We start from the raw sequence: 71,265 nt of genomic DNA, 5'->3' as shown, positions 1-71,265 counted from the left end.
TATAGAAAATACTAAAAAATTTAGGATGTCCAACTTAAAAACTCTAAGAACTAATAAATGAGCTTAACAAGGTTTTAGAACACAAGGTCAAAATAAAAAATCAATTGTTTTTCTTTATTATTGCAATGAACAATCCAAAAATGAAATTAAGAAATAAATTTCATTTACACTTTCATTTACAGTGATTTACAATCATTTCAATTACAAGATAAATAACACACTTAGAAATAAATTTAATAAAATAAGTGCAAAACTTATACTCTTAAAACTAAAACATTGAAAGAAATGAAAGGAGATTTAAATAAACAGAGAACATCTCATGTTTATGGCTCAGAAGACTTAATACTGGTAAGATGGCAATACCTCTTCAATTGATCTACAGGTACAATACCATCCCTGCCAGAACACCAGCTGTTTTCCTTTCCTTTCCTTTCCTTTCCTTTCCTTTCCTTTCCTTTCCTTTCCTTTCCTTTCCTTTCCTTTCCCTTCCCTTTCTCTTCCCTTTCCCTTCCCTTTCTCTTCCCTTTCCCTTCCCTTTCCCTTCCCTTTCCCTTCCCTTTCCTTCCCTTCCCTTCCCTTTCCTTTCCTTTTCTTTTCCTTTTTTTTGGAATTGACAAGGTGATTCTAAAATTCACATGTAATTACAAGGAGTCCCAATTAGCCAAAACAATTTTGAGAAAGAAGAAAAAATACAAGGATTCACGCTTCCCACCTTCAAAACTTAAGTACAAAGTGATGGTAATGAAGACAGTATGGTACTGGTGTAAGGATAGACACATAGATCAGTCAAATAGAAATGAGAGTCAAGAATTAAACCTACCCATCTATGGTCAACTGATTTTTTGACAAGGGTGTAAAGGCCATTCAATGGGGGAAACTAGGCTTTTCAAGAAGTGGTGCTAAGACAGCTAGACAGCCACATACAAAAGATGAAGTTGGACCCAGACTCAAACTTTATATAAAAACTCAAACATCATTTTTACATCTCAAAATGGATCAAAGGTCTAAATGTAAGAGCTAAAACCATAAAACTGTTAGAATAAAATGTACAGATAAATCTTCAATTCTGTCACTTCAGCACTTGACAAAGGATTCTAGTAGAAACATGATCAACAGAAGAAAAAAAACACATAAATTGGATTTCATAAAAATTAAAATTTTTTTGCTTTAAAATCACTGTCAAGAGGGTAAAAAGACAACTTACAGAATGGGAGAATATATTTGAAAGTCATACATCCGATAAGAGATTTGTATCTAGAGTACATAAAGAACTCTTATAACTCAATAATGCAATGACAAATAACCCAAGTAGAAAATGGGCAAAGGATCTGAAGAGATATTTCTCCAAGGAACATATACAAATTACCAATGAACATATGAAAAGATGCTCAATAGAATTAGCCATTAGGGAAATGCAAATCAAAGCCACAATGAGATGCCCCTTCACATACACTAGGATGGCTAGAATAAAAGGTCAGATAATAAATACTGATAAGAATGTGGACAAATAGGAACCCGCACGCACTATTGGTGTAAAATGGTGCAGCCACTTTGGAAAACCCTGACAGTTCTTCAAATAATTAAACATAGTATCATATGGCCCAGCAGTTCCACTCCTAGGTATATACCTAAGAGGAATGATAACATATCATGCACATGAATCTTTATAGTTACATCATCTTAATAGCCAGAAGTAGAAACAACTCAAGTGTCCATCAACTGATAAATAAAATGTGGCCTACTCTACAAAGGAATATTCTGCAATAATAAGAAATTAAGCACTGACACATGGGTGAACTTTGAAAACATGCTCAGTGAAAAAAGCCAGTCACAAGTGATCACACATTACATGATTCCATATGACATAGAAGGTCCAGAATAGGGAAATCTACTGAAGTTGAAGGTAAGTGAGCGATTACTTAGGTCTGAAAGGAGAGTGGGGAGAGAGGTGAGGGTTTCTTTTAGGGGTGATGAAAATGTTTTAAAACTCATAAGTGATGACTGTGGGGTTGGTTGTATGTACCTGTGAACACGCTAAAAAACTTTGAACTGTATGCTTTAAATTGATGTCTTGCAAGGTATATGTGAGGTATATCACAATAAAGCTGTTAAAAACAATTGTTAGTGAAATAAATTAGGAAAAGAGAAATAGAGAGAGAAACAAGGAGAGAGGGAACAAAGGAGTTTATTCAATGTCAGTAAATAAATCTTTGACTTTAACTGGGGAGAGATACAAGAAGATATGAGAAATTCATGTGGAACAGCATATAGACTGACATCAAATGAAATGTCATCAATTGCCAAAAGAATCAGATCAGCCCCAAAGGTTGTGAAGGGGTGGGGGATAGATCAGAAGGGATGGGAAGAGTGTGGGGTGGTGGTAAATGAGCTAGTATCATACGTCCCAGGAATCAGGGTGACCTCCCTAACCCGGGAGGAAACAGACAGTAGAATTCCCTCACCATGTTAAAACAATGAACTTGACCACTGTGTACTGACATGGAAAGATGTCCATGATTGTTAGTTTATAAAAGCAGGATCTACACCAAGCAGTAGTTAATTTTAGAGAGAGGGGTTGAGGAGGAAGTTTATGCTTTTTCTGGATCATTTGATTTTTTTTTTTTTTTGCAAGCATATGTTTTTTTTTTTTTTTTTTTTTTTTTGTAATCAGAAAAAAAAAAAAAAAAAACCATAAAGGTATTTCACAAAGAACAAATAAGACAGACCTGATTAACATTTGTGATTTGCAAATATTCTTTGATGAGAGATGATGTGTAAACAAGAAGGATTATTACCATAGGCCTAGCCAGCTTGGAATGGCCACTTCTGCCATTGTCTCCTCCAGGACAATGCCACAGCTTCTTCCACAGGGCACTCACAGCCGCAGGGAGGGCCCCCAGCCTCCCTGAAGCCTCACTTCCCATGATTTCCCAATGGGCTGCCTCTTCTTCCATCCATCCTCCTCATGCAACATCCCACCATAATTATCCTTCTTCCCACCACTTCCTTGAAACCAAACCTGTCACAGACACCAATCACCTCCAAGTTTCCACTGAACTTCTGTGCCCCTCTCTACTTCTCAGTGTTTGGCAGTCTGGCTCCTACCCGTTCCTGGAATGCTTTCTTTGCCTGGCATCTGGGCATCCTGACTCCCCTGCGGGCTCCCCTTCCCTCTCCCTGGCTGCCCCTTCTCAGCAGTCCTCCTGCTTCACATAGTTTGGGATGGCGTGTGCTGGACTCTGACCCACCCTGAACTTTCTCTTCCTTAATCTCTGCTCCTCCATGGGTAGGTAACTCATCTGGGCCCTGCTGCCCTCTGTCTTAAAGGTTGTTTTCCTTCCCTTGTTTAATACTGAAGGGAAGAAAGAGGCAGAAATGGAGTTTCAGAGAGAAGATTCTGCAAAGATGAGCAAGCTTGTAGGGCTGGACTGTCCTCTCCCCCTGACTAGATAAGACCAGGCAAGGGGAAAGGAAAGAGGGAAGATGAAGCTAGTCAGGCCGGGGAGAGATAGAGCGGCAGAGGAACAGGTGCAAGCCCTCTGGTGTCTCTTATCAGGACACTAATCCCATCATGAGGGCCCCACCCTCCTGACCTCCTCCAACCCTTATTACGACTGTCAAGGCCCTGTCTCCAAATAGTCATAGTGGGGTTTCAACATGAGTTTTGGGGAGGACCCAAACATTCAGTCTATAACAGATGGGCTCAGTGCTGAGTGTTCCTCACCAGAAAGCTTGCTGTCTCTCTCTCTCTCTCCTTGCCGCCCCCACCCCCCCAAATGTGAGAAGGCGACGACAGACAAGGAAAAGTCTGCACATTAGGAAGAGAGCTCTCACCGAAAGCCGACCACACTGGCACCATCATCTTGGGCGTCCAGCCTCCAGAACTGTGTAATCAATGCCTGCTGTTGGAGCTGCCCAGTCTGTGGTATTTTGTTGTGGCGCCCGAGTGAGACTGCATGTCTGTCAGGGGACTCTGCTCTTCTCCACTGCTCCGCCTGCTCCTTCTTTCTGTCCTTCCCTCTCATCCTCACTCACAGCTGTCCCTCAGCACTGTCCAGAAGAATGGCTCAGGATGGCTAATCAGTGCTCCAGCTGCACCCTAGCCGAAAGGTGCTTTCTTCCGGGCCTCTGGTTAAATCCTGAGAGGGGAGTGTGCTCACTGTGGCTCATCTGGTCTTTGTCTGTGGCCCTGCTTGCTGGGGGTGTGTGCTTCTGGATGGCCCACCCTGTTCTGGCCCAAGCAGACCCTCTGCAAGGGGGACTGGGTGCTAGACCTTCGGCTAGGGGCTCAGCATGGCAGTGACAGCACCGTGAAAGCCCAAGCCTGTGGGAAGCAGGTGGGGTATGTGTCGCATGGGGGCCAAGGGAGCAATGAACACTCGTGATTGTTTGCTCTGCAAGTATTATTCGTGTGCATGTATTTGCCTAACCTCCACCGTAGTCCGTAGGCGGGCAGATGTACCACCTTGGAATAGAAGGAATGGGGCTCCCTGAGCTCAAGCTCTTTCCCAGGCGCCAGGCAGGAAGGGGGAGGGGCGGGAGTGTGGCTCTGCGGGAGCTCCGCCCCAGGGCGTGGCTGGCCCACTCAGGCCCCGCCCATGTCCTTGTGTCGGAGCGAGCCCTTTGAGCGCCCAGGAAATCCAGCTAAACCCTTGGACCAGGCAGTCTGGGAGGCAAGGTCCTGCCTTGTTTCCAGGCACTTCCTTGCTGTTGGAAGGGGGCGGCGCCACCGAGATTCGTTTGATGGGCACTGACCCTCTGCCTGTCCTGTCGGATTAAGCTCTTTGAATTAAACATGGTCCCTTCAGACTTTGATTTGGATGCGAACACCTGGCACGGGTTATACACTGAGCCCTTATCAGCAGCAACACCTTGGTGTGACTTCTTTATCAGATCTTCTTTTCCCTAGACTGAGAATTGTCCTAGAGAACAGACCTTTGGGAGGATTCGAAGGGAGGGGGAGGTCTGTTACAAAGGCACCATCACCCCGGACAGTCTTTAGCATAGGAAAATCATCCGAGATAACCATCGCTGTGTTTAGGCTGCACTGGAGCCAGCTGCGGAGGTCCAGTGACGACTTCACCTCCTCCTGGCTGTGTGAGCAAGGCCTTCCTGCCCGGACTTTCTCAGCTGTAAGAGACCTGGTGAGCAGCAACGCCTCGAATGCACTAAATGCTCAATTACAAGTATAGCAACACAACAACCAGTATCTACGCATCAATTTGCAGATCACAAAGCCGTTTTGCATGATTTCCTTTGAGTCACAAACAGCTCTGGAGATTTTTTTAAATTAAAACAAAAAAAAATTTTTTTAAATGTTTATTTATTTTTGGAGAGACAGAGACAGAGCACAAGCATGGGAAGGGCAGAAAGGGAGGAAGACACAGAATCTGAAGCAGGCTCCAGGCTCTGAGCTGTCAGCACAGAGCCTAACGTGGGGGGTTGAACTCATGAACCCGCGAGATCATGATCTGATTGGAGGTTGGACGCTTACCTGACTGAGCCACCCAGGCGTCCCACCCTGGGAATATTGACACCCATTTTACAGATGAAGGAATGCAGGCTGAGAGAGATTAAGAGCCTGGTTCTACATGGCACAGCTTTAAGTGCTGGAGACAGCAGTCAAGCCCAGACTTTTTGATTCCACTTCTGCAGAGTCCTGAAAGACCTCCAGGTTTGGATGTAGCTGGACTTTGGGTCGAGTACCGGCCCTTCACAAAATGTTGTGGCCTCTGAGCCTCGGTTTCCTCACCTGCTAAATGAGAAGGCAGAGTTGCAGGCAGATGTCTGCGGTGGGGGGTCATTACCATCATTACCCAGCCACCCAGGTCCAACAGGCCTGATGGACTTTTCTGCTATTGCCGTTGATGTCTGGGCTTAGCCTGTCTGTCTACAAAATGATAGCAGAGACTTTGAAGGCTGGGAGTGGGTCAACAAAAGATAAAACACAGTCCCAGCCTATTATCTCAGCTTCACATATCGACATTGGCAGACTTTTCCGTGCTCGTGGAGGGAAAGCATTGGAACTCCTGCCAAGAGCAAAAACTGATTTGCCCACATGCAGTCCAGCCCTCTGATCTGTCCCTGGAGACAAAATAAGGAAACTACCTCTTTGATCCAAAACTATTTTTATCTGCCTCTGAGCAATGCTTATGGTGCATTATGTGTTTTTCAGGGAAGGGTGCTATCAGCAGTGGAGATAACCATTACCCTGGACCAGCCCTGCAAATGGGCCCCTTTTGTCTTCTCTGGCAGTGCCAGAGGGGCCAGGCTTGGGTCACGTGCTGGTGGCAGCTGACAAATGTGTCTCCTTGCCTCGGCTGGTTGGTGCTGACCAGATGGTGAAGGAGACAAAGTTGTCTTCAGTGCATCTTGTCCCCAGAGGTGTGTGCTGTAAAATGAGGAAGGCCTGAGTGGGTGTCCATGACTACTCTGTGGGCTCTCCTCTCCTGCCCTCCCATCGCTGGGCTGGCCCCCAGCTTTTCGTGTCTGTTGGCCCACCCCTCTTCCATTAGGATGCAGTTGGATGCTGGCTTCTGCTGGCCAGCGCCCACCCACAGCTTTGGGCAGAGAGTACCCTGCATTAACCCTGCCTGCTACCTTTTCTGGGAGGGGGGATTCAGACAGAAAGGGGTACACATTTTGCTGGGCCTTCAGGGATCAGGAGGAGTAGAATGAGCCACAGGGAGAAAGGAGGGAAGAAGGGAATTTATGGCTGGGGGAAGCCTGCTAGTAAAAACCTGCAGATGGAAATCAGTGCAGCAGGAAAATATTAGAGATGTTACATGAGATCTTTTCATCTTTCCCCAGAAAAGGTTACTTTTCCTGTGCCCTGCCTCCAGTGCGTAGAGGTGGATACAGCCTGGAACCAAGTGTATGGTTGGTTTTGTATCAGCCACAGGGTGCTCAGACATTTGGTCAACCAGTATTCTGTGTGTGTCTGTGAGGGAGCTGATGATATCATGTGAATGCATAGACTACGTATAGCAGATTGTTCTCCCCAATGTGGGTGGGTCTCTTCCTATCAGTTGAAGACCTGAATAGCACAAAAACCTTCTGCCTGACTGGTTTGAGCTGGGACATCAGATATTGCCTGCCTTCGGACTCAAACTGAAACATTGGCTCTTTCTGGGTTTTGAGCATGTTGGCATTTGGACCAGAGCTACACCATCAGTTCTTCTGGGTCTCCAGCTTGCTGACTTCAGATCTTGGGACTTGTCAGCCTCCATAATCACCAATGGAACAATTCCTTATAATAAATCTCTTTACACACACACACACACACACACACACACACACACACACCCTATTGGCTCTTTTTCTGGAGAACATGGACAAATGTACCAAGTGTCATAGTTTGACTTTGATTCCACACTTGATCTTAGCCAAAAGGCCGAGAAGTGATTGACTTTGATTCCAAAATATGCCCCAAAACACATAGTAGAGACATAGTCTCAAAAGTCTTGGTTTTTAATGGTAAGAGCCTGGCTTTTTGAAAGAGAAGGACTTAGTACACACAGTTTAATAGCATAAAGACAGGCTTGGGAAGCTTGCATGGAGATGTAGCAACAGATTTCCCATCTTGAGGGGTTGTGTTTTGGTGGGAGGAAGATGACCAGAGGGCTGTGGATGCAGCCTAGAGAGTGGGGGTCCCTGAAAGGAGCCAGTGCCCTGTCCTCTCCAATATCTGAACTGGGAGGGGAGTGTTTATAGAATGCATTGGATTGTTGAGTGTGGGGGTCGAGGGCTGAGTGAACTTGTGCTTAACCATTCCCAGGAGAAGAGGGCAGGATCCTAAAGTGAATGAATATTTACCCAATTGTTCAGATCAAATTTGCATACTCCACACTTCTTTCCTGGGGCCAAGAGAGTTGTGTCTGCCAATGTTGACTTTTGCAGTTCTTAAATAAAAATCAATTAGCTCATAAAATTCCTCTCCGTTCCTCTCCCTGCCTCCACCTTCCATCCTGAGTTATGTCAGGGGGCTGTACCACACGTGGCCTGCCACCCTTGAAAAATACGTGATAATCTATTCGTTAGGTTGCTTTTGATCACAAGCAATGGGAAATGCAGTTCAAACCAGCTGAAGCCATAGAGAGATTCTGACTAACTCAAATGAAAAGCCCAGATGGGAACAAGCTTCAGGTGAGGCTTGCTTCAGCGGCTTGGTAGTGACATGGGCCCCATTTCTCCACAATGCTTTCTGCAGTGTCAGGTTAACTAATGAGTGCTTCCTACCAGGTCCCAAGATGGCTGGCTGCATCTTCTTGAGCCACCTGATTCTTCTCTCATGTCCAGACAGACATGTGCCCATCTGCAGCCCGGTGACTGGGGGCAGGAATGTCCTCAGTGCAGGATGCCAGCTCTGTGCTTGGAGTCTGAGATCCCTGGGTGGTGTTCTGGGACCTAGGCTGTTGGAAAGGGCAAAAGGGTATAGATGCTGAGAAGGGAACAACACAGCTCCTTTACAAATGGAACCTTACATTTTCATGTTTATTACATTGCCCTTTTGCCACCATCCTCCCACAGTTTTCCTGCTAACTGGTAAAGAATCTTTAATCTGAGCAGAAATTGCTGAATTCTTACCAGCCAAGCGGGGATTAGTAGCGCTGTCTCCTTACCTTGGGTAGGGCAGGCCCCGAGCCATGTGTCCCGGACCACCACCCTGGCCTTGCTCTGCTCACCTGTGAAATGATTCGGTCCCTGCTCGGTGAGGTCCTTGTGAGGATAAAGCGGTGTGTCTCCCAGTGTGCATCCTGCCCCAGGTTGAGGGTGAATGGGTAGCTGATGCACTATTGGTTCATGTAAATGCCCCCTGAGGCTGCTCCCGGCAGAGTGCTCTGGAGGTCTTGGGCATAGACAGAAGGTGGAGGGGAGGAGTCGCCTGAGGAACAGAGCCCCACAGTCATCTGTTAACCCTCCCTGCTGCTCCTGACGAAGACTTGCTGACCCATCACTTATTCACCATCCAACTGAACAGGAGTTACTGCTCCTAAGTGGTCACTCCAGGCCTGATGTGGCCATGAGGCCTGATGTTGGTAGTGTCCTGGTAGCTGGAGGAGGGTACTGTGCAGTGCCCAGTCCAGTGCTGGCCTCAGAGTCACCTGTGCATGAATCCTCTGTGCAAATGCGCACTGGAAGCTGCAGGGCCCTCAGGCACTCAGAGCCACCGTGGTGTGGAAGGGACAAGCTTAGTCCCCACCACCCCCAAAGATGGGTCTGAGGTTGGCTCTGCTATATGGTCTTGACCAAGATGTTTCAGTTTACCTGGCCTCCATTTTCAGACTCCAGAATGCAGAGGACAAGTGGATGGTGACTGTCCCATCCACTGTGAAAGTGGGGATTACCTGCATATTGGAGGGGGCTTGTATAGTCAGTGGCAAACCCCTCCTGGGCCTTGGGCCTCCTCCTCAGCCTCCCTGCTGGGGGCCCAGCTCAGTCTCGGGCCTGTTTCCTCTGCCCCTTGGTGCTCCTCTGTGCCCGTGGCTGCAGACCTGTGTATGTCTGCAGCTCTGGCTTCTCCTTGGCTGCAGGAACGCACCCCACCCCCGCCCCGGCCCAGAGATGGCTCCTGAACTCTGCCACAGTGGCACATCCAACCTCCACCCCTAACCTGCAGGGCTGCTGTCTTCCCCAGCTCAGGTGACCTGAGCAGTCCTACACCTGCTCCAGCCAAAAGCCCTGGGGTTGTCCTAGCCTCTTTCCTTTCTCTTTCACATCACTTTGAATGAAGTGGGGGGAGGGGGTGAAAGAAAGTAAGAAAATCCACTTGGCTCCATTGTGGAACATGTTCTGACTGTGACCTCTTCTCACTGCTTCAGTTTCCTCTTCTGGGGCCCAAAGTTCACCTGGATTATGGTGCTGGGTCCCACTTACCCTCCACATCCACATTCCCTACCCCCCCTGCCCTAGACTATCTGCCCCTGACAACAGACAGAGTGATCCTTAAAAACATTTTTTTAATGTTTATTTATTTTTGAGAAAGAGGGGTGGGGGCAGGGGCAGAGAGAGGGGAAGACACAGAATCCGAAGCAGGTTCCAGGTTGACATGGGGCTCAAATCCACAAACTGCAAGATCATGACCTGAGCCAAAGTTGGATGCTTAACCGACTGAGCCGCCCAGGTGTTCCCAGAGTGATCCTTCTAAAACACAAGACTTCAGATGCCACCCCTCTGCTCTGGCTTCTCCTCTCCCTGAGGCCCTGTGTGCTCTGGCCTCCCCTTACCTGGTTAACCTCATCACCTACCACTTTCCTCTGCTCCACTCTGTCCTGTCTGCATTGGCCTTCTTGTTGTTCTCTGAAAAAATATGCCAGTCCTGATCTTTCCCCAGGGCCTTTGCACTACCCTATTCCTCTGCCCAGAATGCTTTCCTTCCATGCTCCACTCTCTATCCTTCCCCAGGTCCTTGCTTGGACATCACTTTCTGCCTGAGGTCCACCTGGAGCCTCACATTTAAAGTTGCAGCACACTTTCTGCTGCACCCTCACTGCCTGCCCTGCTCTCTGTTTTTTTTTTTTCCACAGAACAAGTAGTGTTCTAACACTGTGCCATCTGCTGGACTATTGTGTTTCTTTCTGTCTCCTCCCATTAAAGGGCAGCCCCATGAAGGCAGGGATTCTTGTCTGTTCCCTCTGGCCCCAGAACAGTGCCTGGCACATAGTAAATGCTCAATAAATATTTGGCAAAGGAATGGGCACCCCCTTGATTTTATTAAGGGGCTGAGCATGAAGGTGCAGGGAGAGGATATTTCTTTGGGGAGAACTGCTGGAGTGATGGAAGGGAAGGGGTGCTTCCCATCTCCTCAGCAGATGAGAGGGGCTTTAAGAAGACCTCTGAGCAGCTGATACAAGTCCCTGGGAGGGGCACAGTGACTCTTGGCTGAATCAGGCCCAAACTGACACCAAGTAAGAGGGAGGCTGGCTTGGGGTGGAGGGCAGGCACGGCCATACTGCACACTGTGTTTCCTGAAGATTAGCGGTGCCTGTGCCCAAAACAGTAGACAGCAGGAGTGGGACAAGAGCCTGGGATGAGGGGCAGTTAGGAGGTAAGCCAGAGCAGGATGTCTCTGGTAAGGAGGAACTGGGGTCAGCTATGCCTGGAGGCAGCTCTGCAAGGACATCAGAGGTTCCCATGGGAACACCCTTCTAGTGAGATGGGACTCTGACCATCACAGTTTCTGTGCAGAAGGGACATCTGCAAGGGGATCCTGCCCCCCACCCACTGAGCTCCCAGATGGAGAAGAGGTACTTCTTAGCTAAATATGGGTCACCAATTATGATGTAAGATGGGGCATGTTAATGGTGGAAGCAATGCTATTTTGGACTAAAAGTGACAGGAAAACATTTCTATTTTATGAGCAGGGCCAGGAAACTCATAGGACCTGTGTGGGATCCCATTCAGGGAAGCCGAGCTTGGGGCAGAAGAAACAGGTCTGAGGGTGGATTTAAAGATTCAGTGAGAGCAAAGAGTAAAGATGTTGATTCTGTGACACATGGAGTCAGGGTTCTTCCTGGTCCTGTTTACAGCTGGGGACAAATCTGTGCATCTCCCTGAAGTGAGACCTAGAACACCTATCGGGGACACCCTAAGAGGCAATGAGGCTGGCTATGTCTGCAGTCCGCCTCTGGCAGTGTAGGAAATTGAGGACCTCAGTGCTGAGGGTCATTGTGTGCTGAGCCCCTCCCTCCTAAAGGGGAGGGGAGGAGGGTGCCTCCCTCTTCCCCAAGCAAGTGAGAGATGACTTTGAGGGGGCACAAAATGGAGTCTGATGTTGGTTGGTACATCAGTCAGGACATCAGTAACAAACACCCCCAAAACTCATAGGCATAACGTCATGGTACTTCTCCATTCACATTAATTGCCCACATGGGCTGGTGGAGCTTTCTGCTCACATGGTCACTCAGGGACCCTCTGTCAGCTTCTGTGTGCTTCTGTTATTGCCTCAGCTGAGGGAGGAGGATTTGGAGAGTTGTGTCCCTGAGAGATTTCTCCTGGAAGTGACACAGCCCACAGTTGTCCCCATATCATGGTTCGAACAATTTGTGTGACCACACCTTTGAAGAGGGGCATGGAGACAGGCACAGAGATAGAATTTTACATGTGCCTGGAAAGCAGGGACCTGGACATATTGGGACCAGCACTAGTGACCACCACTGCTGGGAGGGCCCTGGCCAGCAAAGGGGTGGGGCCAGGTAGAAATGTGCTCCCTTACACCAACAGTGGGATGAAGGGTGTGTATCCAACACTGTGAGGATTGTCACAGTGGGATCCTGGGAGATCCCAGCAGAGGGATGGGCCCCAAAAGCCGAGGTGAGAGCAGGAGTTGAGAGCAGCAAGTCTAGAAGAGCCTTGCCCATGTCAGGGATCTCAGCCAGAGGCCACTGCAGAGCCTGCAGACTGCCTACAAGAGTGTCACCTTGCCCATTTGGGCCCATTAAGCAGACTTTCCCTATCACTGTATTCCCCACTCTGTCTTCCTCTATTACTCTGGAGCTGCCCTAAAACTGCAGCCACCAGCAGGGGCAGGGTGGAGTGAGAAGGGGTGAGGAGCAGGCCAGGCTCTCACCTCAATGGCAGGTGTCCAGGGAGAAGCTTTACCTGGATGAGAGCTCGGGGTTCAATATCAAACTGGATTCAACTGGAGTTATGGGATTACTAGCTTGGGCTGGACCTTCCCTTATCCTGGGGAGGCTGAGAAGCTATAGCAGCTGGCTGGGAGCCTCTACTCTGGGCAGGGGGACAAACTAGTGAGGTGGCTTGAAGGGGGAGCAGGAGTGTGCTGCCCACCATCGTGGAGAAGGCTGGTTCCATCTAAAACAGGGGAAACACTGCCCCCACGTGACCCACCTCTCGGGACACCCTGGCTCAAGTGGCACCGTGTCTGAGTGAGGAAGGGCTTCAGCACCGAGTGCTAGATATGACGTCAAGGCTGCAGCTCCTGAGGGCCTGGTGGCTCTTGTGAGGGGCACCCTCGGGTCCTGGGGAACAAGCCTGTCTCAGGACAGCCTCCCACTCTCAGCCCCAAGCACCTCAGAGATCCTCAGGCCTCCCTCCTTCCCTTCCTTCTTCCCTGCCTTAGGCCTTGCCTGTGGAGAACTGAAGGTCACACATTCTGAGGCTGTGCAGGGGGAGAACTGGAGATGGGGGCAGTTGAGGTGTGGGGGTGATCCAGGAGGGAGCAAGCTAGAGAAGGGAGAGGGGAACCTGGCAGGAGAAGGGCTGCAGCTGCTCATGCTGGTGTCATGTCTGCTGCGGGGGCAGGGGCGGGCGGCACTGGAGGAGGGGTCCTGGACCTGTTCCTGCAGCACCTCCCCTGGGCCAGATGCTGTTCTGTGTACAGATCCCTGCCCTCAGGGGCTTATGTTCCAGTGAGGGAGACAGACTGTAAGCAAGTGCCAGAGGGTGAGTAGGGCAAGGGGGAGTCAGGAGACTGGGAAGACCGTGGAGGTCAGAGATAGGAGGAGGCCCCACTGACAAGTGGGAATTTGAGCCAAGACCGCAAGGCATGAGGGGGTGGCCAGGGACAGCGGTCACTGCCTGTAGGCGGAGGGCACGGCTGGAGCTGCTGTGGCATGACAGAGGGGGGACTGGATCTCGGGGTCCTGTCATTGGCTGCCACCCTGTGTGAAGTAGGTTTTGGGCAGAGGGTGATAGGACTTGGTGTAGATTTTAACAGGTTCATTCTAATTCTAGGTCAAGAATATCCTTGGGGTGGGCAAGGGTGAGGGAGGAAAAGTGGGGAGGCCCCTGCAATCCTGCAGCAGAGGTCACGGTGACTGGGACTAGGGTGGAGGGACAGAGACTGTGAGAGTCAGCTACATTCTAGATAGAAATTGAGGGCTGAGTTGAGAGGATATGCTCTGTGGCGGGGGGGGGGGGGGGGTGGGATGAGAAAAAGGAAGTAGATGAGATTAAACCCAAGGTTTCTGGCCTGAGTGGATGCAAGGATGGAAATGCCACTAATTGAATGGGAACGCTGGGATGGCACAGGTTTCAGGGAAAGGCCACCTAGGGTTAGCTTGGGATGGCCACTAGGCCTCCGAGTCACCATGTGTTGTATGCAGGTGTGAGTCTGAGCCCTTGCGTTTAGGGGAGAGGTCTGCAGCATGGTATGAGGCTGGGAGTCCTCACTGTGCCAGTGGTATTTAAAGCCCTGATGAGGGAAGAATCCCCAGGGGGGTGAGTGTAGACAGGAGGAGACAAATCCAGACCCGGAGCTCTGGGCATCTGTCACTGGCAGGGCTGGGAGGAGTGCTGAGAGAGCAGGAAGGGAGCCTGAGAAGCAGGCTGGAGCCGGGGCAGACAGGTCGGAAGCTGGCCCAGGTCCAGAAGAACAGGCGTCCATCCTTGGGAGGGAGGTTTGACCCCCCTCAGCACCAAAGTGCTGGAGAAATCCCAGGTCAGTGCAAGACAAAGACCCCAGTTAGAGCAGGCCTTACTCTTCTACGGAAGCAGTGATGGGGGCAGAGTGAGTGCGACCCTGCAGGCCCTGGCCGTGGTCTGCTGCGTGGCAAGGCCAAGAGGGTGGGCTGTCCTTTGAGCTGGCTCTGGGCTGGGAAAGGGGTGTTGGAGGCTGGGAGGCTACAGTGGGCACTGGAGCAGAGCAGATGGGGAAGGCCTGCATCTGGGCCACGCATAGCCCACTGCCTCTCCCCCAGGGGGAGGATCTCTGCTCTGCAGATGAAGAAACTGAGGTTGCCAGGCTGTGTGACTTGGTGTAGGTCACACTGCCGAGTGCAGGCTTGGGTTCCAAGGCCAGAGGCCTTCTCACCGCTGGCCACCTGTCTCCTTAGAAAAGCTTTATGAAAACAAACTGCAAAGCAAGTCGGAATGTCACATATGGTCTGAGGCCTTTTAGATAAGGTTTAGAATATGCAAAAACAGTGCTCAATGTTGCTTAAGGATAGGACTGCACAGGCCCGCAGCGAGATGATAAATCCCGGTGCAGGAGAGTGGATGGAGAGAGCTGTTCCCTCTGGTGCACCTTGTGGCCTTTTGAGTTCTAAGCGGGGTGGTGCACACCGATGCTGGCATGCTATTCTTCCTGCTTTTCCTATGTCTGAACTGGGTCTGAGTGAGTGAAGGAGGTTGGCTGCAGGCCTTCCTGTGACCTGCCTCCTCGACAGCCTGGCCAGAGACCAGGACCCCAGGAGGAGAAGGAGCTGAGGGCGGCTGGCCCTCCTGGCTGCATGCTGGGGGTAGGGGGTGGGTAGGTGGGAGGGTTGAGCCTCCTCAGAGGTGCCCTCATCATGGTTCAGGGGCTGGGCCTTTCACCAGGGGCACAGTCAGACACGTGTCACCTTGTTCACGCCGTCTCTGTCCACAGGACCGCTGTCCCTTCCCCACAGAGGTCTCTTCCCTTCTCAGCACAAAGGAGAGATCCAGCAAAGTCTTCCTGTGTGGGCCCCTCTTCCCTTTGAGGTCCCTGGTACTCCTTTATCTCCCACAAGTGGCCTTGGTGCCCCATTGTGTGCAAGCCCTGCCCCCTCTGTGGGACATGCTGTGTGCTTGTCTGGCTGTGTCACAAGGGGCTGGGGCTGCACTGGAGTTGTCTTGGAATGACTCAGTCGAGCCAATGGTCACATTTTTAGTGCTGTGAGCTGGGCATCAAAGCGTTGGTAGCTGGAAATGGACTGTGGGAGGATATTTACACCACAGAAGTCAGCCGGTGCTCCACATCTGGGCTTTTCCTCCTTTACTCTAGAGTTCACTTCGGTGCTCTGTGGAGCACCCCCAGTGAGCCTTCCTGAATGTGCCCAGCTGAGTCTCTGGGCTCAGGCCTCAGAGGGTCCCTGTCTGCTCCCACTCTCGCTCAGCTGTGTCCTGCGGAGCCCCAGGCCTGCCCAGCTGTGGTGTGTGTTGTGTGGGGCCGCCTCTTCTGCCCTGCCACGCTCCACACTCTGAGCACATGTTGGGGGCTGCCTGGTAGAAGGAGCCGGGTCCCTGTGTCTCACATGCCAGAGTTTATTCTGGCTGTGCCCGTGTCGGTGTGGAAAAGTGACAGCCTGTGGAGCTTCAGTTTTCTCCCCGGTCACGCAATGTGGAAGCCGCCTAGACATAGATTCCACTGCTGAGAGGCATGTGTGGCTCTAGGAACACGATGGTGTCCATCAGTGACAACCTCCGTTGGTGGGCAGGAGTGGTTTGACTGGGGACTTCTAGAAGAGCTACTTTGAGACATTTCCTCTCTGTTCTCTGCACAGTGTCGCTGGTCTGCAAACAGGTATGTGAAATACAGGGGTGGTCCCCCTGCCCAGACCCCTTGCTGCTGTAGTGTCATCCTGGGACTGTGCAGGGCTGGGGGGCAGGTGTCCTCTCAGGGGTCCTAGCAGCATTGGCCTAGAGCAAGGGCCACTTGCTGGAGTGGGCTGGAGGCTGCAAGGGCTGTGTGGGTGCTGCCCGTGTGTGTGTCTAGGGGTGCAAGGATCTCCTAGCCACGTGTGGATATGGATTCCCACGTAATGGATGTGTTGAATCCCTGCCCCACTTGCAAGTGGAGGATAGACACTGTGCTCATGATTGGGTTCAGTAGATCCTAAACCCAAAGCTGCCACTCTCTCCTGTCCAGTCCTCACAGTGGCTTGGTGCTGGACGCCCAGTGGGGAGCCCCACATTGGCTACTTTGGTGAGTGACTGTCTTTGGATTCCTGTTGTTGTGGACTGAATTCTGGCTCCCATGTCTGTGTTGAAGCCCTAAACCTCAATATGGCTGTATTTTGGGATAGGGAACAGTGGTAGGGCCTTGATCTCATAGGACTGGCGTCCTTGTAAGAAGACACTAGTCTCTCCCCTTCTGTGTGTGTGTGTGTGTGTGTGTGTGTGTGTGTGCGCACACAGAGAAAAGGCAATATGAGGACACTGCAAGAAGCAGCCATCTGCAAGCCAGGAAGAGGGTCTCACTGGACAAGAACCCTGACGGCACCTTGATCTTGGACTTCCAGCCTCCAAAACTGTGAGGAAACAGTCTGGTTAAGCCACCCCATCTGTGGTCTTTGCTGTGGCAGCCAAGTAGACAAAGACACCAGAGATTACTCTCTTTAACTGAGTGCCATGGGCTTTCTGGACATTATCCACACACATTATTTATCTTTGCATGATTTACATGCATTATTTCACTTAGATTGTGCTCATATAACAAATGAGGTTCCTGAAGCATGGTGAGGTGGAGTGATTTGCCCAGGGTCACAGCTAGCAGAGCCAGAATGCAAGCAAAAGAGGGGGTCACCTCATAACCTATGGTCCTGACACCATACCACCCTTGGGGTCCCTACATGAAGCTCTTAGCCCCCACAGCCTGCAACACTGTGACCTGAAGTGACCTGGCCTGTGAATGGGGCCAGAGACACTTGGAATTTCCCTTGCATACTGGAAATGAGGCTCAGGACTAAACCCCAAGACAGTGAGGCTGATGCCAGGCCCATGGCAACAGGGGTCCCTGTGTAGCACCCTGGCATTTTGATGGATGAAAAACATTTCAAGTTTTCCTGTAAAAATGTCTGTTGTGGAAAGATAAGGTAATTCTGGCATATGCAGTGGTGGCTTCTTAACTAGTTCGTGCAAGAACTGTTATGCTTATTTTTAGCCTTAGGGCCGGGTACATCATGGCCCTAATCAGCAGCGATGGTGATGCCAGCCAAGCCAGCACCACACCAGACCCAAAAGGCATTACTAACAGGGCTCCTCTGCCAAGGAGTGTGACCCTGGGACCCACCCTCATGTGCCCACCTGGTGTCACTTGCACTGGCCATGGGAGCAGTTGAAGAACCCTGCAGAGATCCTGTCTCAGGACCCAGGGTGGGGGGCACTCTAGGCCATGAGAGGGGTTCAGGCTGACCTCTGCGGTTGTTAGTTGGACATGACACAGTCTTGGGGCCTGGCGGGGCCTCAGGCAGCTCCCTTCATGCATACAATGGGAAGAGGCATTTGGGGGGCTCTGGGGTCCCATCTTGCTGCCAGCTGGGGGTCTGTCCTTTGAGTGGTCACAGACGGGGCATGTGCTGGGGGCAGCATCTTTACCTGTCACCTGCACAGGCACTTCTTCATGTGGAGCCCTCAGAGCTCTGCCCACATGTCCTAGCACAGCTGGGGTGGTGGGGAAGCCATCCGCTTTTTGGCCAGTGCAGTACCCCAGCTTCTGGGACCACCCATCTGGAAGAGAAGGTCAGATGGGGAGCCTATGCTTAGTCCCTGGTATGGCCCCCTTTGAAAATGCCACTGGGCATTGCCCCTCACTCTGCCCTGGACAGACCACACCTGTCCCCATCTCCTTTGCTGCAGTTTTTAGCTGTGTTACTCTCCACCCCAGACAGGGAGCCCTGAAGGCTGATGATGACAGGTTACCTCATCAGCTGGACCCAGAAGAGAATGCAGTCCCCAGTGATCCCCCTCCCTCTTCTAGCCCCGGCACTTTGGGTTTTCTAGCTCCAAAAGGCTGCGAGGGACTGGCCCCAGCTCTGGGCTCAGGTTTCTCTAGAAGCTGGCTTTTGGAGACCCCTCACTCTCTACTGTGCATTTAGAGGGGACCTCATGCCCTCATGCCCTCACCCTGGTCTGTAAAGCATCCTCCTCCGTTTCCAGGGTCAGAAAGCCCAGAAACTTCTCTGCTTCTGTGTCAGTCACATCTGCTGGCATTCTGGCCGGACCTGGCCCTGCCGGCTGTCCAGGAGGCTATTTGCTTGGGTGCTCCCTGCTGGAGACCTTCCTCCCCAGTCACCCTGAAGACCAGAGTACTCAGGAGAGATTTGGCCAGAGCAATTTGGGTGGTCCCCTCTCTCTGACAGCGGGCTGTGTAGTTAGAGAAAGCTGGGGTTGCATCTCATCTCAGATGCTGATCAGCTGAGTGACCGAGACTGTTGCTTCACTTCTCCGGGCACCCGTGTCCTTCTGTGACAGATGGGTGATAGGGTCATTGTGAAATCTGGGGAGATCCCTTGCAGTGCCCTCTGGGCACATTGCTTGCTCACTGTGGGGTCCCTGAACAGAGGTTGCCTCCATTCAGGCCAACTGCAAAGCCATTGTTAGGCTCAGATGTGCTGGGGAGATGGGCCATGCTTTGCTCCAGAAAGTAGTTTCTTTCTCTGTCTGGGGTGGGGGAAGGGGGCAGTTGCCTCCATGGTCTCTGAATGACCCAGCTCAGTTTGGAATGGTGGTGAAATCTTCAGGCCCAACCCAGACAGGGCCTTAGCACCTCCCCTAAGGCCAGCACAAGCCCACTTTATGATTCTTGGAAATCTGTCTCTGAGAAAATGCAAAATTCATTCACCCTTGGGGAGCTCTTGGCAGCGCTGGGTTACATTTCAGCCCATTTGTGCAAGAACCCAATATTCTAGCTAGAAACCTCAGCCCACCCTGAATGTGGTCATGACAAATAGGAGAGGGAAGTGGATTGGAGATACGACTTCTGATTAGCACAGTTACGGGGAGCAGTTGCTCTGGCTCCTGGTGCGGAAGACAATAAATTAATTGCACGCTGATGTGGGAGAGAGGACGCCCCGATTCTATGCAGTGCCTGGCCCTGCTGCAATCCATGTGTGGAACGTGTAATTGCATCGTATTGCCAGGAGAGTTGTGGCAGGGATTCAATTACTCTGCAGAGTGACTGTAAACATCCCCCACACCCTTTCTCGTCTGATCTTTAGTGTTAGAGAAGATGCTGCATCATTAGGCTCTGAGCTCAGCAGAGGAAGCACCAATAGCCAGGTCATGGGTCCATGGTCCTTTGTCCAGTAAGAGAACTTCGTACCTCTGCGCAGAAACCCACGGAGCAAGTGTTAGGAACTGAATGTGTGTGTCCCCTAAAGTTTAAATGATGAAGCCCTAATCCCCAATTCTCTGGTATTTGGAGGCAGGGCCTTTAGGCGGAAATTAGGTTTGGATGAGGTCAGGAGGCATCCCTTGATGGATCCCCTAATGGATTGATGTCCTTTCAAGAAGAGAAATGGAGACCAGAGCTTGCTCTCTGTCAGCCATGTGAAGACAGCAGGAAGGCAGCAATCTACAAGCCAGGAAGAGAGCTCTCACCAGACGCTGAATCAGCTGGCACCTTGATCTTGGACTTCCCAGCTTCAGAACTGTGGTAAATAAATTTTTAAGCTGCCCAGTCTGTGGTATTTTGTTATAGCAGCCTGAACAAGTAAGAGTTCAACAAAATGCAGTCAGTGCCTGTAGGTGAAGTGTGCACTGGCCACAGGGACTGGAGGCCTGTCACTGTTGTCCTGTGGCTGCCCAAGATCCCACTTATGTCACGCACAAGTCCCTGTGGGCTCAGTCAGGGCTCTCTCTAGCTTTTCCTAAAAAGCTGTTTAAAAAGAGAAACTGGGATTCTTCCTACCTGTTTCTTGCATGGTGTTAGATTTTTAAAAGTGTTTTCCTTTGATCCTGGAAGTAATAAGCACTTCTGAGGCAGGATTAGGATATCATGCTTTAAGGAAAGGAGAAGCTGAGTGTGCTCTGGTGCCCACTATGTGCCAGCTACTGTCCCAGGCCCCGGGCAAAATAAGCAAAAATCCCCACCCTTGCAGACCTGCATTTCAGCAGAGACACACAATAAACCATGGATATTACATAGTATGTTAGAAGGAGGCAGTGCTTGAACAGACTAGAGCTGCATCAGTGGAATTAGGAGGCCTGGAGTGGGTGAGGGCAAGAGGTGGGATACAATTTATCTAAAGTAGTCAGAGCAAATCTCAATGACACGGTGATGTTGAGCAAAGATTTGCAGGAGGTGAGAGTGTTAGCCATGTGGATATCTGGGTGAAGTATGTTCCAGGCAGAGGGAACAGCCATGCCAAAGCCCTATGATGGGACATGCTGGAGTGCTCAAGGGACAGCCAGATGGCCAGTGTGGATGGAGCAGGGTGAGTGTAGGGGAAGCAGGAGCTGAAGTTAGAGGGGCCACATCAGGGAGGGCCTTGCAGGTTACTGTGAAGGCTTGGGTTTTTACTCTGAAGCAGGAGACACGGGTCGGAAGGAACAGAAAAATAACATGACTAAACCTTTATTTTAAGAAGGTCATTGTGAGTTTGTGGGTGGGGGCAAGGTTGGAGCTGGTGGAGCCCTTGGGAGGCTACTGAAATAATCCTGGCAAGGGGTTGTGGTGGCTCACACCGGGGCAATAGTAGTAGAGGGAAGTGGTCAGATTCTAGATGCATTTTGAAGAGTGAGCCACCAAGATTTCCTGATTAGTTGGTGGTGGGATGCAACAGAGCGGATGAGGCACTGAGGACCCCAGAATACTTCACCTGAGGGGTTGGGAGGATGGAGGAGGGTTCTCAAGGTGCAGGCCATCAAGTTGGGGAAGGGATCATGAGCTCAGTTCTGGATGGCTGAGTTTGAGGTATCTAAGTGGGACTGCCAAGTAGGTGGCAGCCCAAGATCCCAGAGGTGGGAGGAGCTCAGATTTTCCAGGTGTGTCTGTTATTCCAGATGGTTTTCTCTCTTTCAGCAGTTTTGGAAGTGGACAGTAGAAAGGGGCTTGTGCAGCAGAGGTCATGTTTGCTTTGGGATGTGAAGGCCAGAGCTTTCCCAATCCCAAAGGCCTTTTCCCTGAATGCCCCGGGTGGGACCAGCAGGTTCCAGCATGGTGCTGCACAGCCCTCTGTGCAAACATCCGCTTAGCCTGCTCTGTGATGGTGTGATTGTTCATGCCACCCTTTCTCCCTTTAGACTGTGAGGCTCTAGAAGACAGGACTGGATTGCCCGTCGCTGGCTTCTCTGTGCCCAGCTCTTGAGGTGACCTATGGCAAAAACTCAGAGAATGACTGCTTGATATCACCCACCTGACCCCAAGTACAGGAAGCAAGCGTTTGAAGTGGCCCTCTTTAAAGGAAAATCAATGATTGCAAAGTCTTTGGATGGTATTTCTGACTGGAGCTATAGAATTTAGTGTGGGCTGTGGAGCTGGACAGCCTCTCAGGGACACCTGCCTTTCCTTGAGAAATCCTGAACCTCTCTTCCACATTTGTTATTCTTTTAGTTTCTTCTTTTTCCAAATTGCTCGTTCATATTCTTTATTAATTTTTTTTCCTATTGGGTTGTCTGCCTTTTGCTTTTGATCTGTAGAAATTTGTTTCTGTTTTGTTTTGTCTTTATATTTTATTTTTTATTTAAAAAATTTAATGTTTATTTATTTTTGAGAGAGAGAGAGAGAGAACAAGCAGGGGAGGAGCAGAGAGAGAGAGGAAGACACAGAATCTGAAGCAGGCTCTAGGCTCTGAGCTGTCAGCACAGAGCCCAATGTGGGGGCTCGAACCCACAGACTGTGAGATCATGATCTGAGCCAAAGTCAGATGCTTAACTGAATGAGCCACCCAGGTGCCCCATTTTTTTTTTTAAGATTTAATTTTTTTAAATGTAATCTCTATCCCCCAATGCAGGACTTGAACTCATGACCCTGTGATCAAGAATTGCTTGTTCCACCAACTAAGCCAGCCAGGTGCCCCTATAGAAATTCTTTATATACAGTGGCTACTGGTCTTTTGTTAAGTTGCAAATATCTGCTCCCAGTAGTGGCTGTCTTTTCATTTTGTTTCTGATGTCTTTTGATCATAGAATTTAAAAATCTTATTATAGTCTACTTTATGATCTTTTCCTTTTTGGTATGTTCTTTTTGTGTCCTTTGACAGATCTCTTTATAATGGGATCATGAAAGGTATTTCTTAATATATTCTAAAAGTTTTACAAGTTTTACTTTTCATGTTTAGATTTTAATTGACTTGGCATTGATTTGTCTATGTATAACATATGTATATGCTACAAAGTAAAGATCTGCTTTTATATTTTCTCCTATGGATAATACTGTCTTTCCATCATTTGTAGAAAAATCTATCTCCACTTATTTTCATGCCAACTGTCTCATACATTGTTTTTTATAGACATGGATCTTTAAATGCTTTTTAACACATAAACTCTCCCCCCCCCATTTTATTGAAATAAAATTACACCTAGCACTGTATAAATTTAAAGTATACAGCATAATTATTTGACTTACATATATTGTGAAAGAATCACCACATTAAGTTTAGTTAACATTCATCATCTCATATAGATACAAAAAAAAGAAGAAAAAATGTTTTTTTCCTTGTGATGACAACTCTTAGGATCTACTCTTTTAAATTACTTTCAAATATATCATACATTAATGTTAGCTGTAATCATTGTACGTTGCATCCCTAGCACTTATGTATCTTATAACTGGAAGTTTGTACTTTTTGACAACTTTAACCCAGTTAACCCCTAAACCCTGTCACCCCACCTCTGGTAACAAGTCTGATCTCCTTTTCTATGAGCTTTTTGTTTATTGTTTTTAGATTCCTCATGTAAGTGAGATCATATAGTGTTTGTCTTTCTCTGTCTGATTTATTCCCACTTGGTATAATGCTCTGGAGGTCTATCCATGTTGTTGCAAATGGCAGGATTTCCTCTCTTTGAGGATGAATAATATTCCACTGCATTTATCTATACTACAAATTCTTTATCCATTCACCTGTCCTTGGACACTTAATGCTGTTTCCATGTCTTGGCTATTGTAAATAATGCTTCTACGAACACAGGGGCGCTGATTTCTCTCTGACATAGTGTTTTTGTTTCCTTCAGATATGTTCCTAGAAGTGGAATTGTGGGATCATATGATAGTTCTATTTTTATTTTTTGGGGGATTCTCCATAATGTTTTCCACAGTGGTGGTACCAATTTATATTCTCACCAATAGTGCAGAGGTTCCCTTTTCTCCACATCCTCACCAACACTTGTTGTCTCTTGACTTTTTGATACTAGACATTCTGACAGGTGTGAGGTGATATCTCATTGTGGTTTTGAGTTGCATGTCATTGATGATGGGTGATGTTGAGCCTCTTTTCATGTACCTGTTGGCCATTTGTATAACTTCTTTGGAAAAATGTCTATCTGGATTGTTTGCTCATTTTAAACATTGGATTATTTGTGTTTCTTGCTATTGAGTTGTATGAGTTATTTTATACATTTTGGATATTAACCCTTATCAGATCTATGATTTACAAATATTTTTTCCCATTCCCTAGGTTCTCTTTTCATTTTGTTGATGATTTCCTTTGCTGTGCAGAAGCTTTGCAGTTTGGTTTAGTCCCACTTAGGATTTGGATATGGTATCACATTCAAAAGATCATTGCCAAGACCCATTCAGGGAGGTTTTTGCTGTTTTATTCTAGGAATTTTATGGTTTCTGGTCTTACATTTAAGAACAGTCAATGGAGGAAAGACAATCTCTTCAGTAAATGGTCCTGGGAAAATTGGATATTCACATGCAAAAGAATGAATTTAGACCCCTATCTTATAGCATGCACAAATATCAACTTGAAATGGATTAAACACATAAATTTCAACATGTCAACTTAACAAGTCTAAAAGTGGTCAGCCCTGCACCCTGTCCCCAGATACTATGAGGGCCCCAAAAGTGCCTTAGCTCTGATCATACCCCGTCTGCTTACCTTATTATCTATTGTCTTGTCAGCTCTCATTCTGGTAGGTTTCCTGGTAGTAGGCACTTTGTCTCTGGTTCTCTGTTGTGATCATGGTGCCTAGAGCAGTTCCTGACACATGGTAGGAGCTCAGCAGATGCTGAATAATTGGACTTTGTTGTTATTCATCCTTTAAGTGCATTTAGGTTATACTGCCCACATTAGTCATCATTGTTATTATTACTTTATATCTTTGTTGAGTAGCTGCCACTTTTTCTCTTTGTTGAGCAAAACCTATTTCAACTAGAAAAAATGTATTCTCTCCCAAACTAGGGTAAGCCTTATGCTTGATGAGTCATGCTGCCAGGTCCCAAAGATACTATATCTTCCAGTTGTGGTTTCTTCACCTCACAAAGCACCTGCTGTTCAGGGTCCTTCAAGAAGTCTACAGGCAAAGAATGTCTACAATAGTGTGTGGTGCCACTGGTTCATGTGTCTGCCAGGGAGAATGAATCTTTAACATATGTGCCAGAGATTTTAGGACAGGGGGACCCATTCCTCCCCCTCTTTCCCACATCATTATTTCCCTTCTCACTATTGGATCATTCCCATGAGCATACAAATGAGTGTCATTTCTCCCTTCTGGGAAGCAACCCTTTCTGACACTACTTCCTCCTCCAGATACTGCCAGAGATGGGGTATGCTTTGAGTTGGAGCTGGCAGGGCTACAGATGGGTTTGCTGCATCAGAAAGGATGGTGTTGAGGCTGACACTGGGTGTTTGGTTTTCTCTCTTTGCAGAGATTTGCAGGCAGTTCCATGTAAAGTTTGCATCCCTGAGATGTGGGAAGGATCACAGCTGGGAAAGGGCTCACAGTCCTTGGGCCACTGGTCATCTTTGAAAGAATCTGGGGAACCTGGAGCATGTTCTTACCTGGTCTCCAGACAAGACCTACTTTCCCTGCTGTTGCCAGACTTCTGGGGTCTGCAGGTGTGTGGGCTTACCTCCTAGGCACAATAGTACTTGTTGGGCCCTAGAGGAAGTATGGAGTGTAACCCAGAGAGCTTTTATGAGACATTCCTTTGATGGGGAGAAGCCCTGCCTTTGAGACACGTCAAATCCTAGGGGGCCTAAGATGGGCCGAGTGGTAAAGGGAGTGGGACTGGCCCAGTGAGAGGGATGTTAGCCTCCAGAGGCAGGTATAAAAGGCCCTTCCAATGGGCTGTGGACAGCTGTTGTTCTTGCTTCAAGTTTGGCTCTGTCTGGATAGCACCAAGCTCCAGGCATCTCCAGACTGCTAGAGTGTCACCTTGGTCCTCCTCAGCTGATCAGGCTCTAGAAGCTCTGGGCCTTGCTTCTCAGCTGGGGGTGGCACACAGTAGGACAGCTTCCCCAGATCCCACTTGAGCTCTACTCAACGGCCCACTGAATTAGCCTCAGCCCTCACCATGTGTGCCCGGTGAGCAGTGCCAACCTCACTGAGTCCGATCCCCTCCCTATCTCAAGGGGGTGTCTCCTTGGCCAAGTCAGGAGAACAAATAAGGCCACGTGCGCCATGTGTCTCTTGCAGAGCCTGGAGTACATTGAGCAGTTTCTAAGGACCCTTGTCTCCTGTCCCCAGCTTTCCTTGTGATCTTAGCTGAGTCAGGCTCTGGGCCTCCACGTAATCATCTGCTAAACAGAGTATATAATCCCCATTGTCTAGCCTCCCAGGACAGCTGAAAGAAGCAAGTCAAGGTGTGGACTTGGAAAATGCTTAGTCCAAGCCCCATCCCTGACTTGACCCCCACCCACTAGACTGAGCCAGATTTCTCTCGTCTACTTTCTGGCCTTTGCATCCACTGTGTTCTTTACTCCAACGACTGCATTTGGCTACTAAAAGCCCTGCATATGTCACCTCCCCTGAGGACCTCTGACCCATCTCCTCCAACAAGACTAGGTGCCCCCACCCACTACAGAGCTCACCACTCTCTGCTTTGCCTCTTGAGCAAGATCAGGGTTCACTTTAGACCCAGGTCCTTGGATACAGCACAGCTCTGGCAAAAGACCCATGATGGCTTTTTACACAAATGGTGCATGAATGGGTAAGTGAACTAGCAGGTGAGCTGTGAGTGATGGCCTGCTCAGGGAAGGAAGAGTGAGCTGTGGCTTACAGCTGGTGGATCCCCTCTGGGTGTGACAATACCCTGGGGTTTCCAAGTTTCCAGTCAGCCTGGTGCTCAGCTCAGGGCAACCCTGAAACAAAGCTGGCCTTGACTGGGAGGTGGGCTTCTGGGCTCACGCTCAAGTTCTTTCCTGTGCCGGGCCCCTCACTGCTCTTACCTGTCTTGTGTATTCTCTTTGCAAGTGGCAGCCTTTTGCACAGACTGGGAATTGAATGTTGAAAATAAAAAGGGCTCCATATCATTATCAGAGATGTTTCTGGTACTGTCTCTAATCCTTCTGCACTGATTCAGCCTGTATCCCACTCATTTGCCTGCTTCCTTTGCCATCCCCACCAGACTTGGCCTTGAGCCGCAAGTTGTCAGACCCAGGCTTCCTGTTTTCTGAGCAGCATCATCTTCCTGGAATCCCTCCCTTTCTCCTGGCTCCTGGGACCCCATTCTGCCTAACTTTCCTTCTCTACCTTCTCAGATGTGCTCACCTTCCAGAGCTCCACCCTGAGCTCGCCCAACCCCATGGCCTTGGGCACCACTGCACATGTGTATGCGTGGGCTGAGCCCTTCAAGGATTACATCTCAGGGGCTGTCTGATTCCTTCATTTCTCAAACTGAAATGCCCTTTTCCCCAAACTCAACTGATAATTCTTCTATTGTAGTCTCCTCTCCTGGTGTCTGTCAGTTCTGTAGTTGGCACTTCTGTCTACCATGTGGTCAATTACCCTGATTGTTCTCACCCTCTCATAAGGTATAAATCCCATCTGTCAAGTGAATGACTGACTTTCATTTAATCTGCTGAAGAACTCCATGAAGTAGGAAGAATAGGGGTTATGACCCTCATTTTGGAAATTGGGGTACAGAGAGACCTGGCCTGCCCCAGGCCAGAGCCCTTCTGTTCCTTCTCTGTGTCTCCCAGTCATGACTTTAGCATGGGGATTGAGAGCACAACACAGGCTTAATCCAAATCCAAGGTTCAAATTCAGACACCATCCTCCCCAACATTCCTAAGGGCTGTGAGGTCTTAACTGTTTGTGCCTCAGTTTCCCTCATGGTATGTCAGGAAGAATCAAGCTACTATGCTGTAGAGCTGTTGTGAGGGTTTGGTGGAGAGATGCATGGCATGCGGTCAGCATTGTGCCAGCACAGATGGTGCTCAGGGCAGCTTGGTGTCTATAACAATGCTGTTATCACTGGAGAGCTCAGCACCAGGCTTCTCAACAGAGCTGTCGACATGCTCTGGCCTTCCTCACTTCCCTTCCCCTCCTTGGTGTTCTCTCACTGGTCCTCCCACCCTGGCACTAGAAGCTGCTCCCCAGGGTCATCAGGGATGCCTGCAGCTGTGTGTCCTGCACACTTGTCCCTGCGTCTTACTGGGGCTCATGGTGTGCCTGGCTCCCTCCCTCCTGAGGTAGTCCCTCCTCTTGGCAGCTGGGAAATCCCAGTCTTCCCCTAGTTCTCAAATTTCTCTCTCTTTTTCTCCTTTGCTGGCTCCCCCTCCTCCACAGGACCCTAAGGACTGGCATCTCGTCCCAAGGCTCTCAGCCTTCCTTACTCAGGGTCACCTCTTCTGGGAGACCTTGTCTGTCTTTGTATCATCACCTGCCAGCCACTCACTGTGGACCACCCCATCCCCAGCCAACCCTTGCCTCCTGCCCAGCCTTCCCCCCTAAGCTCCCAATCCAGATACCTACAGCTGTTTGACGCTGCCTCCTGGGGTCTCCAGGGCACTGGCACTGAATATGTTTAAACTAAGCTGTGCTTTCCCCCAAAACCTGACTCACCTTTGACTTCCCACCAGGGCATGACCCTCCAGCCCAAACCTGGGAATCCTGCTTAGCCTGTCTCCTCTCCATCCATCGTCCATCACCTCCTGTGTCGTTCACCTGCTGCCTGTTTCTCGGGTCCATCTCTTTCCCCATCACTGCAGGTATGACTCACTGTAGTCCAAAAATGTAGTTTCTCACCTGGAAGGATCACTTTGCCTCTCTAATCCATTCTGTGCCAAGCGGCTTATGTGATCCTTTGAAAACTCAAATCCGATCATGTCACTTTGCTGTTAAAAACTCTTCAATCTTTGCCCGGGCCTCTGCTGGTAACATTCCTAGGCACCCCTCACTCTCCTGAGCTCAGTCTCCTCATGGCCTTTTCCTGCTCCTTGAATATGCCGTGCTGTCCTCCATCCTGGCCTGGCCAGCTCACCCTGGTGTCACCTTCACATCACTTCCCCAAGGACACCTTGATCAGCCTCAGTCCTGGGTCAGGACTTGTTGCTCTCCAGGCTCAGAGAAGCCACCTCTCTGAAGCACGTTCTGTGACTGCCTCCAAGACCTGTTCATGTGTGTGTAGCTGTGATTTTGTGTTATTCATCTGAAATGATGCCATCCAGACTCCTGGTTTTAAATTCAAGGGAAATACTGGTGCTTCCCCAGTTCCTGTCTCCCCTGGACACCCGACCACCCACTTGAAACCTGCGCGGGGATGTCCAGCAGGCACTCCCCATGGAACATGCCTGAAAACCAGATTTCTGATCCCACTGTGGCCAGATCCGCTCCTCCGTAGCTGCTGCTGGTGTGCATTCATGTGTGGAAGATGCAGTCCCAGCCCTACCCTGTATGGCCCTCTTGCTCTCATACCTGTACTCAGCTCTCACCTTTTGGCTCTAGCTCAAAACACTCCCAAATCCCAGTGGCATCCTGAGCACATGGGCATCCAGAGGTGATTTTTTTTTTTTAACACTCCCCCCTCGCTATGGGCTGAATGTTTGTGTCTCCTCAAAGACAGTATTTGCAGGCAGGACTTTGGGAAGATCATGATGATGGAGTCCCTATGATAGGATTAGTGCCCTTTTAAAAGAGGAAGAAACACAATTCTCTCTACTACACAAATTCACCAGAAATGGCCATGTGAATACATAACCTTATCAATAACCCCACCATGCTGGCACCCTGATCTTGGACTTCTGGTCTCTAGAACCATGAAGAATAAATGTTTGTTTGATGTTTAAGCTGCTGGTCTGGGGTATTTTGTTAGGGCAGTCTGAACTAACTGATACCCCTCCCCTCTTCTATGTGACAAAATTATTTTCAGTAATAATCATGCAATGAAACTAGGGATAAGGTCCAGAAAAGAAATGCAGAGCACACATTTTCTCAAATTGACTTCGTGTATACAATCATGCCAATAAAAAATAAATGAATTTTAATGAAACAGAATCAGCCACAAGACATACAGCTGGGACACAGAGGCAGCCACTGAAAGACAGCACTGATGTAACATTTTATTTACTTGATTAGTTCTTTAGTTTTTTAAAACAATCACTTAACAATTATGACAGGCTAAATGTCAAGGATATTATTTACAATCAGTAACAGTTCAGATAGGAACTGAAATGTACACTTATCAAACAAAAATGTTACACCTTCCAGTTTGTACTGTTTCACTGTTTCAAATTTTAAATACAAAGAAACGTCCCAACTGGTCACATAGAAGCCATGCAGTAACTCACATTCTGCTTCCTTGTCTTCCTAACTGCTGTGATATCAACATTTATTTCAGATCCACCAGTTGAATGCAGGGGCTGGAGAAACGAGGTGAGCAAGGTGTGACCTGGTCCCTGCTAGGGGTCAACTGTGTAACTGAGAGTTCTCTGAATTAATGTCTAGGTAGAACACAATATTGACTAAAGGAGCCATTATAAAATGTGCTCATTTGAAGTTTACAGATGTATTAAAACTCAATAGTAACCACAGCAATTGTTTAGAAATTAGGTAAACAAAAAGTTCTTTTGAGGGGGGAGTATTTTATCAAGGATTCTATTTATCACTGGCCATTACATCCCCTCTGGATGATGCACCCCTTATTACCTTCGCTTGGAGCAGACCACTCCCACACCCTTAGCACCCACCTATAGGCTCAGACCCCTTCTCACCATCTTCTCTGCCACCTCAGTGGTCCCTGTCTTGCTCTCTCATCTGGATTCCTGTCATTGTCACTGGTAGGGGCTGAGTTGCGTCACCCTCGGACTCCACTTGCAGAATTCCTATGTGGAATCCCTGACCCCCAGCACCTCAGAATGTGACTGTGTTCGAAGACAGGACCTTTAGAGAGGTGATTAAGGCGAAGTGAGCTCATTGGGGTGGGCCCTAATGCAATGTGTCTGATGTCCTTATAAGAAGAGGAGATTAGGACACAGACACAAGCAGAGGAAAAGACCACAAGACCCCAGGAAGACCACCAGCTGTGCTGTTTGTTAGGATGGCCCAAGCTACTGATGTGGTCAAGTAACAGGTTCACGTGTTTCTGCCCTTGCCCCGACTCCATCTTTCCTCAGCACAGGAGCCCAGTGATTGTTCACGTCAGAGTCCTGCCCCTGTCACACCCCTCCAAGGGTCCCCATCACCCTTGCTTTAGGCCATGGGCCCTGCTGGAAGGCCTTCCAACCTCATCCTTGCTCCCTCCTGTCCCCCTGCTCCTCTGCAGGCCCCAGGCCTCCTGGCTGCTACTCCTCTAGCACCCCAGACCCGTCCAGCGTGGGGCGGGGGGCCTTTGTCCTTCCCTGCAGTTACTCTGTAGGAGTGCTTCTCCCTCAGTGTTCAAACTGCCAGGGCCACATGGACTTCCTTTCTAAAAAGCTGCCTTTTCTGTGAAGCCTGGCAAAACTCATGGCCCCACCTCAGCCCTTCCCAACTCCTCTCCCTGCTTCATCCTTCCTACCTAGCACACAAGCTCACATTCTGGGAGGCTGTATCTCTGTTGCTTCTCTTGGTGGAAAGAAGCATCTCTGCCCTGCATCTCAGTGCCTAGGACAGTGCTTGGCACAGAGTAGGTGACCGATTATTCGTAGAAAGAAAGAATGAGTGTGTGAACGACTGCCAGACTCCCTGCACCTCTGTCCACCAGAGCAGGGAGCAGGCCTGGCTTATTAGCAGCTCCCTCCCCAGGGCCTGGGCTAACATCTGGCACATCTAAATTCTGAATTCAAATGTGCCGATTCCCTTGGATTTCACCACACTCTCTGAGCAGATTTACAAATAGAGGTAAGGTTGCAAAATTAGTCCCCCAAGACTTGGCTTTTTCAACTAGGAAGTGAAATGGTATTTCAGAAAAGGCTGTGGATGGATGGAAGAGGTTCAAGGGGCTTCAGTAGGGATGCAGGGTTAGAGGAAATCTCTGGAAGTTAGTTCACCAGCAAAGCCATCTACTGACGCCTAAAATCTAGACAGAAGGATAGAAGTAGCCTGTGCATTTCATCCAGGACACACAGCCCAGAGAAGAGCCGCACACCCTTTACTGGTTCACCAGTCACGTTTTGACACCCCTTCCCCAGCCTGGTGTCCAGATGGGATTATATCAAGAGCTTTGTCTTCTTTCCCAGTCCAATGCTTTTTTCTGTAGTTGGAAGCTTGCTCTCCTCATGAGGACCCCTCCCCTCCTGGGAGGGGCTCAGGACCTTCTAGCCCAGGCCAGGCTAAGTTGCCAGTGGCTGGAAAGGTCACTTGGAGAAAGTGCACTTTTCAAAGTTGTCATTTCAGGCTTCCTGGGAAGGGCTATGTATTCGGACTTACCAGCTCTTCCTGCAGGCAAGGAAAGGGAGTGCTTTCCTTCTGCCCCTCGGTTTGCTCAGCTATAGCCAGAGGAGGACCACAGTCACCTGCAGGTGCTTGTGGGGGTCAAGGGTAGTGTAGGGAAGCAGTTGTTCTGAGGCTTAAATTCTGTTGATGCTGAGAACTAACACCACCCACTATAGCAATGAGGAGGAGGAAAGCTAAGTCACCAGTCCTGGAGTTCAGGCGGGACACTGGACAAAGGGAAAGAGGCATTGGGTGCCCAGCCTTGCTGTCTCTTCCTACCTGCCCAGTAGCTGTGCCTGAGGCCTGCTAGGTTGGTGACAGCTCTGGAGCTCCCAGGTCCCCATGGTGATGGGACTGCTAGGCACGTGGGCCATTAGGCTCGCCCTCAGGGTTTGAGAACAGCTATCCTCAGGCAGCCTTTCAGGCCGAGGACACATTGTGGAAGCATATTTCATGCAGACTGTCAGGTGTGTGTGATTTATCCAGTACCTGGCTTCTTTTAAAATGTTATCAAGGTCTCCTTGTATTAATTGCAGATCCATTACTGAGCAACAGGAGAAGGGCAAACATTCCTTTTCTAGGGGCAAAGCCCATTAGAAATGGAGATATGCTCTCTTGCTGGTGATGGGACACTCAGAGGAATGGGGAGTCTCAAGGGGACCCCAAATAGTTCTGTATCCCTTTGGCTGACACCTGACTGAGGAACCCTAATGACGTCTGATCCAGGCCACAGTGAGGTGGTGGAGCCCTCTGGGGCCAGGACCTCAGAGGCCAGGAGGGTGATATGCCTGTCCAAGGGTTAGCATGGAATTCTAGGCAGTCTGACACAGTCTGGGCCTGCATCCAGACTCCACATCCACCATCCCCACTGCTGCCACACTGAGACCCCCACACAATGTCCCCTGTGTCCCCCTCTTACCTCTGGTCTTCCTTGCCATGAATGAGGTGGGGTGGGTAGGGCTGCAAGGGTCAGCTAGGTCAGTGGTGAGGCCACTGTATCCTCTACCCTAAAGTGCTGCCTGGGGGTGGGGAGCTGGCCCCCCAGGATTAAATGACTTCTGCATCTACCAGAAAGCAGTAGGTGCTTCCCTCCAGAGAGATTAGCCACTCCTCCTGGGGTCTTTGGGACAGAAGTCCCTTCCAGAGTCTTGGGATGAAAGCTGTCATGTCATTCCCTCCTGGGCTAAGGAATTTAGTCCACTTCTTCCTTTATGGGCCAGGGCCTGTGTTGGGGGTTGGGAAACACTGATACAAAAATACTATTCTTGTCCTCAGTGGGGCAGGTCAGTGGGAGTGACACACACTTAAACAAACAAGGACACCGAGAGGGGCTACAACCCTTGAGGGAGAAGAGAGATGCTGGATGAGTGTGTGTGTGTGTGTGTACCTGTGTAAGGCATCTGACTACAGACATGATCTTGACTGAGTGCAGCACTGGAAGAGCCCTGATGGCCTCAAGAAGCCACATAAGCCTAAGAAGCTTACAGTCCACTGGGAATGAGGCCTGGAGATGCCTCTCTGTCCTTCTCTATCTCACCGTGGTGGTGTCTTGAGGCAGGACCCGAAGATTTCCCTCCTCTTTAGATGTCACAGTGAGGTGGGGGATGCTAAAAATAGAGAAATTCTGTGGTTGAGGTAAGTGAGGGTGCATTCTTCATTTGTTAACAATGAAGAGACTGTACATGAGGTACAAAAATCTTGCTATCTGCTTGGGGAGGCTGGAAACAGAACTCTTTTCTCTCCGCCTGCCTACAGTAACATTTTAGTATGTATTTTGAAAACTTTGAGGTGAAACATTTCTAAAAAGTATTCAAAAAAAAAAGTCTATCAAAATTATGAATGTATGGGGTTTAAAGAGTCTAACCACACAAGTTTTGTTAGGCAAAACAGCAGTCTCCTGCTTCCCGGAGGAAACCAGTTTTTAACAGTTCTTTTGATATTATATTCACAACTCTAAATAAAATGCTATAACATTGCTAACTTTCAATTTTCCAGTCTTGGGCATTATCCTGTTACTTCCTACCATGGAAGGTGGGGAATTATTTTTTGTTCACCTCATTCTGGCAGCACCACACACGTTGGAACACTTCCCATCCCCCACTATCAGCAACATAGTTACCTCCTAATTCTGCATGGACTGAGAATACAAAAGTTCCCACACTCCTAGCCAAAGGCCGATTGTTCTGTAGCCATGGTAACAAATAACAGCAGAACCAGTTTTAAACCTTTTCAATGGATAGACACCAGCTGACCTCAATGAACGTGCTGTGCAGCCAACCAACCAGTCGGTCCCTAGCTGAAACTCAGCCAATCAGAGACAGACACCCGAATAAGCAGCCTCTGAGTGCCAGCCAAGCAACCATTCTCTTTCATCCAGTCACCTTCAAGGGACGACAGATGACATCAACCCTAGTCCAGATGGCTGGCCAATCCTTGCACTCCCTGCTCCGAGCTCTGGGAGACAGCCTGAGCAGCAAAGCTGGTGCTTGCTCAAGGGAGCAGTAAGTTCAGCTTTGTGTTTTGTTTTGGAGTTGAACGTGGGCCTCATTACCTTTGACAAGATTAACATTTGGTGTCTACAGTGTGATTATGTTAAGGCTTTTCACAGATGATCCCTTTCCTGCATAACTTTTTTGTTTTAACTGGAGTTAATGATTGCTCTGTATTTTAACTTTCTTAATTTTATTTTCCCTTCTTTCATAACTTTTTTGTTTTATGCAGTTAATGATCATTCTGTATGCTACATTTGTTTGACTTTTTTTCTGCACTTGTCCCTAATTTATACCCAAACTCCTTCCAATTGCCGTGCTCATTCTCTGTTGGTATAAATTTCCTCTCACAGTGTTCCAGTGCACTGGGGCTGTCAATTTCATCTTCCTGCCAAGTGTTTCTTTCAGGCCCTGATTTCCTCAAACTGCCCTGGCTGTTCTGGCCCTGCTGCTCAGCCATCTTGGGGTCTACCTTCATTGCCCACTTGGGACCCCCTTCAGCTGTCTGTCCTGTTGGACTTGTGTTTCCTGCAGCCCTGGCAGGGTGAGGCCCTCATTGGGAGAAGCCCTCCCCTTAGACCTTCTTGAAGAAGAGTGCAGGGGAGGATAATCTGAGAAATTACATGTCTGAAAATGCCTAAACGTCTTACTCCTGACAGTTTGGCTGGTATAGAATTCTCTGATCAAAATCATTTTCCTTTGGAATTTTGAAGGTATTGCTCTTTTTCCCTCTGATTTTCAGAATCATTAACAAGAGTCTTCTGGACCGTTGCATCTAACCCATATTCACTTACTTTTATGTCCTTTCTGAAGGCTTGTAGGATCTTCTGTTTGTCCTCAGTATTTTGAAATCTGAAATGTGGTGACTACAAGTTCATTTATCCCAACAAGCATTCTCAATTACTTGAGGTTGTCCTACTACAAGTCTAAACTCATTCACCACTTTCTGTGTCCCCACCACCCCCACACTCTGAAGTGGGGTTTTGGAGCTGGCAGGGAGGGAGTGTTGTAGCAGGGCCCCTCTGCTAAGTGTGTCTGGCCCAGTATGGGCCCTAGTGATTGCCATCTAACTTCACTGGGAACTGATGGGACACCTGGGTCCTGCTTTGATCTGTGGTAACCCGATACCTGACGCTTCCTCTTTGTCTCCTTATATGAACTCTGAGGCAGCAAGGGCTCACCGGGCCCCTTAGCCTTGCTGTCACAGACACAGGACACTGGGGCAGGAGGTGGTGACCCAGGACTGCTGCTTCCTGGGGTTACCACAGCCAATGGAACACATGTACTCACAGCTTTAGGGATACTCTAAGTTTGCAGGGATGATAGAATTATCATCCCTGCTTTGTGAGCTGATCTGGGGTGGGGGCTGAGGGGCAAAGGAATTTTAGCATCACCCAGCTTCTTCCCTGACCCTCTCCTCCCCTAGGCTGGGGACCCCCATTTGTTCTCTGTGGGTGAAATAGCTGTTGAGGTTGTACCTTTCCATCCTACTGCTCATGCAAGGACTCAGTCTCTTTGTGGTCAGACCCTGTTTCTCCTGGAATGCTGTCTCTGTCCTGGGTTCAGGTGTCTATATGTGGTACTACAGGAGGCTGCCACATCATTTCTCTGCTGTCCCATCTCTGACAGCCTCAACTCCTGGAGTGGACCCAGGGGGCTTTTTACATTTTTAACTTGTAGCTCAGGTTCCTTCCTCCCTTGCTCACTGTCTTCCAATGACTTCGTTCTGATGTCTGATGTCCACTGGCTTCTTTCACCTCCTCTGCTCATTCCTTTGTTCCCTTCCTCCCATTCACTGGCTACTTGGATGCTCCTTGAAACTGCCTGTCTGGCCTCGGAGGCTTTGCACTGCTTTCCCTGCCTGCAGGTTCCTTACTTCATTCAGATCCCTGCCTGAGTCTTCACCGGAGTGGCATCCTTCTTGATCCTGAAGAGTTTGTCTTCCTCTTACTTTGCAAGGAAACACATGGTATTGGAGGTACGTGATTATCTGTGTTTTACTTCACGAGTGGCTTTTGGCTTTACAATGCCTGGATGTGGGCTGTGAGGGCTGGGACTTCCCTGGTTCATCTTGCCATTGCCAGCTCTGCTGGAGCTGGTGGGGAGCGGGCACATGGTAAATTGTTGGATGAGTATGAATGGCACTTGACTTGATGAACTCTGGAGCTGACTGTGGGCTCATGTCACCATCTTTCTTCTGCAGCGAAAACACTTCCTGAGTGTGGGGCGCACACCGAGCCCTTCAGGTTGCATGCTCAGCCCACCACAAAGACAACGGTCAGCAGAACAGCATTTCCCTACTGGAGCAGCCTGACCTCAGCGTGTGCTAATTACACCTCTTGATGTCACTCTATGCTTGAACCTCTGAGCCAGGAGGGTTCCCAGGCACCAGCCCCTCTTGCTGCTAGCCAGGCTCTGCCTTTCTGTAACCTGTTTGCCTAGGGTTCTGCTGTGGAAGAGCAGGTAATTAGCAAAGTGCCACGCACCACTCCATGCCGAGAACGTCCAGCCCCAGTGAGCCCTCCTGTTCCTGGCCCACCCAGCCTGCCTACCTGCACTTTGACTCTATGGGTTTAAGAAGCATCTGGAGAACGTAGTGGGTGTCATCAGATCTCGCCCACATCCCTGCTGCTCTGTCCCATGTGTGGGATGCTGTGAGAATATTAGGAATTAACATTCCGCAGAGAAGCTCCCAACCAGTCTCAGGACTTTTGTGCAAGCGCTCCGGTGCCCTCCCCCTGGGTAAGGATGGGATGACTGTGGGGCTTATGTTTTGCACCATTTTCCCAAAGAGTTAAGCTGGTGGTGTGCTAGTGAATGTTTACCAGCCAGTTCTCCAGGGAAATGAGCCTGCTCTGTAACGCTTGCGATTTCCACGGTGTGAAGACTCCTGCCAGGGCAAATTTCAGCTACCACGTGAATGCCATTTAAAGAGGAGCTCGCCAGGCACAGGTTTAAGTTGGCTCCAGCTGGCCTGGGGCCTCGCTTTTGTAAGCACATCTCCCTTCCTTCCCTTCTCTGTCTCACTCTACCTCCTTCCTGCTGGGATCCCACCCCCCCCCCCCCTCAAAACAAACTATTCCACACTGCTACTTGAACCCAGGCCTCAGGACCTGTTTCTGGGGCAATCCAGTCTAAACAGTGAAAGTCAATTCTGGAAGGGATGTGGAGATCACCCATTTGTCAGAAAAGGAAATGGAGTCCCAGGCAGAAGTGACTCCCCGGCCCCTGCAGCTGGGTAGCAGCAGATCCAGCTCCAGAAGCTGTCCCCTCACCCCTAGTGATTGAGGGGCCATCCTCAATCCTGCCACCTCTGTAGTTCCAGGTTTGAACTGCATCTCAGCCGTGTGGATTTTGGGGTCATGCACCTGACTAGAAGGCAGGAGCATATTGCCCTTACCTGCCCACATGCCTGCAGATGGGCCCTTTGCAGGTGAGCTGAGGAGCCTTGCAGCCTGGGGTGCCAGTAGGACAGCACAAGGACAAGAGTGAGCTGGAGGGGGCGCGGGTTCAGAATCTCACGGTCTCCAGGCTGAGCCTGGGTGTGTCACTCCCTCCATCAGTAAGGTGGTGATGGTGGTTTCCTACCCTGGGAGCCTTCTGGAGAGCCCTGCTTACTTTCTAGCATGGAGTGAGCCCTCAGCGAGTGGATGTGAGGAGAACAGTGCACAGAATGCCAGGCGACAGCAGTCTGGGGCATGCCCTCCCCAGACTCCAGGCTCCTCATCTGCAAAGTGGGAGGCTGCCTGTGTGAGCAGCTGACTGATGGTTTGAAGGTAGGCTCTGTACTGGCAGTCATCCCCACAAAGCCTGCCGGGCCTTATATGCTCCCCATGGCCAGGGCTGTCCTGGGCCACGGTGGAAGTGATGAGTGTGTTATCATGTCCATGGTCCTAGGATCTCAACCACACCACTCCTGCCAGGAGAAATGGGCTCAAGCACAGTCACTGGAGCCACAGAGATGTCACAGCTAGAGAGATGGGCTGATGATGCCTGCATGGATTTGTGAGGAAGGGGACAGGGTGTGTGGGATGGGGGTTAGACTGGGTTTTTGCACTGCACATTTGCAGATAAGAAAATTATATTTTTAGGGGCGCCTGGGTGGCGCAGTCGGTTAAGCGTCCGACCTCAGCCAGGTCACGATCTCGCGGTCCGTGAGTTCGAGCCCCGCGTCAGGCTCTGGGCTGATGGCTCAGAGCCTGGAGCCTGTTTCCGATTCTGTGTCTCCCTCTCTCTCTGCCCCTCCCCCATTCATGCTCTGTCTCTCTCTGTCCCAAAAATAAATAAACGTTGAAAAAAAAAATTAAAAAAAAAAAAAAGAAAATTATATTTTTAGAAAGCATTTTCATGCAATTTCCGTGGCTAATTCTTCTCTGTTCTTCTATTTTCAGATGAAATATTACACAGTGATTGGTTAATTTGAACTTTTAAACTTTTATCAAAAATAATTATCAAATGTTTGCCATTAGAATTAGTAGGATTTTTTTTTTTTTAATCAGATGGAACGACTTTTGAGATTAGGCCATCTTGGGCAGGGAGGCAAGCTCTCCTGGGAGCCCTGTGCTGAGGTGAGAAGGACTCAGGCTCCCTGTATCACCAGGGGCCTCCCATCACAGAGACTGTCCCCAAGTTCTGGGGACTCTACTTGCCCAGCCTGCTCTACAGGCCACCACATGCTGGCAGGAAGCAGCCCAGGGTGGGAAGCAGGTAGCCTCTGTCTCCTACTTTGCCCTTCCTTTCACTGGCATGTAACTTGAAGGCATTCATCTTCTCTGAGCTTGTCCCCTAGTCTGATGGGCAGGCTGTATCATCCACTTGAGTGCTTATAAGAACTTGGGGAATCACATGGTAAATCTCCAAGCTCAATGCCCGACACAGGGGTGGGCATGTGGTGTTCATTTGTCTCCTTCTTCTCTTGTCAAACCACCCACTGTTTTTGTGGAGCACCTACTGTGTGCACATCAGTTTCCAGGCCTGCTCCCTGCCCTCCAGGGACTTGAATTTCTCCTGCCTTCGTGAAAAAGAATGAAGGGTGATGCTGAAAATAACCCACCTGCAGGAGTGATTCCTACCTGCCAGTCACTGTTCTAAGTGTCTACACGAATTACTCCATTTAATCTTTCTAATAATCTTCTCCCCATTTGATAAGTGAGGAAGTTGGACACAGGAACTTTAAGTAACTCACGCAAGGCCCCAAACCAGAGTGGAAGAGTCAGGATTTGAAACCTGGACCTACTCCCTTTGTGGCTCCAGGCATCAAAGCAACTGGTCCAAGCGTGTGTGCTGCTTATGCCCAGAGAAGGGACAGGATGGGTGTGAAGCTCTCCTGAGGATGGGTGGCTGGTAGATAGGCCTTGGGGAGTGACTTCAAAGGGGGCTGAGCTGGGGGCTAAGGGGGCAAAGGCTTTGGAGGGTGGAGGGTGAAGTGAGAGTAGAGGAGAATCACAGCTTCCCCAAGTACCTCTGCAGCAGGAAGACTTCCTCCAACACAGATGCCCTTTCTTCTGCATTCAGTGAGATTTTTCTATATCACTTATTGGCTCAGTAAATATCCCTGAACCTCATTCTGACATGGAGGTGGTAGGACTGGATCCAGTGAGGGCTTCTCCTATCTGTGGGAGGGACAGACCTAAGCAGATGGACACAGTATATTGTGTTGCAAACTATGACCCAGGGGAATAGGGATCTGAGGTAGGGTTGGGGGTGAGGTGGTGGTGGGGCATAAGATGAGGAGCAGCCTGAGATGTGTGCATACTGTGAGGGTTTTGCTCTGTGTGAGATAAAGAAAAGCTTGGGGGTCCCAACCTTATTGAAGGACAGAACAAAGTTAGAGATTGACACTTCCTATTTTTAAGACTTACTGTAAAGCTACAGTAATCAGGATAGTGTGGTTTCAGTGAAAGAATACACAAATGGATCAATAAAACAAAAGAGAGAGCCCAGAAATAGACCCACAGTCCACTGATATTTGACAAAAGCAAAGGAAATACAACAGAGAAGAGATGGCCTTTTCAAAAATGGTGCTGAAACAATTGGACATCTACATTACAAGAACAATGCCTTATCCCTTTCACAAAAATGAACACAAAATGGATCATAGACCTAAATATAAAATGCAAAACTATAAAACTCCTAGAAGCTAACAAAGGAGAAAATCTAGATGACTTTGGGTTTAGCTCTAACTTTTTAGATACAACACCAAAAGCATGATTCATGAAAGCAAGAATGGATAATCTGGACTTCATTAAAATTAAGAATTTCTGCTCTGCAAAAGACACTGTCAAAAAAAAATGATAAGATAAGCCACAGACTAGAAGAAAGTATTTGCAAAAGACATCTCTGATAAAATACTGTTCTCCAAAATATGTAATGAACTCTTAAAACTCAGCAAGGAGAAAACAAACAACCTGATTTAAAAATGGGCCAAAGAAGGGACACTTCACTAAAGAAGATACACAGATGGCAAAGGCACATGAGGAGACGCTTTGCATGGTATGTCAGCAGGGAAATGTAAATTAAGACAGCAATGAGAAACTACTACACACCTATTAGAATGGTCAAAATTCAGGGCACTGATGACAAAATGCTGGGAAGGATGCAGAACAGAAACTCTCTTTTGTTGCTGGCGCGAATGCATAATGGAATTGCACTGATGGCTTCTCACAAAACTAAGCAAACTCTTAACATACAATACAGGAATCACAAGCCTTGGCATTTACCCAAAGGGGCTGAAAACTTATATCTGTACAAAAACCTGCACGTGAATGTTTATAGCAACTTTATTTCCATTTGCCAAAACTTGGAAGCAACCAAGATATCTTTCACTAGGTGAATGTATAAATAAATTGTGGTGATCCAGACAATGGGATATTATTCACCACTAAAAAGAAATGAGCTTCAAGCCATGAAGAGACATGGAGAAAGCTTAAATGCATCATACTAAGTGAAAGAAGCCAATCTGAGAATCTACGTAGCATATGATTTCAACTATATCACATTCTAGAAATGGCAAAACTATGGAGGCAGTAAAAAGATCAGTTGTCAAGAGTTGAGGGGAGGGAGGAAGGAGTAGATAGAGCACAGGGGGTCTTTAAGGAAGTGCAACTACACTGTCTGATACTACAATGGTGGGTACATGTCGTAATGAATCCTTGTCTGAATCCATAGAATGTACAACACTAAGATGGAACTAGTGTAAACTATGGGCTTTGGGTGATTAGGATGTGCCAGTGTAGGTTTATAAATTGCAACAAATGTTCCACTGTGGTGGGGAATGTTGATAACAGAGAAAGCTATGAATTTGTAGGGGCAGAGGGCATATGGGAAATCTTTGTACCTGCTTCACAAAATTGCTGTGAACCAAAAACCGCTCTAAAAAATAAAGGCCATTTAAAAAAATCAGATTCTAGAGGTAAAAACTAAAATGTCTGAGATGAAAAATATGCTGAATGTGATTAATGACAGATTAATGCTGAAAAGACTAAAGAATTTAAAGAAAGAACAATGGAAACTATCCAAAGTGAAACATATGAACAATAAACTGTAGGAAAACTTCAGTGCTAAATATGTATAATTGGAGCCTCCAAGAGAGGGAGGAAAGGGGGAAGGACAGAAAAAATATTTCCAAGAATAACAGTTGAAATTTCCAAATTAGTTAAAAACTATAAACCCACAAGAAACATGAAGAAAACTATGTCAAGGGGCATCAAAATCAATTTGCTTGAAACCAGTGATAAAAAATTATAAGGCAGCTGGAGCAAAAAGTTATGTTCTGTACAAAGGAACAAATATGAGGAGGAAAGCAGACTTCTCATTGGAAACCATGCAAGTCAGAAGACAGGGGAGTGACACCTGTAAAGTACTGAAACAAAACCAACCTCTCAACCTAGAATTCTATGTTTGGTGAAAATATCTCCCCAAATTAAGATGAAATAAAGATTTTCTTAGACTGTCAAAGGATGTAAGAACTCAGCACTACAAGACCTGCACCATAAGACATGTTAAAGAAAGCCCTCTGGGCAAGGAAAATGATTCCAGAGAGAAATGTGGATCCACACAAAGGGATGTAGAGCATCAGACACTGTAAAGGTGTGGGTATATATAAAAAACTCTGAAAAATCTTTTAAAAGGAAAATTGTGAAATATATGACAAAAACAACAAAAAGGCTGGTAGAGGGGACATACAGAAATATACTGTTGTAAGGATCTTATACCATGTGGGTTGTACAATAATATTACTTAAAGGTAGATAGTCTAGTATAAACTCTAATAAAACCACACACACACATGCACACACAGAGTTATGTGGCCAATAAACCAAAAATGAAGGTGAAATGGAATCATTAAAAATATTCAATCCAAAGGGGGACAAAGGCAGGGAAAAAAAAGGAAAAGAGGAAAAAAGAAAAGATGGGACAACTGGAAAACAAAAAGCAAGATGGTAGATTAAGTCCCACCATATGTAATCACATTAAATGTAAATGATGTAAATAGTCAAGACTGATTTTTTTTCTAGTGTCCTGTATATTTCATGGAAGGTCAAGTCTTCTAAGTCTTAATCCATTGTATGTGGCCTAGTTTTTCCTTTCTGAAACATGTAGAAGCTGATTTTCTTCCTTTGTTCTAAACTTCTGCAATAAAGTGATTTGGGTTTTGGGGTTTTGGGTTTTTTTTTTGTTTTTTTGCTCACATAGAGCAAAACCATTATAGGTTTTGCTGGGTCCTCCATAGACCTCTCAGTCTGGAGATTTGTGTCTTTCGGTTCAAGGGTTTTCTTGTTTTTTTCATTTCTTCATTCCTGTTTTCAATGTTCTCTTCTTCACAAACTTATTATTTGGATATACACATTGTCTTGGTTCATTGTCGTTGACACATGAGTTTGTATGCAAGTGACTTCCAAGAGAAACTGTCCAGGGAGTGGGGAGCAGGAGGAGGAAGGGGAAGCAGCTAAGGGGGAGAAGGATGAGACTTCAGGCCAGGTCCCCTGAGGGGCTCTTTGGCTGTCCAGCAGGGGACTCCAGGGTGCAACTTGCACTTCAGGACTTCCTGCCCTAAGGCAAGGGACCTGGCCTTTCATTCTCTTGTGCTCCACTGACCCAGGGCCATCAGGAGTCTAGACTTCCAGCACTCTGTCCCCTGCGGATGCAAGTAAAGTGTCTCTTCATATGTGGATCCTGAGAAACTTAACAGAAGACCAGGGGGAAGGGGAAGTGGGGGGAAGTTACAGAAGGAGGGAGGCAAACCATAAGAGACTCTTAAATACTAAGAACAAACTGAGGGTTGATGGGGGGTGGTGGAGAGGGGAAAGTGCCCATGGCCTGATGGGCATTGAGGAGGGCACCTGTTGGGATGAGCACTGGGTGTTGTATGGAAACCAATTTGACAACAAATTATAATATATAAAAAAAAACAAGTAAAGTGTCTCTGCCCTTGAGCAAAAGCCCCACGATAATGAGGGAGGGGAGCAAATGAGGCCTGGGATATCAGGACAGGACATTGACAGGGCTTGCTACATGGTCTCCTAAGCAGGCCCTCTATTTTTCTTTCTTTTTGTGTCTTATTTTCTAAGCTCTTTGCCTTTTTCTCTTCTTTCTGACAGATATCTTCAACTTTTTATTCCAGTACTTCTATACATTTTGAGATGTTTACTATCATATTTTTAGTTTTCAAGAGCTTGTGTTTGTTTTTTGAATATATTTTTTTATATTCTTTCACATTTCATGGATATATCTTCTCATCTCTCAGAGGCTATTAATGATAGTTTTATTGGAATGTATGTGTGGGTTTCCTCTGAGTGGCTCATTCTGTCTGTTATGATGGAAGCCTTCCTCAGGGGTCTGCTACTCCTTGGCTTAAGAGCCAAGGCTAATATCCTGCTTGGGACAGGTGAACAGGTCGGCGGCTCCTGGGGAGCCCTGGTGGGGAGCTTTGTGGGAGAGGGGATGTATAGTCCACCTCCCCTGGTGGGACATCCTCCTGTCCTCTGGGGCTAGTAGGTTTCCCTGGAGCTTGAATACACTTCTCATCTCCTGCTTGGAGGACAAAATATCTGAGCGCAGTGTTCTGGGGGCCAAGAAGGGGAGACTGAATGCTGTTGGTTACCACCTTGGTGTCTGGAATGGCACTCACAGCCCTACTGTGCTGTCTCCACCTCCTGTCTTCCTCTGGGAGAGCAGGAGTGCAGGGGTGGGGGAGGGCAGCCTTTCCATGAAGGGTGAGTGTGGAAGAGGGGCCTAGGAATCTAGCTATTTCTCAAACAGCCTCTGGCCAGTTCTCCTTATTTTAGCCCCATTGTAGTTATTTATTATTCCGAGTTCCCGGTGCTGCCAGTTCCTGAGCATTTTGAGAATTCTGTCGTGTGAATTGGGGTGATTCTTTGCATTCCCTGCTGCTGGCTCAGGATTTGCTTTTTTCCACTTTATTTTACACCTTTTAAAATTTTGTTGGTGTTGCATCTCTCCTGTTCTCAGTGTCCTTGTGGATTTATGCCTTTTAAAAGATTTCTTCACAGTGTTTTTTTTTTTGGGGGGGGTTGCTTTTGTTTTGGAGGTGAGCAGTGGATTTTGGGGGGAGTGAAATTAGGTATGTACACTCAATTAATCACCTTGAGTTTGAAGTCTTTCTGTCTCTTTATCCTCCATGGGCCACCTACCCTCTGGGAGAACAAGGGGCTGAGTGTCTCTGGAGTGGCTGATTTCAATGCACTGTTCTTTCTCTAGGAGCCAAGCAAATGCTGGCTGCGGCCTGGGCCTACCAGGTACACAAAAGAGTACATGGCTGTGTGGGTGCTTTTGGAATATATCTGTGGTTGATATGTGTAGAGGCATCCTTCTGGCCAGGGGGTGGGCACTGGGGTGTGAGGCTGCTCCAAGTAGGAATAGTTATGAGACTCCTAGGAGCCGGATTGTAGCACCCAGCCCTTGCAGACCAATTGCCCATGTTTGTCAGTTGGTGTCTCGTGGTCAGCACATGCTATGGTCGTGGTTTCTTGCTTAGTTTTCACAATAACCTTGTCAGATGGTAACTATGACTCCCATTCTACAATCAGGAAGTTCAGGCCCAGCCGGGTGGGCCAGTGTGTGTCTAATGTTACAGAGGTTACAGAGCAAGGAGGTGAGAAGTACATTGAGTCCTAACCCCACAGTCAGTCTTTGAAGCATCTTGGGAACAACTAAGAGGCAGACGCCGCACAACAGCAGCTGGGTGTGGGTGCTCATGTTGGAACTGTAATAAATTGCTCGGTTATCTACACGATTTTAAACACTTTCCCCAACTCTCCTTGTTTATCCCCATGGTCAGCATTTGTTCTCTGGCAAAAGAAACACTCAGAGAGGAAATATTTTTTAAAAGAAATAGTCATTGCTGGGAGCCTGCATGGGTTCATTAAAAAATCATGGCTTAATGGCATTCAGTTTCATTGAACAGATACACTAAGCCGTAAGACTCGGTGTTTTTTTTTTTTTTTAATTTTTTTTTTCAACGTTTATTTATTTTTGGGACAGAGAGAGACAGAGCATGAACAGGGGAGGGGCAGAGAGAGAGGGAGAAGACACAGAATCGGAAACAGGCTCCAGGCTCTGAGCCATCAGCCCAGAGCCCGACGTGGGGCTCGAACTCACGGACCGCGAGATCTTGACCTGGCTGAAGTCGGATGCCTAACCGACTGCGCCATCCAGGCGCCCCAAGACTCGGTGCTTTTAAATAAAGTGCATGGTGAGTTCTGTAAAATATTTGACATTTCTAATTATGTTGCTGTGGACAAAATAGGGCCTGGATGAGGGTCACTGCAATTAGTCAGACACAAAGAGGGCGGAGCTCTGTGCCCATAGCTTGAGTGATGAGCCTTGTTTCCTTCAGATGCATTTTCTATACTGCGGCTGTAGGCTCTGTTTGTGGTTGTAACAGTTCATTCTGATCAATGACCTAAATCGTGGAAGGTTACTTACATTGTGCAGATGGAAGGAAAGCTGGGAGAGGGCTGCTGTTTTGGATGAGCAGTTCCAAGAAGTGCTGGAATGGTGAGTAAACCAGGAAGGTGGGGCTCAAAGGCGTGATCGAAGGCTTGCTGCACCTCCATGGAAGCTAAGTCATGGTGGGTCATGGGGCTTGGACACAGGGGGATTTAAGCTTTGCCAGAAGATTCATGGTATTTTGTAATCAGCCCTACTAGTTAGACTACAGACAGCCTCCTCAGGGTCTCAGAGGAGTTAATCCTCAGAGCCCCAATGGGTCTTTCTTTTTTCACACTTACCACCTACTCCCTTTCTCACCAGCCTGCTCAAGTATCCCTATCGTCATCTACCTGTCTACTGGCATCAACCAGTCCACCCACCCATCACCTATCCATCCAAGTACCCATCCATCCATCTATGTACCCAACCATCCATTCACCCACATATCCATTTACCCATCCAACAGCTACCCACCCATTCATCATCCCATTATCCATCCATCCATCTATCCATCCATCCATCCTTCTGGATATAGCATCCACCAAGTGCCCATCTCAGGCACTGTATCAGGTGCTGGAGAGCTAACAGATGAATTAGATGCAGCTCCTAATTTCAAAGAGCTCATGACCCATTTTCAGGTGGGCATGTGTGTGAATAGGAAAACAAAGGAAAGAGTCAGAGAAGGCCTTACATTGGGAGAAAAGGAATGTTTCTATTTAAGGTTTCTGGAGTCAAGTGAAGGGTGGAAAAGGAAAAACACTGAGGAACTAAACAGAAAGTGCCATGTCAAGATTTACATTTTAGGACCATGTCTTTGGCAGTTCCAGGCAGGATGGATTACAGGGGAAAGATGAAAGGGTGAGTAGTTGGCAGGTTGTCCTAACATTCTTCATGAAGAATGAGGTAGCCCTAGGGAATCAAAGGATAAAGGTCAAAGAAGGCCATAGGGTGAGATGCTTTGCTGGTGTAATTTCAGGCTGGGACTAGCATGTTTGATGTTTGGATTGGATGGATATTTTAAAGTGTAGGAGCAGAGATCAGGTTGGGGCTCTGGGCAGCCTAGGGGCTGTGAAGGCCAAGACATCATCATTGCCTGGTAAATGGTCTTCTCTTATTCCCCAGGCCTGGTGCCCTCCAATACTTCCTCCTCCTACCATCCTTGCTTCCCCTGACCCACCCCTCCCCTCCCATTTCTAGAATTATGAGAGCTGACAACAGCCAAGGGTCAGGGGAGAATAAGTGAATTTCCTGCTTGTAAATCACTACAGGAGCACAGACTGTTCCTTGCAGTTGCACCCTGACCAGCAGCCATTTATCTGGATAATGCATTTATTTATTGCCGCTTGACCGTTTTGCATTGAGATATATGTGCAAACTTAAAGTGCCAATGATTTGCTTGCAGACATCAAAGGTAGGGAAAGAAAATGCAATTGGGCATATTAGATTATTTGGTATTGAATTCAGGGTCTGCAGCCTCCCATTTTTCTCCATCTTTGCCTTTTCTACAAATCAATTTACATGACTTTTGCTGGAAATATTCATTGGGATCCAAATCTGGGCAAAATACAGCCTTAGTGATCATTTTCCTAGCAGAAGGCGGTGAGACACTGAACAGGGTGGCTGCTGGGCTCGTGTCAGGGTGGCTGTGCTGAGCAGGTCTCCTGCTTCCATCCTTCACACCCCACAGCCACAGCGTGGGAGCAGGGGCACACACACACGTGTGCATGCATACATTCACGTGCACACACACAGGATGAACTAGTCACTGAACTGTGGGGAGGTATTAAAAGAACGGGTCACTGATAGCTGGAGGAAATCGGGCTTGTCCTAAAGCTGCTGGGGCTTGGTGAAATCATAAGGAGGTCTCTGGGTTCTTTCTTCGGAGAGACGCAGGGGTGAGCACGCCTCATCTGGGGTGTGTGAGGATTAGGGCTCCCATGTGAAGATGCGGCAATGTCCAGCATTGAGGCTCTCCTCACTCTTATCTTCTTCTTGCTGGAGGTATGGGTGGGCCTTGTGGTCAGTGATATGGCTGGGAAGGTGGTCACCATCCAGGCAACCTGGCTGGCAGCGCCCAGCTCTCCTTCTTCTCTGTGGAGTCTCCCACCCACTCCCGGCAGCTCCCTGCCCTTCTCCAAGTCCAGACCTCTCAGCCTCCTGACCTCTCCTCACACCCCTTCCTCTACCCAAATGATGTCTCTCCTACCCCAGGATCCATCCAGTCACAGCATCACATTACCAATAATATTTTTCAACAATCGCTTCCAGAGCAAAGTTTACTTGGCGAGGTAGAATGACATGTAGGCTAAGGCACGGAACACTTAGGCTCTAGCTGGCTTTATCTCACTGACTCCATAGCTTCCTGCAAGGCCCTTTGTAGGTCTCCATTTCTGTATCTGTTAAATGGAGTAATTCTTGCTTGCTTACTTCATCAGGTTTTATAAAAATCAACAAGACAGAGAATGTGGAAATACTCTAAGGTAGGAACTTGCTGTGGAGCAGTGACTGAACGTGAGCCCCAAGTCCATGGCTTCTGCCGCATTCGCTGTGTGACTCCAGGAGTCCCTCACGTCTCTCATCTTGGGGTCCCTCCTCTGTAACACCTCAGACGGCTGTTCGGTTGTTCTGATGAGGCTGGCAGGAACAAGTAACTGTGACCAGGGAGCCACAGGCTTTGCTCAGGCCTGCCTGCCACATACTGAGTCCTCATGACCGCAGGGATTGCTATTTATTTTTAAGAAAACATTAAAATATGTGGACCTTGGGTGATTGAAAAAATGGGATTACTTTGTGAATCGAGAAGAATTTAGAAAAGTTGGGGTCTCAAGGGGAAAGGGTCCTTTCTTCCAAGTGCAATCCCTTGTCCTGAAATGAACAAGGAGCATGGGGGCGGGGGAGGTGGGAGAGAACCAGCTCCTGGGAACCTGGTGTCCTGTGGTTCCTCTGTCTGCCTGCCCTCCAGCCTCCCATGTCCTGAGAGTCTGGCGTGACCTGAGTCGGCAGGTGACTGTGCAGAGCCCTCTGGTTCTTCCTGCTCCTCTGGGGAGCTGTGCTCTGTGAACACTCCCTCCATGCCAACCAGGGGTGGGCCCCGACACTCTGTCTGTCCCCTGTCACCCACCTCAGCCTCCCCTGCCTGTTGTTCCCTGTTGCCTGCAGGAAGCTGGTCTAATGAGGTGCACTTGGAAGCCTGCTGGCTTGGGCAAAACTGCTCTGTCAGCATTTTTTCAGCTTCTAATAAATTCACAGAAAAACTCCTTGCAGACAAAAGCTTGGCATGGAGGCTCTCTGCTCAGAAAGGTGGCTCCTCTTGAAAATCGAGTGGGAATCAGTTTCCAGGGCTGTCCCTACCCCATGGTTTCCTTTTGGGAATGGATGTGGAGGGGCTGAGGAAGGAAGAGGGCAGGAAACCACTTGAAAATTTCAGACTTGCCTCCCCCAACCCTTGTCTCTCCCCACAATGCCCTCCCCTCTCACTCCCTTTTTCTCCCTCCCTTCCCCTCCCTCCCTCTCTGTCTCCCCACCCTCCCTCCTCACTCTCACTTACAGGGTCTGTGGCTGCCCTGGTATTACTCTTTGAAAACCTGGCGACTCCACCATTATACTCCTCCACCAGAGTGGAGCACGGTATTCTGTCTGTGCAAAGTGTTTCAGTCCCTGACATGGCACCCCTAACACTTGTGGCTTCTTTACACATTGCCACTTGGTTCTGGGAGGAAACCTGGGGGTTTATGGAGTCAGATGGGCCTGGATTATATTTCCAGATCATCCTCTTAGTAGATTGGAGACATGGAGACTTTCACATTCGTGACCACAGATGTGCCCAGCACACAGCTGGGGCCTTATAAAGGTGCAGTATGGCCCTGATTCTCATCGTGTCTGAGTCTCCTCTAGGGTGTGCACGTGCATTCCTTCTGGTCATCACACAGCCACTCTCCACCGGTTTACCAAGGCTGAGGTAGTTCCTGAGGCACACAGGGCCAGATGCTGGTGAGGACAAGTGTCAGTCTGCACCCCTGCAGCGGGGGAGAAGCTGAGCTCCCTTCTGACTGGAACAAAGGTGTCTGGGATTCTAAGGGGGGAACCAGGGACTGGAGGCTTGAGCATAGTCAGGCAAGTGAAAGATTCCAGAAAGCGGGTGAGAGGGCTGGTCAGTGTGGAGGCTGTGCCTGGTAACTGGCATTCGCCTAAACTAGATTTGAAGGGCTGCCTCCCTGGACTCTGCGAGGAGGGGCCCTGTCCTTCTTGATGACCACATTTCAAAGGGCTGGCCCAGGAGTCCTTGAGAAACATACTCCCGCGTTGTAGGAAATACAATACCTTTCAACAGAAGGGCCCGCAGAGGAAGAATTTACAATTTTAAGTTTTCTGAAGGAACTGCCTTATTTGGGGGTCAGGTGCCTGCATTCAGATGTCGGCTGAAGCACATGGCAAATTCTCTTGGCAGCCTTAGCTTTCTTCAGCAGGTGTTTGCAGGGGGTTGCTGTGTCCCAGAGATGCAGCCTCAGGCTGCTAGCAGCCACGTTAGTTTGTTCAAGTCCCTCAGTGGGTGTGTGGGTGGTGGAGGGACATTGCTGGTGTTGAAAGTTGCAGTTTTAGAGGCCAAGGCTGAAGCCCAGTGGAAGGGGCCCAGAGAGGCCTGACCAGGTTTTGGTCACCACTGAGTGTCATCCCCAGCAGGAAGCCGGGAGCTGTGATTCCTCTAACTTCCAAAGGAGCAGCCTGAGCCCAAGAAAGACCTGCCCACAGTTCCACATGAATGATCCAGAGTCCAGCTTATTGTCACCCTCCTGGGTCCATGCCAGCTTTGACCCTCTGAATGGAAACAGATGTGGCTCCATTTGACACTCAACGGAAGGTGGAACGAGAGTTTGTCCCAAAAGGCCCAGAGCTGCTCAGAACATGGCCCTGAGCCTCCTGTGCCCTATTCTCTGAGTGCTGAGAAGGCCCGTTTGCTATCTTGTTTCTTCCCTGGATGGATTTGTTTTCCTCAAAATGGGTGGAAGGCAGTGAAGTGGCCTCTCTTCTTCACAGGGAGGTGGCTCTGTGCTCACAGAGGCCTCCTCCTGCAGAGCCTTGCATGTGGGGAGCTCCAGGGTCGCTGGCCAGTGTGGGAGGGGCAGGGTGTGGGACATCCCACCTGCTGCACCAGGTGGTCCCCTCACAGGCTGGATCAGGGGTGCATGCTGGAGCTCTCCTGTTGTCCATCTCAGCTCCCCAAGGGCTGGGAGGTAGTGTTCTCTGTGTGGTTTGGGCTGCCACACCTCTCCAGTGAGCCCATCACCATGGAGCTGACCTGAAGCACCCTCAAGGCAGGCCTGGGCCCCCCTTTGGATGAGGAATGTGGGCTGCGCCACATGCCAGCACGCTGGGGTCTCCCCAGCCACTTTGGCAGCCAGCTCTGTGGTGGGTCCTGCTATGCCCGGGCCTGGGTCATGCACCTTCCGGAAGCTCTGTGGCGGTGAGGGATGTAGGGTCCTCCCTATGTCTGAGCGTTCCCTTGTGTCCCGTTCTCAATCTCCTTGGCTCCGCTCAGGTTACACCAGCACCAAACAGCTGGGGCATCCAGTGTAGGGTCAGACATGTGTGCTGGAGGCAGGCCGCCCCAGAGGGTGAGCTGAAGGGGCGGGCACAGGTGCTTGTTCCCACTGCCTCATGTGGGTGCTGGCAGATACAGAGACTGTGCCTGGAAAGGGCTGGTCCAGAGGGGAAGAGTGGGGTCCCATCCACATGAGGTGGAAGCTGCAGAGCAGAGAGCGGCTGGGGGACCAGGACAGAGGAGTCACTGCTGAGGGAAGGTGCCTCACAGGCTGGATCTCCAGGCTGGGCCAGCGTGACCTTGTGCTGTCACCAGGCCACAGCCCAAGGTCAGGTTTTCAAAAGCTAACCAAACTGGAGGGAGATTAAGAAAATCACGTCTCAAGGGTGCCTGGGTGGCTCAGCCTGTTAAGTGTTCGACCCCTGATTTCTGTTCAGGTCACGATCTCAGAGTTCAGGAAATCAAGCCGTGAGTCGGGCTCCATGTAGACAGCACAGAGCCTGCTTGGGATTCTGTCTCCCTCTCTGTCTGCCCCTCCCCTGCTCGCATTCCCTCTCTCTCTCTCTCTCTTAAAATAAATAAATTAATTAAAAAAACATTTTTATTGAAAAAAGAACATCTCATGTCAGTTAACAGGAGAGCCCAACTGGATCAGGAAGCAGGTGGTTTGGGACACTAGATTTCTTGATGAAACCGTCCCATGCTCCCCTTTTAGAGGTGTCTCATCTGGTGCCTCAGCGCTTCCCTGCTCTAGGTCCACGGATGACACACTCTTGGAACTCCAGGGAACTTCTGAATGAACCCAGTGCCCACTGTTTGGGTCTGTGGACGCAGGGGGACAAGGTGGCATCAGACTCAGGCCTAGGACCTCAAGTGGAGTTTCATCCATTACTACATCTTCCGGATCATTAGTCCCCATGGAGCTGACTTCCCAGGATAAGAGGTGGGAGAATGGCATTTGTCAGTTACTCTTCCTCTATCCCAGGTTCTGCAGTGCAGCATGGCCAGGCATCCCAGGGCTTTGTCCTCGTGCCCCTGCTCTGAGGGGAGGACTCTTGGCCTTCCAGGGTGAACTTCACAGTGACCATGTTCTCATGGGCAAGAAAGCAGCGGTGCCAAGTGGGCCGTCCATAGAACATGCTCACGCCAGGGTGGGACTCTGTCCTGGGGTTTACTCAAGCTCACAGATGGGTGTGATGGATGTCAGAACCCCCTGCAGCATTGTTTAAAACACAGACCCAGGGACCCTGCTGAAGCATGCATGTAATCAGGTGGCCTTCAGGCTTGGGGGCCAGGCTTACTGGGTGGGTGGCAGGCTCCTTCTCAGTCCTGAGCCTGATGCTGGCCTGGGTATATGCAGTGTGACCACTGGGCCTCACAACATTCAACCGTTGAGCCTTAAAATTAGCCCAGTACATGGAGGGATCCCTTCTGGGGTGCTGGGGGCATTCTCAGAAGTCAGGGAAGTGGCATCTTTCCTGGCATGTTTCTCCAGCAGGGTTCTGGCTGCTCCTAGGTCTGTCCAGGAGTGTATCAGCCTGTCTGTCTTTGTTTCTTTCTATGATTCTTAAAATCGTTCCTTCTAGGAGGAAGCTATTTTGCCTTCAACATTTGGGCCATTATTGTTGTTTCTTTTTTCCTAGGATTCAGGAAGGAAACCCCTCCTTCCTTCCCTAAATTGCAGTGTCCTGGGGACCATTAGTCCATAACTGGATTGGGCAGGGGGCCCAGTGTCTGCACATAACTTGCTGGGGAGACAGTTTCCTGGGGCCCACCTGATAGAATCAGTTTTAGCCTCCTGATTTCCGTTTTCTCATTCCAGGGCTCAGAACACAGCTGTTAGGCCCAGCTCCTTCCTTGTGCCTCAGTTTCCCCAGGTGTGGAATGCAAGCCCAGCTGTGCTTGCTGTTGGTTGGGGTATGGGGTCATCCTGAGGCCCCATGTCTCCTTTGGGAGCTTTGCTTCTCCTCTGGCCTCCAAGGCTTAAAGTCCCAGAACTTGTTTCCTTCTAGGAGGGGCTTTGGCATGAAAGGTGTGGCCCGTCATTAGCTTGCACAGCAGGCCTGGTCCCGTTTTCCCTGGCCACTGGTAAGAAATGGGGCTGAGCTTGGCAGGGCCAGATCCTCGGGGAGGAGCACAGCCAGCAGTTGCCCTGGAGCAGGCAGAAGTGTTCTCATTGCCCAGGTGAGATACCTTCCTGTACCTGACTGAGTAGGACAGACCACAAGGGTGGGGGCTGAAACTTGCTGGCCACTCTCCTCAGTCTCTGGTCACCTTTCCCAGCTCAAGCCTGAGATGATGAAGCACTTTCTCTCAGGGTGGTGGGAGCTCCCTGTGCCCCTGGACATCAGGATCTGGGTCAGAACCCAGATTCCTCCTCCCTTCCCCCTTTTTGGAAGAAGGGCCTTTTGTATTTGGACTGCAATCTTCTTACAAAATCTCCTCCTTGGGCCCTTACACTGCTCTCTGGCCCAGCCTAGAGGGCAGTGAAGTGAGCACAGACCTTGGGATAGAGCTGACCTGGGGTTGAACTCAGCCCTTAGCTGCCAGCACCCCACCAGGGCAGGGAGTTTGCAGGTTTTGCTCCCTTGAGTGCCCTCAGCTCCTAGACCATGTGCTGGGCTTGCTGCATACACTTGCTAAAAGATACGTGTGTGGTATTGGTACCAAAGAACATACTGGTAAGAAACAAAAAACAAGATAACCCAAAACCTGTCAGCACCTCTTCCCTGGGCTTCTACCCAGCCAGCTCTGTCTCCGTCTGTATTTGTTTATCGATATTTTGATTTTTGAGGTTTAAATCAAGGCAGACAGATGTCTCCTGGGGCAGCTGCTCAGGAAGTGTGTGGGGGCTCCCTTCTGCCTCACTGATCTCTCCTGCCTGGCTTGCTGAGGCGTCCTTGCCTGCAGCAGCTGACCCAACCACATTCCTTCTCACCTGGGGTCTGGCACAGCTTGCTCCCTGATCTCAGGAGCCCCCCTTGGTGGCTGTCAGCCTGGGCTATGTGAAGTGCATAGCAGCTGGGTCTGTCCACTGTCCACAGAGAAAGCCCAGGGAATCCCACATGTGGGCCTCACTGCTGATACACCCATTTGCATTGTCACATGTCCATGGTCTTCTCAGTGACACTTCCCCTAAACCATATCTGCTCCTTGCTCTGGCTCATTGTTTTCTGGAAGTTGTGAGTTTGGGGCACAAACACCTACTTCTGTTAGAAACCCCTTTCATGGTTTCCCTCATTGTGAGCCCATGGTGACACTAGGGAGTTCAGACCCAGGCCACAGACATACAACTTTTCATTCCTGGTGACAAGAAGGGATAATCTTGCTTTTTCCAGCTTCTAGAAGCAATGCACATTCCTTGGCTCCTGCCTACATGACTCCAGTCTCTGCTTTCATGGTCACAGAGCCTCTCCTGCATTTGACTCTCTTGCCTCCTTCTCATAGGGACCCTTGTGATTCCATTTAGGGTTTACCTGGATAATCCAGGAAAATGTTCCCATCTCAGGGGCCTTAATTTAACCATGCCTGCAGTCCCTTTGGCCAAAAAAAGTGATATTCACAGTTCCAGGGATCAAGGCATGGTCATCTTGGTGGCGGGGGGTGGGGTTCAGTCCGCCACAACAACTTTAGAATTTTCTAAATGCACCATGTGTCAAGACTGCAGAGTAGAAAGGATTCTGTAGCTGGGATTCAGACACGGGCTGTAATTGTGGCTGTCCCATGTGGGTGGCCTGGGACAGGACCTCACCTCTCTGGGCCGCAGCTCACTGGGCTGGATCTCAGAGTTCCTAGGCTTCTTCAGCACAGGCACTGCCTTTGAACATTCTTGGTGGCTTGAAATCAAACAACTGAGTGTCTGCATTAGAGGATGGAAAAAAAAAAGGGTTGGGTTGAGGCACCACAAAATGAAGTACCAAATGGTGTCTGAACCTTTATTTCTCAGCCCAGGGTCAGTCCCTGCTAATTTATCCAGGTAGTAATTCCCAAAGTCTGAAGACTGAGCTCTTTTCCTTCCCACTGTTTAAAAATGTTTGCTAGGCACTGCCAAGTGACTTGCAGTTTGCTGCAGGTTGGGCTCCAGGAAGCAAGAAGTTTCCCCCAAGCTAACTTGAGGTGCAGATTAGTTTAGGAAGTGTTGGGTCTGCACCTGAGGAAGGAGGGGCAGGACACAGGCCTGGGCAGAGGGCTCAGCTGAGCTGCAGTGACTCAGCTGGCCCCACAGATAGCTGGGGGTGGCCATGAGAGCGCAGTGGAGTTGGGACAAGGGGTGGGAGCAGGTCTGTGTGAGAGTGTGTCCAGCAGTCATGGATGTGGCCATCTGGGGAAGGGGTGTGGCCCTAGGCAGTCCCCAGGGGCTGCACTTTCAGCAACTGGAGAATGAAGCCTTCATTCCTAAAGGAGGAGCCAAGGCATATCATTCCCTCTCAAACCACCTTTCCTTCTTTCCTTCTTGCCTCTGCACCTTTGCACAAGGTGGTCCCTGTTCCTGGAATGTCTTTCCCTTCTGTCCAGGTCCTTTAGCTCCCTAGTAACTTCTAGTAACTTCTGCCTGGTGTGCTCACCCACCTCAGAGAGCCTACCTCCATGGGCCTCTCACCTCTGCACACTTGAAGCTGCTGCTCTTGCTTTGGAGGCTCTTGCTGTCAGATTATAGGAGTATTTGTTTATGGATCTATACTATGGCCTGAATGTTTGTGACCCCCCCCATTCATGTTGAAATCTGAACCCCCAAAAGTGATGGTATGTAGTAGACAGAGCCTCTGGGGAGGGCTTAGGTCATAGAGAGGGGGCCTCTGGGGAGCGCTTAGGTCACAGAGAGAGGGCCTCTGGGGTAGGCTTAGGTCACAGAGAGGGCCTCTGGGGAGGGTTTAGGTCATAGAGGGGGCCTCTGGGGAGGGCTTAGATCATAGAGGGGGCCTCTGGGGAAGGCTTAGGTCATAGAGAGGGCCTCTAGGGAGGGTTTAGGTCATAGACACGGCCTCTGGGGAGGGCTTAGGTCATGAGGGTGGAGCACTCAAGAGTGGGATTAGTGCTCTGATAAAAGACCCCATAAAGCTCCCTAGCCCCTTTTCACTGTGTGAGGATATTAGCATCCTTTGGCCTGAAAGAAGCCCTCACCTGACCTGCCAATGCCTTGACCTCCAGTCTCCAGAACTGTGAGCAGTATGTTTCTGCTCTTCATAAGGCACTGGTCTGTGGTATTTTGTTCTAGCAGCCCAAACAGACGAAGACAGTCTATCTCTCCACCAGCCTGGCTGCTGGAGGGCAGCTGCTGTGTCCTATACATTTTTGAGTAAGACCCTACATAAGTGAGTAGTTCATTTAGGTTGCATGATTTTCTGGCTACAGAGGATTTAAATGACTTGAATCTCCTAGGACACATGATTCTTCAGGCTTCCAGACAGGAATCCTAACCTTCTAATCTTCTCCACAGAGTGGCAAATGCAGGGCTTAATTGAGCTGTGTTAGGATGATAACCCAGGCAGCCTAATAAAATGAGGTGTAGGATCACAGGCAGGGCTTGCTCTGTGAGCAATTTTGAACTGTCATGGGGAGGTGGTAATACGGGATGAGGGTGGGAGTTTCTGGAGCCAGTATGCGTGACACCAGCCTGGAAATCCATTTATAGATCTAATGGCGATGGTTTGGATGGACTCACTCAAAACAGTGCATGCACAGAAAAGCTTGGGATCTTCTGGATGAAGCTAAGTGTTGTGTTTTTTTTTTTTTTTTTTCCTTTAACTTAATGATAAAACCCAATGAATCCTAGGACCTGCCAACAGTGGTGAATTGGTTCTGTTTCCACAACCTCAGGGACTGCTTGGAGGGAGGAGAGAGGAATACCTCCAACAAGGAGGACAACTTTTCATGGCACATGCTGCTTAATGTTCCCTGAACTGAGCTTCCCATCCAGGGAGAGTGGACACCTTGACAGCAAGGAGCCCCCGGGGCAGGGTGTGAGGCAGAACGGGAGTGTTGTTACCATGCAGATTCCTAGGCCCTGCCCATCCATACCTACTGAACTGGGGCTGCTGGGGGAGGGGATGGGCATTCATAGCTTTTAGGTTTCCAGGGGACCCTGAGGCCTGCAGAATGACATTTGGCATCCACTGCCAGGACAGGCGAACACCCCCGTAGATGGACCTTGGAAAAAATGAGACATCAATGAGGTTCAATAGTGTTACCTCACTCCCTCAGCTAGTGACCCTGCTGACTGAAAGTAGAGCTGCTATTGATTGAGCACTTGTGTGCCTCCTGAGTTAGGAACTATTATTGTCCCCTTTTATAGATGACTATGTTGAGGCACAGGGAGGCTTGAGTAACTGTTTCAAGATGCTAGGGCTGAGGGTGGTGAACTCAGCATTCAAACCTGGCCTGCTGATTCCATGCTGGCTCTTAACCCTACTCTACATGGGCTTCTATAAACTAGGGTGTCACGGAGCCCCCTGCAGGCTCTCTGCTGCTCCTTGCTGGGTGTCCTTGGATGGCCCCTTCCCTCCTCCAGCCTGGGCTCCATGACCCCAGGCTGCTCTGTGGGCCAGGGCTGGGGCTGGCTCCCATCATGTCCCCCCGGCCTGAGTCGCCTCTCCTGTACACCTGCTTCCGTGGTTCCACAGGAAACTGAGCTGTCATCTAGGTAAGAAGGTGGAGCTACCTTGGTTTCTATTTTGAATCTGGGACCCCACCTCTGAAGGGAAATACCATTCCTGCTTTTTAATTATTCAAAACAAGTTTTAAATTAAATGTTATCTGATTCTGTGGTCATTCATTGTAGTGAATCTGGAAAATTGAAAGTGGAATAATGCAGAAAATTCACCCCTAATTCTCCTACTTGCTGTTAGCATTATTACATTTTTCTTTCTGGTGTTTCTTAAATTTGTTTTCCTTTTCTTTTTTATATATTTTTAAATTTATTTATTTGTTTATTTATTTATTTATTGAGAGAGAGAGAGAGAGAGAGAGAGAGAGAGAGAGAAAGAGTGCCTGAGCACACTCCTGAGCGTTCCTAAGCAGGGGAGGGACAGAGAGAGAGGGGGACAGAGGATCCAAAGCAGGATCTGGGCTGACAGCAGAGAGACCCATGTGGGACTCAAAATCACAAACTGGGAGGGAGATTAAGACCTGAGCCGAAGTTGGATGCTCAACGGACTGAGCCACCCAGACTCTGGGTGCCCCTGTTTTCTTTTTCTTAATTGAGCCCACACTGTAAATAAAATCTTGCATTCGGATTTTAGTTCAATATTAAATCAGAAACATTTTCTCACATCATTAAAACAGCTTTTTGTAAACATTTTTCATAGGTACCCAATATCCCATCGATATGATAATTTATTACTTAACCACTTCCCATGTTTGGGTTACCTTTAATTTGTTACTATGATGAGAATGCCTGACAGACATCTTTGTGTGTACACCTTTGTCTTAGTCTCTGTGCAGACTCTGTCGAAGCGGTATCTGTAGGCTATTACAAATCGCCAGGTTGCTTCCCTGCAAGCTTACGCTAACTTGTTTTCCTGCCCTGTGAGTTAATATTTGACCTCAAAGAGAGGCTATGAGTCCTCCCTCAGTTATGAAATGACTCCCCAGATTAAACTGGGGCAGAAAGAACAAGGGTGGCCCCCTTCTCCATGAAGGGAAGCCGCTGGGGTCTTCCAGCCTCTGTTATGGGAGCATGTGGTGTGTGGAGCAGGAGGCATACAGCTCATCTCTAGGCAGGTTAGGTGGGTCATATTTGCCTGTTAAGCCAGTTATTTTTAATGGATTTCATTTTAAAAGATCCATTGCCAACCTAATGTCAAAGAATTTTATGTAGGAATAACTTTTAGATTTTGATGTGCTTCTGCTTGGTCACTTAGAGGAGGGATTTTATCCTCTAAAATGTCACGTTCCCATGCCCCTCCTCACCTGCAGGTCACAGACCCCAGGCCTGCTGTCATCCCAGCGCCCATGTGGCTCCAATGCCTTGGCATACCCTCTCAAGCTTGCCGGCCATGGGGGCCCTCACCGCCTCCCCGGGGCAGGAAGGGGTGCATAGGGAGGAAGTGGGCTGGCAGCCTGGGTCCACCATGGCCCTCCCTCCCATGCCCAGGACAGACAACCCACTGGCGCTGTCTGCCTGTTGGACCTGGGTATCTCCTCAGGCACCTTCTCAGCACTGGGAGTCATTGCCTGTCAAAATAAATTTCAATTTATTTACACAGAAAATTGAAGCTCGTTTTCCATCCCCATTTAGCCCCCTACAGTTACGGCATCCACCACAGGGTAGGTGTTGGCCCTGTGATTTCTCCCTGCTTGTGGACATGACTTGTGTGGCTGGACGACTAGCAGGAGAGTTTGAGTGGCTCCAGCCATGTTTGGGCGCCTTGGTCCCCACAGGGCCTTTCAGCTCCCACCTCTCTGATCAGGCTGGAGGCTGCTCCTCCCTCCCCAGACTTTCTGACCTCAGCGGGAGCTGCTTTTAGGCTTTTCTGTCTACTCTGTGTCTTTCATTGCCTGTGTCCTCTGTCCTTCCTGACTGTAGTGGGGCTTGTTTTGCTATAGGTTCCTGTAAGGAGTCACTTTGCAAGTGTGAATTTAAGAAGCAGGTGGGAGCTGAGGGAAGCTTTGAGGACATGGAGGCAGTGGCAGGTGGCCCTCTGGGGCTGGAATACCCACACCTTCTCCCAGCTCCGGCCTGCCCTTCATTGACCTCTGTCCTGTTGGGGTTGGGGGACCTGAGCCCTTAGCAGTAACAAGTCAGTTGCTGGCTGATGGGATTCCCGAGGCCAAGTGGAGTCACTCTGCAAAAGCTCACAGAGTCTTCATTGCCAAGGCCTTCTCTCCATATGGACGGTGAGCTCCTCCAGAGTGGGGACCACAGCCGGCAATGCTGCTTCTCCCTTGGTGTTGACTCTTTGTAAATGCGTAAGAGGTCATGTTACTGATCTTCATTCACCAAGTAGCTATGGAGCCCCTACTCTGAGCAGGTGCTGTTCTAGAGCCTGACATCCCTGATGACCCATGAGCCTGCGTTCCAGGTGGGGGAGGAATCAAACAATAAATGCCAAGTGTTTCATACTTCATGCAGTGTGGTGGAGGTAATTAAGTGTCTGTAACAAAGTAGGACCGAGTGAGTGGGCTGGGAGTGCCAACTGTAATTTCACAGGGTGACCAAGGCAAGCCTCAAAGAGCAGATGACATTTGGGTGAATGGTTGGAACAGGTGAGGGTGTTGACCACGAAGATATCTATGAAAGGAATGTTCCGGACAGAGGGAACAGCAAGTATAAAGACCTGAGGGCAGATGTGAGACACAGTGAGGTTGCATGCAGAATGGCTGGAAGGCCAGATCCACGGGGCCCGTGAACCTTCACAAAGGCTGGGGCTTCCCCTCCAAGTGAGGCAGCAGCCCTGCTGGGCTTGTGGGAACACACTGTGGAAGGCTGGTTGGAAGGACTGTGCAGTAATCCAGACAGGGGCTGATGGCAGCTGGGACAAGAGAGTCAGCTGCGAAGGTGGCAAGAGGTGACTCAATGTTGGATGCATTTTGAAGGTAGAGCTGGCAGAATTCCCAGGACGTGGAGTTTGAGGGAAAGAGGCATCAAAGACAATTACAGGGGTTTTGACCCTCTCAGTCAGGAGCATGTGCTGCCATTATCGGACACGGCAAAGGCTGTGGGTGGCACAGTTTGGGGCAAGAGACGGAGAAGTAGTTCAGGCTGGGACCCACAGGGCTGGAGGTGCCCACAGACCCCCAGAAAGCCTGCGTGCTGGAGGCTCCAGGTGGGAGGGCAGGCTGTGGGCCCAGGCTGGTGAGCAGAGGACCACCTATAGAGGCCCTCAGTGTAGCAGGACAGTCACCAGCTTGAGGACAGCAGAGGGGTTGCAGCATCTGGGGAGAGGTGGGCAGGCAAGACCGGCCACCTTGCTGTGTGGAAGGGGGCACGCATGGTGGAGCCTTGGGGACTCATGTGAGCTCCGTGCCATGGTAAAAATTAATGGATGACTACAGCAATCCAGTATAGGCTGTGCTACCAGTGGTTCAGATCCTTTAGGAATGAAGGTGTAGGTCACCTGGCCAGGTGAAGAACCATGATCCACTGAGGTGCTGGCAGAGGGAGAGGAAACAGGCATGGGTAGAGGGAAAAGGAAGTTGTGAAGGCCAACTAGGGCTGTAAATGCTGGACGTGAGTTCTCTTCTTTATTAGGCACACATTTGTATATATTTACCCATTTCTTTTTTCTCTCTCCCTCCACTACTTGCTGATACAGGATCTCACATGGAGATTGTGGCTGAGCTGGAAAAGGGAAGAACATTCTCTAGAGACAGTTCCATGCCATACAGACCTTTGTCCCTGTTTTTTTTTTTTTTTTTTTTTTAATTTTTTTTTTTCAACGTTTATTTTTTTGGGACAGAGAGAGACAGAGCATGAACGGGGGAGGGGCAGAGAGAGAGGGAGACACAGAATCGGAAACAGGCTCCAGGCTCCGAGCCATCAGCCCAGAGCCCGACACGGGGCTCGAACTCACGGACCGCGAGATCGTGACCTGGCTGAAGTCGGACGCTTAACCGACTGCGCCACCCAGGCGCCCCCCTTTGTCCCTGTTTTGAAGGGGATTCAGTGTGTTTCCAATTCTGTGAGGTACTGCTGTGTGGGGTGAGATACAGGCATGGGGCTGCTGTCCTTGCTGTCGGAGACTGTGCATGTCCCTTGTGGGCTCCCATCACCCCTACATTCTGCTCTGGGTCAATGCAGGTGAGATGTCTGGAACTATGTATTCCCCCTTCCTCTTGGTCTGGCAGAGGCAGGCAAAGAGAGGTGCGGGTGAGATTTGGGAGGTGGAGGAGAAAGGGAACACATGCGTCCTTGGTGGTAGGTGATGATAGCTTATGAGGGTCAGCTGCTTGGTGCTGTGGGCTGCTGAGATAATTTCTGGTGGCCTCCTTGCTCCCCAGCTGTCCAGCCATCATGGATGCCTCTAACTGTCCCTGTGAAAACCATTTCCACGACTAAGTGGGATACCTTGAGGGGATGCAGCCTGATAAGAGCTGGTGCGTATGCTGGGCCACATGCACCTGAGTGTGCCTAGGAGCTGGGGCATGGTTACTGATATTTCTATGGAATGCACACAGGTACCTTCCCCTGCCCTCTTTGTGGAGAGGTGTGTGAAAGGCTCCATGGGCTGCCCGGGAACGTTACAGAGTCTCTGTGCCTACAGATGATTTTATCAATGTTTAACTAAACTTCCCTCGTAAAATTGACAAGCAGTCGAAAAATATTTCTGCTAATAAGCCGTGGATTGATGATCACACTAATAACGTAAGCAGAAGAGACAAGAGGTAGCACGACTGGCAGATATACTCTTAGTGGGGACTTTCCTTGCTTCCACATTATGTTGTGAACATACTGCTGAACTGGTGAGAGTTTATATAGTTGCATCCTTAATAATCTTTTTTTAAATTGTATAACTTAAAAATAGATTTGAAAATAAAAATAAATTTTAAAACGATCGTGTTTATAGATTCAGTGGCTTAGTAGAGAGCGTGTAGGTGACAATGCCCATCTGTGTGTGCTCATGCCAGGCTGAGGGCATGGGGCAGGAGATAACGTGGGGGTGGGTGGAAGTTGGATGGAAAAGCTATCTTTTTCCTTCCTTTGCATTTTCTAGTAGCTTTCTGCATAGACAAAAGCTAATTCTTTTTTTTAATGTTTATTTTTTGGATAGAGAGTGGGGGGTGGGGGGCAGAGAGAGAGGTAGACACAGAATTTGAAGCAGGCCCCAGGCTCTGAGCTGTCAGCACAGAGCCTGGTTCAGGGCTTGAACTCACCAATGGTGAGATCAGACCTGAGCTGAAGTCAGACACTTAACCTACTGAGCCACCCAGGAGCCTCCAAAAGCTACTTCTTTTTGACTATCAATTCTATATTTAGACACTTCACCAAATTCTCTTATTTTTCTCATAGATTTTTCAATGGAATCTCCTGGATTTTCCAGATATACAGATAGTAATAATTTTGCTTCCTTCCTCCTAATTTTTATTATCAAACTACCAGGCCTAAACTGAATTCTGTATCACCAAAGTATAGAATCTGAATGTGTGTGTAAGCTGTTATAGAAGTTAGAGAAAGACATCAACACTATTTTATGGGGCTAGCATAAAACTCACACTGAAACTTGACAAAGAGAGCCCCAAAATAAAAATTCATATTGATTGATGCAAAAGCTTGAAATACAGTTTTAGCAAATCAAGTTTATAAACAAACTAAAAGAACAATGCAGTACAACCCATGGGTGCTCGTTCCCAGAATCCAAGGACATTTTACTGTCAGAAAATAATTAACATTATACAAAATATTGGGAATTAATTTCCCATATTAAAAGGTCACAAGAAAAAATAAACCACTACCTGGAGATTATCTCCACTAAATTCAAAGTGACATTTGATAGAAGTGTACAGTCATACCTAAAACAGGAATAGACAAATACTTCCTCCATGTAGCAAGAGAAACAAACTTAAACAAGAAGCCAGCATCCTAGGAATAGGGACTTTCTGAGAGCACATCCATTAAAGGCAGAAATGGGAAAGATGATCATTAATAAGAGTTGGTAAACAGAAAGGAATAAGGTATAAAAATTAGGAAGAAGGGAGCAAAACTATCATGACTTTCAGGTGACTTACTTGTGTACCTGAAACCAGCAGGAGAATCTCGTGAAAAACAAAGGAATTCGGTTGTGGAACAGATACACAGAATATTTTCCTGTAATAATTCATCTGCTAATTTTGTTCTATACTCTACACATTTTTTCCTATATTCAAATTTGTTAATTCACATTTTCCTGGAAAGTCATCTGTTTCTTCTAGATTTTGTATTGTATTTGCATGGATTTGAGCAAAACATGCTTTCATTATGTCTCATGCATTTTTTTCTGTCATTTCCTATTTTCACTCATAACTTGGGGCATTTTGCTTTCCCTTTTCCTTTGATTGGATTAGCATGCTATGATGTCTCTCTTTGCTCCTCCCCAATCTACTTTCTGCCCATCCTGACCTTTCCTGGCCCAGGAGGGCCACCTTCGTGCCCGGGTCGCCTGAGCAAACTTGCATGCGTGGGCTGGCATCCAGGAGGGGTCGGAGGGAAGGACAGGGCATCGAGATGCCATCCAGCCGCATTGCAGGTCAGGCTCTCCCCTGGCTCCTTCACAGTGTCCCTCTCCTGCCTCTTCAGTCTGGGGGGGATGGCTTGCTTCACCAAGTGCTGGATCTGGGAGCCCCACTTCCCTCCTTTGCCCCCCCCTCACCCTGCCCTCACTCTTTAGTAGGTTGGCCATTGAGGTCTGGAAACCCAGGAGGTGCCACTGTGTGTAAATGTTCCATGGGCCTTGGAAAGGAGGGGACATTCTGTTTGCTCGGCTTGGTTTGAAACATCTTGATTCATTTTGTTACATAGACAACCCCCTCCCCCTTAATCTTTTGTCATTGCGTTTATGTGATTGATTGGTCATAGGCAGACAGAGAGGTGACTTAAATCTGTTTGCTCCTGTTGTGTTTCTATTTCTCTTTGTATTTGCTGTAGTTTTTCTTTTTATCATTTGCTGCTGCATTATTTGGTACATAAATTTTCCTGACAGTTAGAACTTTATTGTATATTATACTCTTTATCATTATAGAGTGCCTTTCTTTCTCTCCATAATGCTTTTTCCCTTGAATTGTCTTGACTGGTATTACTTCACACCCCCAGCTTTGCCTTGTCTGTATTAGCCGGGATGTCTGCAGAGGCTTTCAGTGACCTTGTTATAGATGCATCTCTTTCTTTTTCAAATGTAACCTTTAAAATGTGTTCATCCACTCATACTTATTGATGTATCCGCATTTGGTCTTAGATCTATCATCTTTTTTGTTACATTATTGAGTTTTAATGTTCTGTGTGTGTGTTTGTACTTGATACGTTTTCTTCCAGGAACATGGAGGCTGATTGTCTTGTTTCTTGGTATTTATATTTATATAATACACTTACAACTCCATTTCTTGATTTATCAATTTTCAGACAGTATTTGACAACCCATTATGAAATATGAGAACAGAAGGAGATTAGACTTTCTTCCAAATCCCTCACCTGCCCGAACCTCCAAGTGTGCTTAGTTGATACCATTCTCACGTGGCTGATGTTAGCATCCTGACGTGCAGAGTCGTATTTGCAATTTTTGGCCTTGGTTCTATAAGTAACCCACTTCTGGACCATCTCCGGTCTTCAGACCAGGCATGTCCATGTATGCCTTGACGGGCTGGCTGTTTTTAGCCAGTATGACTTTCAAGAGACCTTCATGGGTGCAGTATTTGGGGCACTTGCATGTTTGAGACTGCTCAACTGGGCTTAGTATAAATTTTTTAGGTCACAGTTTATTTCCCACAAATGTTGAACACATTCCTCTGTGGTCTTCTGGAATTTACTAGTGATGGGAGAAATCTGAAGGCAGCCTGATTTCCTTCTTTGTAAGGAATTATAATTATTATTATTTTTGCCTGGATGTCTAAAGAATTTCTTCACTATCCTTGAGAAAGCTTGCTAGGATATACTTTAGTGTTGATTTGCCTGTATCATTTTCTTCTGGAGTGTGTTATGTTCTTTCGTTCTGTAGATACAATTCTCCTCTTTTTTTTTCTCCAAAATGATTTCCTTCTCATTTACCTTTGAATATTTTCATCTCCATTTGGTAGGTTCCCTGTTTTAGGGATGCCAATTATCCTTCAATTGGGTTCTTGTTGCTCTTCACGTCCACTGACTTTTAAAAATCACTTTAATCAATTTGCCTTTCCATTCTGCATTCATTTTTATCATATTCAATATTTCCTCTTTGTCAGAAATGTAACGATCCACCCTGTCTTTCATTTGCTATTTCTAATTTATTTATTAGTTCTGAAAGGCACTCTATTTGTTTCCTTGCCTCTTTAATCTCCCCTTGTTATGCTGTTATACTATTTAATCACTTTTAAAACCTGTAAATCCTTGGTAGTGTATGCAACCCTTTCACATTCATTATCTCGTGTAATTCTTACAATAGTTTTGAAGAGTAGGTATTATTTTTCTTCCCTGACATTTTATTTAAAATTTTTTTTAATGTTTATTTATTTCTGAGACAGAGAGAGACAGAGCATGAATGGGGGAGGGGCAGAGAGAGTGGGAGACACAGAATCCAAAGCAGGCTCCAGGCTCAGAGCTGTCAGCACAGAGTCCAACGCAGGGCTCGAACTCACAAACCGTGAGATCATGACCTGAGCTGAAGTCGGTCGCTCAACCAACTGAGCCACCCAGGTGCCCCAAGGAGTTCCTGACATTTTATTATACATATTTTCACATACAGAAAAGAGGAAGACATTTCACAGTGACCCTCCACTTATCCACTACCCAGATCCCATCAACATCTTCCTACACTTGGCTTGATCAGGATTTCTCCACCCCTCTTTCTTCCCTTCCATCAGTCCTTCTTATCTTTGATACATTTCAACTTGCAGACCTCAGCACACTTCCCCCAAACACCTTGGCAGAGACATCTACTTTTTTTTTTTAATTTTCATTTCATTTCAATTTTCTTTTTTTTAAGAGAGAGAGAGAGAGAGAGAGAGAGAGAGAGAGAGAGAGGAGAGAGCACAAGTTGGGGACAGGGGCAGAGGGAGAGAGAGAATCCTAAGCAGGCTCCACTCTCAGCACAGAGCTCACCACAGGACTCAATCCCACCACCCTGGGATCAAGACCTGAACTGAAATCAAGAGACAGATGTTCAAGCAACTGAGCCATCCAGGCACCCTGATATCTACTTTTGAGGTTTGTGTCAGGTTTTCTTTAGCATATAGCAGTTTTGGGGCATTTCCTACTGTTTCTTGTCTCCCAACCCCTCTTCCCACCCAGAGTGGATTATTCATCTATTTTGCCTTATGTTTTTTTCCTTTAATTTATTCTTTTCTTTGCTCTCATATTTTCCATGACTGCTATATCCTTTCTTTTTATTTTGAATATATGTAGCTCAATGAAGACTTCCTCTTTGTGTTAATGTGGTATGGGAAATTTCTCCCTGCCTTTCCTTCATCTTATTTGAGACTCTTTGTTCTCTTCCCTCAGAGCTTCTATCTGAGGGCTGGGTGTTTTCCACGGTTTCCTGTGGCAGGATCTAGGGGTGGGTGGTGAGGGAGGTGGGGTACTGGGCTATGGTTAACTGTGGACTTACTTGTGTTGGTTTCTGCCCTGCCATTGCAAAGGGAGCTTTGTTACAGGCTCTTTTCCTCTGGGAGGATGGATGTCTTAACCCTGAGGGAGGATCCCCGGCTTTCATTCAGCTCAGGTCCATGTTGCCAGACTCAACCAGGAGGGACCTCCTCTTTTTTTGATAATCTGCCTCTCCCAGGAGCTCCAGGCAGAGTTCTGGGGTGGGACCTGCCCTGTGCTGTCCCTGCCTCATTCTCCCAGCATCCTCTAGCTCCTCTGAGGACCTCCTCTTCTCTCTGTCCTCTGCTATGCTAACACCATGTTTATTTATTGGAGAAAACCAGCCCTTGGTAGAAACAGATTTTCTGCTGTTCCCCTCCAGGTTGGTGAGCAAGCCTGCTCCCACCGAGTCTTCTCCTCGTTCCGGAGAGGGGAGACAGATGTTCTGGAAAAGTGCCCACCGCAGCACTCAGCACCCCTCCATCTCTTCTCTACCTGTGCCCACCTCCCCCACCCCCGTGGTGTGATTGTTCAGTTACTTTCTTATAGGGAAGGGACCATGATGACTGGGCCACCATGCTGATTCCAGCTCATGTCCCCTATCTCCTTTTTCACCATTACTTTCTGAAATTTATGCTGAGGATATCTCAAATTCATAATAAATTAAACTACATCTCATTCATTTAATTGCTATTAAGTGTGACACAAGTCATTTATGGTTGCTGCAGTGAGGCTGGGGTGGCTGTGAGGTTCACTCCCATCTGCCTGTCCCAGCACCTCAGGACCCTTGGTGTGCACCAAAGGGTCTACCTTCCACTTCTTCGGAAGAGCCAGGGGACAGGGAGCCAACTCTGAGCCCCCCCCCCCCCCAAATCACAGCTGCCAAGCAAGCTTCCCTCCACCCCTATTGAATACTGAGGGACTGTGCTCTCTGGGTCCACTCAGGATACCACTTTAGTGTGACAAGTGTTGTTGTGTTAACAGGGATTCCTGTCAGAGAAAGAAAAGGAGAAAATGAAGAGCACTCTCTGTCCTCAGCTCAGATGTGAGCCTGTCACCCCAGCCTCTCACCCACGTAAGACAAAAGACAAGCAAACTTGGAGAAAAGTGGTCACAGGACAGGACCCTGCATTTTTCGTAGATGAAATCCCTAACGGCTAATAGGGTCAATTGGCGTGTCTGGGGAGGTGGCCAACCATGAGATGGTGCTAGGAAGGCCACGAAGGAGAGTGACCAGAGCGGGTGATACATACTCTCAGTCCCCCTGGGAGTACTGTACCTCAGCTCTGCCTTTGGAGGCCAGATGGGAGAGTCCTAATAAAACTGAATAAGCACGAAACCGTAACCCAGAAATTCCTCGAGGTATTCTCCCCAGGGAAACTCCTCCCTGTGAAGGTGTGAACACTGCTGTTAGCTGGAGCATTGTTTACAGTACTGAAAAATAGCAGTGCCCACCGTGAAGGAACAGGCTGAGTAAATCACGCCATATTCACATGCATGCGTTCTAACAGCAATTACAACAAATGAGCCAGATTTATATGAATCAACTGCAAGGGAGCTTAAAGCTGCACTATGAATATGATGAGTGAAGAAAGCATGTTTCAGGATTATAAATTCATTCTGACTTTATGTAAATAGTAAAAATGAACAAAGCATTGCTACGCTGTCTTTTTGGATGCATAGAGTAAAATATGACTCTCAGGATGAGGACACATACTGGCTTCAGATAGGGTTTGTCTGTCGGGCTAAGGAGGAGGAATGGGACAGGGAAGGGATACCGAGGAGACTCAATCATAGCTATATTATTTCCCTAGAATCTCCTACGCACTCATGGAAATATTGACATCCGTTAATTCTGGGTAGTGGGTACATAGGCAGTTCTAGTTCTCTTTGTATTTTTGTGTATTCTCAAAGTATTTAACTGTACTTCCCTGTCCCCATTTCAATGAAAAGACCCTGGAGTCCCTGATTCAGCAGAGAGGAAGGTGGGAACACACAGAAGCCAGGACAGCAGAACTGGCCGCTGAGTCACTGGGTGGCTGCATGGCCCCTGCTGAACTGTGAAGCCATGAGCCCAACCTGTGAGTCCCTGGCCTGGCCCAGGCAGAACTGCTGTCAAAAACTGCCCTCTGTGCTTCAGAGCCAAAATATAACGCCAAGACAGAGTTTGGGATCAAGAGGAACAATAGCTTTATGGCTTTGCTGGGCAAAGAAGGCTGCAGCAGACTATGGCCTTCAAAAACTGCAAGTCTGCTCAGAGGAAGGGGCTGGGAGAAATACAGGAAATAGAGGAAATACAGGGAAATACAGGATCTAGCTGGTTTTGACAGGAATTGAGTACTTGCTGCCTGTTTCCTGGGTCATGTCTTTAGGGTGGCGCCAGTTCTGGCACAAACAGCCAAGAGGGAGGAGGGGAGGTGTGTGGAAGGGAGAAGCGTTGCTTTAAAATTGAGCTTTGTGGAAGCATTGGTGTAGCCATTTTTATTTTTGTTCAACTTCATGTTTTTAAGTGGTTTCAGCATGATTGCTGTCCAGGTTGTCTTGTTTGACGTGAACAGAGCAGTGAGTTGACCTCCCTGCCTGTGTCCTGGGGCAGGGATGATGGCCTCTTCCTTCCCGTCTGCCAGAGCCACCTCACCTTGGGATCTGGCTCCAGGGGCCATGCCATTCATGCATGTCTGTTGAACGGACAGGCCCTGAGGCACAGGGTGTGGAGCAGGGCTCTGCAGAGGGTTGGCCCCCTCTCTGGAGCCCAAGCCTCACCCCACAGAGCCCAGCCAGGGAAGGCTTGACCAGGGAAAGGGTGCATACCAGCTTAGGGAGGGGGACCAGGGAGGAAAGCCTTCTTCTGCCCTGTGCCCAGGCCTCTGAGACACACCTTGAAAGACAGCAATCCTAGAATTGGAGTCATATCCCCACCCTTCCTCAGAGACACAGAGG

At 48.5% G+C, this 71,265-nt stretch overlaps 2 long non-coding RNA genes across 3 annotated transcripts; one reads left to right on the top strand and one right to left on the bottom strand.

Moving 5' to 3' along the window:
- Positions 1-48,846: 48,846 nt before the first annotated feature.
- Positions 48,847-56,910, bottom strand: LOC123598746. 2 transcript variants are annotated; one of them, XR_006712768.1, is made up of 3 exons: positions 56,743-56,901; positions 55,894-56,001; positions 48,847-49,989 (listed from the first exon to the last, which is right to left on the bottom strand). It is a non-coding gene; the product is annotated as an uncharacterized LOC123598746 (long non-coding RNA). The 2 variants fall into 2 exon arrangements; XR_006712767.1 differs by lacking the exon at positions 48,847-49,989 and having other exon boundaries at positions 52,725-56,001; positions 56,743-56,910.
- Positions 56,911-62,717: 5,807 nt separating this feature from the next.
- On the top strand, positions 62,718-63,634 carry LOC123596722. The gene is made up of 2 exons (XR_006711826.1): positions 62,718-62,766; positions 63,081-63,634. It is a non-coding gene; the product is annotated as an uncharacterized LOC123596722 (long non-coding RNA).
- The last annotated feature ends 7,631 nt before the right edge of the window (positions 63,635-71,265 follow it).

The sequence above is a fragment of the Leopardus geoffroyi genome, chromosome C1 (assembly GCF_018350155.1).
Source record: "Leopardus geoffroyi isolate Oge1 chromosome C1, O.geoffroyi_Oge1_pat1.0, whole genome shotgun sequence".
NCBI classification, from domain to species: domain Eukaryota; kingdom Metazoa; phylum Chordata; class Mammalia; order Carnivora; family Felidae; genus Leopardus; species Leopardus geoffroyi.
This window is presented reverse-complemented; position numbering and strand designations above follow the sequence as displayed.